This window comes from Ylistrum balloti, unplaced genomic scaffold (genome assembly GCF_031769215.1).
Source record: "Ylistrum balloti isolate Yb309-2 unplaced genomic scaffold, AGI_CSIRO_Ybal_v1 Utg370024, whole genome shotgun sequence".
In the NCBI taxonomy this organism is placed as follows: Eukaryota; Metazoa; Mollusca; class Bivalvia; order Pectinida; family Pectinidae; genus Ylistrum; species Ylistrum balloti.
The window spans coordinates 717,469-789,557 of NW_026782090.1; the positions used below are offsets into that span (position 1 = coordinate 717,469).

Below are 72,089 nucleotides of genomic sequence, written 5' to 3' on the forward strand. Positions count from 1 at the left end.
AGATATGATATTGTGTGGTAGATACACTAGATATGATATTGTCTAGTAGATACATTAGATATGATATTGTCTGGTTGATACACTAGATATGATATTGTCTGGTAGATACACTAGATATGATATTGTCTGGTAGATACACTAGATATGATATTGTCTGGTAGATACACTGGATATGATATTGTGTGGTAGATACACTGGGCATGATATTGTCTGGTAGATACACTATATATGATATTGTGTGGTAGATACACTAGATATGATATTGTGTGGTAAATACACTATATATGATATTGTGTGGTAGATACACTAGATATGATATTGTCTGGTAGATACATTAGATATGATATGGTCTGGTTGATACACTAGATACTACATTATCTGGTAAATACACTAGATATGATATTGTCTGGTAGATACACTGGATATGCTATTGTCTGGTAGATACACTAGATATGATATTGTCTGGTAGATGCACTGGATATGATATTGTGTGGTAGATACACTAGATATGATATTGTCTGGTAGATGCACTGGATATGATATTGTCTGGTAGATACACTAGATATGATATTGTCTGGTAGATACACTAGATATGATATTGTGTGGTAGATACATTAGATATGATATTGTGTGGTAGATACACTGGGCATGATAATGTCTGGTAGATACACTAGATATGATATTGTGTGGTAGATACACTAGATATGATATTGTCTGGTAGATACACTAGATATGATATTGTCTGGTAGATACACTAGATATGATATTGTGTGGTAGATACGCTGGGCATGATATTGTCTGGTAGATACACTAGATATGATATTGTCTGGTAGATACACTGGATATGATATTGTCTGGTAGATACACTAGATATGATATTGTCTGGTAGATACACTGGATATGATATTGTCTGGTAGATACACTAGATATGATATTGTCTGGTAGATACACTAGATATGATATTGTCTAGTAAATACACTAGATATGATATTGTGTGGTAGATACACTAGATATGATATTGTCTGGTAGATACACTAGATATGATATTGTCTGGTAGATACACTAGATATGATATTGTCTGGTAGATACACTAGATATGATATTGTCTGGTAGATACACTACATATGATATTGTCTGGTAGATACACTAGAAATGATATTGTCTGGTAGATACATTAGATATGATATTGTCTGGTAGATACACTAGATATGATATTGTGTGGTAGATACACTAGATATGATATTGTCTAGTAGATACATTAGATATGATGTTGTCTGGTTGATACACTAGATATGATATTGTGTGGTAGATGCACTAGATATGATATTGTCTGGTAGATACACTAGATATGATATTGTGTGGTAGATACACTAGATATGATATTGTGTGGTAGATACACTAGATATGATATTGTCTGGTAGATACACTGGATATGATATTGTCTGGTAGATACACTGGATATGATATTGTCTGGTAGATACACTGGATATGATATTGTCTGGTAGATACACTAGATATGATATTGTCTGGTAGATATACTAGATATGATATTGTCTGGTAGATACACTGGATATGATATTGTCTGGTAGATACACTGGATATGATATTGTGTGGTAGATACACTAGATATGATATTGTGTGGTAGATACACTAGATATGATATTGTGTGGTAGATACACTAGATATATTGTCTGGTAGATACACTAGATATGATATTGTGTGGTAGATACACTAGATATATTGTCTGGTAGATACACTAGATATGATATTGTGTGGTAGATACACTAGATATGATATTGTCTGGTAGATACACTAGATATATTGTCTGGTAGATACACTGGGTATGATATTTTGTACATGTTTCACTTAAATTTTTTTCTGAATCGAAAGATATTTGTATTTTATATAACATAGAGAAGACAATTTGTCGATGTTATGAAGCAGGTTGAATGATGGATTCTAGAGCCAGGTGTCTCTTGAGGAAATAATCGCTCTGAAACGGATTTGATCAATTTTATAATTGGCTATTTTAAACATACCGAGCATAACAAAGGAAATTGCTCAATGAAACATTGATTACAATTAAACGATGAAAAAAAAGTTTTGACAACTTGTGAATTGCACGTGTCCTGTTGACGTTGGTCGTTAATAGATTTAATGCTGTATTTGCGTCAAATAACGTCATTGACAACGTAATGTTACATATAATGTATTTTTCCACAAGATTTCTCTTGCTACTTTCAACCTTGCTCAATTCTGTGTAACTGAAGTTGTTTCCTCGGGTGACGTCACTAGACCTCCTTAACGACTGGGGTGTTACTCCGACCAGCTGCTGATACATGCACCTGTTGTTTTATGGGTGTTGTGCTATCAGACCGGATTTCTTAAATATTCCTCCGCATTTCCGATATAGTCCCCCTATCCTGCCGATCACACACAATCTTACCTGAATGCGAATTAATCTACACAATATCTACGTCATAATAGCGATTTTGTGGTTACCGATATAAATCTACATCAACCATTTATAACAGGAACCAGAAGGAGTCATTATTATCTAGCGGCCATCTTGTTTCCGGTTCGTCAATAACTTGGAAACAAAATGGAGTTCATTTGAGAACGTCCTGCTGAGCGAGAGTACGTAAACGTTAACATGAAATCATTTATCGGTAGTTTTTGTTATCTTTTTATGAAAACGATATTGTGTTGGTTTGATGGACAAGGAAGATAGTTGTAATACACTCCCATACCAACATCTCAGCGAAATGGTCTCGTCTATCATTCCACAGTGGAAGGGGCCACATAAGGGACCATTAAAAATTAATAATAAAATAAGACTATTAAAATTATATTACCCTTGCTATGTCACCATGACTACGTTGACTCCTTTTTATTTTTTATTCTATTTTTTATTTTAGTTTTTTTGGTTTGTTTTTATTTTGGCATTTGCTATCAGTCATCGTAATAATGACGTACAGATTGAAGCCAGACTGGCAAATGATCGAACATAACGTTTGACAAGAAAGTCGTGAAAGGAAAGATAAATGGTTGAGGGGATGTGTTTTTATCAATAACGATTGCCAATGGAAATGTAACATACAAGCATTAGATTGGTAGTGTCTGTCGAGGAATAATTGCCCACTGTTCGATTCTCGCTAAAGACACAATATATATATAAATTTATTTATTTTACAACAACTGGGAAACAAGTTTTTTCCGACTTATATTATAATCACTCCTGTTGGCCCGGATGGAAGCGCTAGGAGTCTTCCTGTGGGAGGAAGTCGGAGTACCTGGGGAAAACCCACGTGGTCGGTATTTTAGGATCTGCTGGCGTATTCTTTAGTCCCGAGGTTTTCCTGAACTCCGTGTGCAATTTCTAAATTGTTAGGGTTAAACACTAACGTACATACATACATCATATTTTCAAAATTTTCAATATATTTGTGTTATTGAGTTAACACAGCTCCTCTTCCATTTCATTTCCGTGGATTTTGAATTTTCTCACTTCCGGATTCCAGTACTTCCGGCACCTAAAACAACACAACAGAAGTAGACTTGTGAAAAGCCTGTGTGATGCAAATTTCAGTATTTAAGTTTTTCTGACATGTGCAACTGACTACCGTATCTTTGGTACCATCCCTCACTTATAACTAATTGATGCATGAAAACACTTCTAATGTTTTGATGTGTCCAAATAACCACAGTCGGATAATGTTACTGTTTGAAGTTTTTATTAAGAACTGGTTTTATTTTTTCATCAGTGTTTTACCATACACATCTCGTGTTTTATATCTTTACAAGAACAGGTGTAGATTTCGTTCATGTTAACGTTGATTTGCGTAAAACATACAATGGACTTTGTTCTAATTCTTTCGCTATCAATATTTCGCCTTTAATATATTAGGTTAAAAAATTGTAATTTGCGTCATAAAAATGTAAATTTTTATGTGAGACAACAAGAGAAATCACTGTAGTATATACTGTTTGTTTCACCCTTTTGTTCAAAACCGTTTTTCCTGCCACAGGCGGCAATGACGGGTTTAGCGTTTTTTCAACCACTTTGGTATGTGTGCCACCTGCATCTCATGTGGAAGTATTCACTTTATGACGAATTTTATCAATTTTGTAATTTCCTACTAGATGGATCCTGAATATGTAGGAGGAAATTAATTACTAAATATCTATGGCAATTAGACGAAGACGTTTAAGTTTTGACAACTTGTGAATTGCACGTGTCCTGTTGACGTTGGTCGTTAATAGATTTAATGCTGTATTTGCGTCAAATAACGTTAATATTATCCTTATGTGAAACAAAAAAAATGTTCTGGGAACTTTGGAGGAAGGACGAACGCACCGTATAATTCGTATGAGGAAGCCAGATTTTGGAGAAGTTTTGTTGTCGCCATCATCTCCAGTCCTGTTTTCTGTTATCAAGAATTTCCTTTTTGTTTTGTTTATACCTTTTTCATAACAAGATGTTTCTAATGAAACTCTGTGGAAAAATGTCACAAATTTACTGAAATAATTTCGACGGTACATAAAGTTTTCCAACATGTCAATACAGTATTCCCTGTCTCGAAAAATATACATTCTGAAATGGTTCACGGAATACCAGGTCTTTAAAAAAAAAAAGAAAAAAAAGGTTTATAGAAATCTAAAGTCGAATCAAAACATGTATTAACGTGTAGCATTACTAAATAACTTATACTATTACCGAAATATCTATAAGAGCAAAACTTTATTTAAAAAATAGTGAAATAAATATTCCTCCTAGGCCTTCTGTTGATACAAAGTTTAATGCGGAATGAAATTTCCTACAACTTGTGTTGAGTGAAATCCTGTGGAGTCTCTAGCCTATGTAGGCTTCTAACCATTAGTTTGTATCTGCTAATCTACATGCCTATCTGCTCAGCTAACTTTGAAGTGTTGTGCGGAAGTTCGCCGTCCCATGACGTCATGCTGGGCAAACGAGCATTTGATGTCAATGTTGATTCGATACACATCAGTGATGATGAAGTTACGTGTGCCCAGCTATAAACGCAACCGATTATACCTTAGAGGGTCTAATAAGACACGGATTTTATTATTTCCGTTTTCAGTACTTTCTAGTAAAAGGAGTAATTTTATAATAAACAGTATAAAATTCTGGTGCGACGAAGTGCAGTTAGTTCGTTCACATACAAGAGTTCAAGGATCGTTTAAATGTTTGGTTAGCATCCTGAGTATATTGGTATTCTGAAGAGTTCTGTTACAGAAGTAAGAAACGTACCTTCCCTTTTTTAGAACAGACAAAGCACACCCTACTACAGATTTTTTTGTATATGGTATAATGATTAAAAACAACATATTGTTGGCAAAATGTAAAATTGTTTATAATCTATGTTATTGTTATTGTAAGAGTTAGACATGTTTTGTCTCGAATCAAAGTTTTTATTTTGATAGAAAACGGCTGTCGAGTGATATGCAGAGAGAGAGAGAGAGAGCAGGGGGGAGGGGGAGTGCGAGAGAGAGGGAGAGAGAGAGAGGAAGGGGGGGCGGGGGGGGGAGGAAGGGAAAGAGAGAGGGAGAGAGAGAGAGGGAGAGAGAGAGAGTAGCAAAAACAGATAGAAGATATAAGAGTTACAATTTCAAATGATTGTGGGCTACATGTGAGTTATGTTTTCACTGCTAGTTGTCGTTTAGGACTGTTTAGCTCGTTGTAAGTAGTACTATATAACCAGGTGTATTGTCATGTTATCGTGTCCAACTTTTTATATTTCCGGGGATTTTACTTGATAGGTGCCCTCGAGTATCATATTTATCCTTCATCACCGACTTCAGAGGACGGTGCTGTTGAGAGGACGTAAAATCTCAAACAGTATGTTGTTCCTTTTGAGAACGTGACATGTTTTAGTTTTACGTGAAGGAGTTGCTTACGTCATCATTGTACTTCAGCAAGGTTGTTTATTTTCTTTTGTTCATAATCTTCTCTTGTTTAATTGATTTTGACTTTGAGATACTATTAATATTTTGTCTGCTTTTTATCCATATCACAATTACTTTGACCGGGAAAAGATCCCATGTTGATATAGCACATTATGGTATCATTGGTGTACACCCTCCCAAATATGTGTCTCTACAAAATTTGATTACTCTAACACGCTTAAATGTATGTTATAACACAAACCATTAAAACAGTGATTGTGTTTATTGAAACAACTCTCTGTTTCGTCAGGGCATTTATGTTTGAATCTATCGCGTGACTGTATTTCGATATAACATTGATGTTTGAGACTACCTTGTGACTATATTTCGATGTAACATTGATGTTTAAAACTACCACGTGACTGTATTTCGATATAACATGGATGTTTGAGACTACCGTGTGACTGTATTTCGATATAACATTGGTGTTTAAGACTACCACATGACTGTATTTCGATATAACATGGATGTTTGAGACTACCGTGTGACTGTATTTCGATATAACATTGATGTTTGAGACTACCGTGTGACTGTATTTCGATATAACATTGATGTTTGAGACTACCACGTGACTGTATTTCGATATAACATTGATGTTTGAGACTACCGTGTGACTATATTTCGATATAACAATGATGTTTGATACTACCGCGTGGCTGTATTTCGAAATAAAATTGATTTTGAGACTACCGTGTGACTGTATTTCGACATAACATTGATGTTTGAGACTACCACGTGACTGTATTTCGATGTAACATTGATGTTTAAAACTACCGCGTGGCTGTATTTCGAAATAACATTGATTTTGAGACTATCGTGTGACTGTATTTCGACATAACATTGATGTTTGAGACTACCACGTGACTGTATTTCGATATAACATGGATATTTGAGACTACCGTGTGACTGTATTTCGACATAACATTGATGAGACTACCACGTGACTGTATTCCGATATAACATTGATGTTTGATACTACCACGTGGCTGTATCTCGATATAACATTGATGTTTGAGACTACCGTGTGACTATATTTCGATGCAACATTGATGTTTAAAACTACCACGTGACTGTATTTCGATATAACATTGATGTTTGAGACTACCACGTATTTCGATATAACATTGATGTTTGAGACTACCACCTGACTGTATTTCGATATAACATTGAAGTTTGAGACTACCGTGTGTCTGTATTTCGATATAACATTGATGTTTGAGACTACCACCTGACTGTATTTCGATATAACATTGATGTTTGAGACTACCACCTGACTGTATTTCGATATAACATTGATGTTTGAGACTACCGTGTGACTGTATTTCGATATAACATTGATGTTTGAGACTACCACCTGACTGTATTTCGATATAACATTGATGTTTGAGACTATCACCTGACTGTATTTCGATATAACATTGATGTTTGAGACTATCACCTGACTGTATTTCGATATAACATTGATGTTTGAGACTACCACCTGACTGTATTTCGATATAACATTGATGTTTGAGACTACCGTGTGACTGTATTTCGATATAACATGGATGTTTGAGACTACCACCTGACGGTATTTCGATATAACATTGATGTTTGAGACTACCACCTGACTTTATTTCGATATAACATTGATGTTTGAGACTACCGTGTTCGCTTCTATTATTGTATAGTCCATCTCCTTATATCTTGAAAACTTTGCGTTAATTTTCTTTTTCGTATTTTCTAACAGTGCGGTTACGTACATTAAAATCAAGGTAGCGCATCTCTTTTACAAATCAGGAATTTATTTAAAAGAATCCACGTGAAGAAATATAACATGTACAAAGAGTTTCGTAACATTATAAAAATATTATGTTAATGGCATCATTGGGTCATTGGAAGATTGGCGCGATTTTCTCGATTTGCTGAGCGATATACATTCTTACATTGGTGTTACTACATTAACCTTAGTAAGTTAAATCTCTTAATGATCTGCTTTAATATTTTATCAAGAGAACTTCCTGAGTGAGATATCAACACAGCTTATATAACCATTTCTCTTCATTTTCCTTCCAATATAGATGGAGGAACTTTATTGTGATTAAATGTTTAGAATAAAAAACGATTTCCGTTACGAAAATTGAGTTAAGCTTGATAAGTGATCAGAGCTATATAAGTATAATTTGATAAAGAATGATCTCTTTCATGTACACAACATATAGGATAAGCTTTTGTTCTTCTCAATATTGAATTCCATATACAAGACAAAACATAAATAAATAAATTTACAGATAATTTTGATGACATCAAACCTGGCATCAATAAAGCATTTGGTAATAGTACAGATGAGTTAATGTGATGCAACATGGTTGGATGTAAAGCAAATTTATTCTTAAACTTACGATACTGAATGCCTCATCTATTGCAAATTGTATTTACTAGGTGGATTGTCAAACAACTGATTAGCAGTAAAGATCAATATATTATAAAGGTCCGCCAATACAAGGACTAGACAGCTGTATAGTATTAGTCATAGTTTCATCAATATGGTATAAAATCTATTTCTTGTAGAAAGGAAGGGAATTCCCCAACTGGTCCTGTCATACTTTCATTCTTTTCCAACAAAAGAAGTCTGATCTGAAGTACATAAGTATGTTTACATTATTGAACTCTTACTTTTAGAAGGAAAATAACAGTATGTATCATGTGATATACATAACGAATTCAGATCACCTATTCTATCGCGACAAAAAACGAGATCTTGTTAGTGAGGATAGATGTTAAGGTATCGGCAGTAGCGATACGTTTGTTTAAAAAAAATGAAAAAAAATCTATTAAACTTCAAATTCTGTTAATTGCTAATAGTGACATCTTAATACTGTCGTTATGCTTTATTTCTTTTCTGTGAATTTCTTGAATCAGTAAGTGACTTAAAAATAGCAAGAAAATATCAACATGTCAACATCATCATAATCCAAACTCAAAATTAATAATAATATAGCATACTGTGAACAGAAAATATATTTGCAAGGAGACTCCTGAAAAGATACAATGATAATAAGACCATGTGTTCCGGAAGAGTAAGCGTCTTCTGCTTCATCGACGACACTTGTCAGGTAAACCTTAGTCAATCCAAGTAAGTAATGTCATGTTCACAAATAAGAACATCGTATACAACAACGGAACCAACAGACGAACTAATAAGAATCAAACATGTCCGGTTTTATATCACACAAAGAAGCTGTATATTTGTCAGTGAGACCACTACAAAATGTTCCCCTCATACATTGACCTATCACTTTGGCTATTGACGGGATGTTACAAATATGACAGAACCAAGTCGTGTTTGGGTTTTTGTTCCGTTGTGATTTTATAACTTTATCATGAAACAGGAATATATATATATAAGTAATGGAATCACCTACCTTTTCAATCTATGTCGTTAAGGCCTAAAATCATATTATAATGAATCTTATCCTACTGTCAGTACAGCTCACATCTTCCCCAGATAACAATATATGTCTTTCTTAAATTTAACACGTTTCAGTTGAGTTACCGTTTTGAATAATATTTAACAGTACCGTGGATTTCCTGATGTCTTCGCGAATCCATTCGCATTGATTTACACCTGGCTACGTCCATTCTAAATAAAACTGTCATTCATCGATGCCACATTTGATATCAATTCTCGGGCTAGTTTGAATATGTACTCTTTTATCGCCTGATTGTTGTAAGGATTGTGGAATCGTCTTGTTATTTTCTTGAACAAGATATGAAATACTCAGGATTGGTTTTTTTTATATCATCTAGAAAAAGAACGAAGTTCCCCTCGTAGATAACAACCTTTACAGTGTGTCCGACTGATACTTACCAGGTATATGAGGTACTCTGATATCACTGGGAAACTTAGCCGGACACTATCCGAATTTTAGGTTATGATATTTATCTTTCCGTTCTTGTCTTTCTCTAGTTTTCATTTTCTCAAGTGCATTGGACTCCGTTTCCAATACTAAATGTCCTGGGTTAACCAGACATTGACACAGTATCTGACAGGAATGGTGATTCGATAGCTTCAATCAATGGCGGAAAGGAAGAAGACTAAGAAGTTAACCCATACACTCTGGTAGAGACGGCGATTTATGATAAATGGTCATCCTGTCTGGTCAGTCTGAGGTTTCTTACCCAGCAGCTGATAACAGTTCCCATTAATCTCTTCATCAGCAATACCATTGAATATTTTATAGCCTGAACTTTTGGTTCCGCGACTGAATGAAAAACGTAATTTTTCAAAACGGCTATCTGACGTTATGACAGGTAATCGGAAGACATTGCATTATACATTGTAGGAAGAGATTGTGTTAGGTAGATACGTATTTACGGTCTAGAGACGGATTCCGGATATTTGAATGGTAATAAAAGTTGAGCTTATCATAGGAACACCAGGGAGATATAATACATAGAAGTACCAAGAGCCTAGGTGATAAGACAGCGCATTGTGGATCGTGGAAAAGCATCTCAATTAAAATAGGTATATTCGCTTATTGATATGGAAATGATGTATAAGTTTATACTACGCTAGATAACACCACAAAATAAAAAAACTTCACATTCTTTCAATGTACTTTGGTTTCTATTTATCGCTCTAGTGTTAAGGAGATAAATGCGCGTATTTTGTCTTGGCAGAGAGCTACAAAAAGGGAGGTAACCCAGCAGTTGGTCGTGTCACAATTTGACTCTCTTCCAAAAATGTACCTACACCATCGATAATGTTAATTTCAGAATAAAAATGTGAAAGGTAGGGCAAGAGATGCCACAGTATTGTAGAAAAGGTGGACACCTATAAAACGAGCTTAAAAGGCATTAGATGCTAACACGGAAGTTATACTATTGCAGTCAATGTCCCGAAGGCAGAAACACATTAGGATTCATAGACTGAACATATACACTTTATTTTAAAACAATTGCGAAACAAGTACTAAGCATATATTAAGCACTTTGGTTGGTCCGCGTGATAGCGCACGAGGAGTCTTATTGTGGGAGGAAAACCGGAGTACCCTGGAAAACTCGGGTAGGTGACTCATACCTTTTTACATCCTAACCGCAAATCGAATCCCGAACACGCGAGTGCGTTACCACTGCGCCATCCGACCACCCAGCAACAGTTGTGTATATGTAGAAGCTATCAGGCAAGTTTGCAAATTTTGCGTTTTATTTACTTCAAGACGCCAATAAAAGAAATGCGTCGTGAAAAATTCAGGTAAAGAAAACAAGGACTCATGCAGAACACGGAGATACATCTATATTACTTACCAGTCAGATATTTAAAATGTGTTAAATGGATTTAATTGTACGATTTTATAACAACACATTCACCGTGAAAACCGATAAGATAAGATCATCGCCAAAATATGCACGTTATTAAGACGCTAGATTTGTCCTTTTGCCCTATACCTATTTCTCTATTGCATGATGTGATTCACTTGTGTTTCTTTTGTACAGTTTTTCTAGGGAAGGTTTTTAATAGCATCGTCCTGTATAAAAGGAATCTGATTGCCTTTTATTATTCTCAAAATGTTGCTTTCACCGACTCGATAACAAGACATTACCTTTCCGTAAGAAAAGCTTATAATATGAGAAACCAATTAAATTTATTTAAGATGATAATAAAATACAATGTATAATGACACGTTAACTGTTTGGTATTGTGCCCACGTGATTCCAGTCTGCGGGAGGTAGACCAATGAAACGGTAATTTTACGACAAAAGGATAAGGTAGTGTTATGTTCAGTCAAGTGTAACGTGTTAACACAACGTGATGGACCATCAAAGCATACTAATTGTAGAGTAGGTGCTAGACCTGACCCGGAATCGCGATCCAACTAAACTCATTGTCAGTGAAATATCACTGTATGCTAACACGTGTTACCTGATACCCTGTCCCTCACTCCTTACTCTATAACATCTATTAGTTTGGTAAACATTAAACTTATTGTAATAAAGGAATATGTTTGTGCTGTCCACGATCGGCGACTATTGACGACTTTATCTCATTTTAAAGGTAGTGTACTTTATTGCTACAAAGCACACGTCGTATGACATTGAAGAAAGCAAACCATGCACAATTAGATATCATTAGAGGCTTGTACCATACAGTCAGCCGACAATAAAAAAAAAAAAAAAAGTCGACTTCCATAGAAGGACAACACGGAAACCACTGATTTACCAGTACAAACAGTGTGCTGTCCGGTAACTGAACATATCCCAATCAAAAAGGAAGACAACATGAGCTCTGGTAGGACAAGAAAATAGCCAGCAAGGTAATACATCTAAAGAGCGACTCATGTCACATTGCACAGCATAACGAGCAAAATTAAATAACAAAAATGTTTATTATAATACTATCCAAAAGATACCTTTACATATTGTATAGGATTACCGAATGTTAATATGCAACCCCCACCCCCAACCCCGCCCACCCACTTAAAAGAAACTTGTTGAAGAAAAGGAATATGTTAATCGGCTCAGTATCCTGTGCACGATACTCTTACCTGCATCATACTGCCCTTCAATGACACTTCGATATTGTACTAGTAGCATTGCAGTCTTTTTCAATAATTTCATATCTTCTTAATGAAACACCATCAGACAACACCAGCGGATACCGACTGTTGGACGAAAGTCGTATAAGGAGTAATCCCAAAAACAGACATACGTTGCATCTCATTTTGAAATAGCTCTTTACCTTCAAAATACATCTGCTCCATTTTTGTTACAACTGATCAGAGAGAGAATTGCTTTATCATAATCGTCTTTCTTCATGACGATTAAGTATAAAACGCTGCTATTTCATTGTTTCTTTCCAAATTAACATATTCCTCTCAGACGAGAGCTAAGATAGGTTAACAATACAGATTTTGCTGAAAGTTTTGTAAATTTTATCTTAAATTTTGCGGATTTTGTTGATAATACGCGTATCCCTTCCAGATAAAGTCTATCGTGTAAGATGTATCAATCTGGGGATGAGTTGTATCAGTATTTTAAACGTCACTAATTGTCCACCGTAGACTGCCGCAGTTACCCTTTGGAATCAGCCATCTCGCATTTGAAATCATACGTACTATTAATAATTTTGGGAATATAACCCCCTACATCCCCCTCCTACCCCCAGAAAAAATATAATAATTCTTGTGCTTCTCATTACTTTCTTCTTGTGAACAAAAATAAATCTCATTTGGTTTGCTACTTTCGCTGCATCACTTGGAAACTACATGTATGGTCTATCAACTCTTCGCCTGTGTTACTGGTGGTATCCATTGCTAACAAGTAGATTTATATCGCTGGGTGAGGTATTTCCACAATGTACAAAGGTGTAATATTAGGGTTGTATCACATTAAAACAGCCGAGTAGACCTCGGCGCTAGTAAAACACTTTAGGTGTAGGAAATTCCCAAGTCATGCAGACAAAAATGAACAATTTTAACCTTTCATCAAAGCATGTGCAGACAACATTTGGTAAACAGAATGACATAGTGTCGTGTGCTATCCTTAGGAAGGGGTTTGAATTAGTAAATGAAGACAGGCGTCACCTACCATCTATTAACGTATGATATATGCATACCACAAGCAAAGAGACGGTAGAGCAAGGAAATTATTTCATCTTTTCATTCAAAATCTGTATCCGGTGTGGAATTGTATCCTTCCATTATACGGCGATCAATCTTGTTTAAGCTGTAGTTAGCTACGAGATGGTGCAAATTATGGGTTTTATGTTTAAACCTCAAAACTGAAGCGGGAAGGAGAAATTCTACTGTGTTAAACCAAGTCATTCGTGCAGTTACCACAAACATGTAATAAAGATTTAAAAGATTCCATGTACAAACAGTGACGTAGGAACAATAACTAGGGTTGAAAATGGGCGAGATAATAAGGTGTTTAAAAATGCGAAACGAAACATTTTAGCGAGATTTTGTAAGGTATCTGCAGAATTAAGGGAGCTTATAGAAATTTGATGATTTCTTTTTCACGCCCTTTGAATAAAATTACAAGAATAGGAGGCGGAACATTACTGATATTATTCTCGTGTATTCGGAAACACCAACATGGTAATATTTTTGTCATATTAAAATGTATGGATTTTTCCTTGGTACAAATGACCTCATAAAGTGGATGCGTAATTCTGCTTAACGGTACTCCTGTTTCGTTGTGATATGATAGGTAGGCAGTTTTTAACGGCCAGTTCAGTACATTAAGAATAAAACGAGATATGATACATATCGACATGACATGATCGATTGTAGGAGTTAATTTTAAGTGATTCTATATGATTTATAATTTTTGAAAATAGAATGAAAATCGCGAGAGGTACGCAAAAGCAAAGTTGATGGAAAAAAAACAAGCCCATTTTACATGATATGTTTTAGATAAAGATAATCTATTTGTAAACCATAAAAATTATGAAAATAAAACCTTAATTAGACGCTTACCTTCCGAAACACGTGGTCTTATTATCCTTGTACTTTTCCTGGAGTCTCCGTGTACATCGTCTTCTTGTTCCTATTTTTTGATGACTACAATAGTTAGTATAATGGTTTAATATCAACTTATATTGATCGAACTTTAAGGTTAAGATATGTATGTGAGGGTATTGTGTGATAAACCCGAACGGTTCACGCTCTCGGTGCCGTGACATCCTTGCTATGATCGGTTTCAGAAACCAATCACAGTTCGCCTTATTTTTGTGCGCTCTTACAAAATCTCCGACGAAACGGATCTTATAAAAAAATACATGTGTGTTACTGAGATAAACGCACATCTAACAAGAGATTCCTAGATCATACATGGTGTTTTTCAATAACACTACAGAAACGATCTTAAAATGTATTTTCCTCGTGGATGCCTCATTCATCAGGTTGAGAAAATGACAAAATCTAGGGCACTTCTGCTGCTGGACAATTTATAATTATTACATACCCGGAGCCCACAAGGAACCGTACTAGGACCATCACACTTAGGACTAACTTTTGCTTTTTTTCTTTCTTGTACAGTTTTGTTTCATCCTCGAAAGAGCTCCTTATGAACACATCTACCGAAAATATTGTCGTTCGTTGGTACAGTTCCATTACACAGGACTATGATACTGAGGACCGAATGACCAGTGTGTATCGCTGATTCTTTAAAGTAGCTGAATTATTTTACCCTACTCGCCAGTACGGCAGTTCAACACAGGTACCAAAAGTAAGATGACAAAAGCCTTGGATAAAAAGAGAAAAAAAATCAATATTTAGTCACGTTGGTAACAGTAAGTATGGTTCTTTTGTCCGACATGTACAGAGACACTTCTCTATTAGACAAAGGACAGGAACACTATATATACTTATAATACATATAAATGAAGCTGAACCCCGAATGAGAACACATTCAAGAGTATAAAGTTTCAAAAACTATTTTGGGATATGAATGCATACGAGCTCGTCAAAGAAATTTCAGCAAAATAAATTAATACAGTAACTCTGTTTATACTGGGCCGATATGACAAAAGTATATGTCAGTTTGATGATAACTGACAACTCTCCAGAGAAAGGCTTAGCTTGGTAGTAATTACAAAGAATCAAGATGGCGGATTTGTCGTCCATATTGAATGTGTTAGGGGTCAGAGGATTTAGTGATAATCAACCCTTGACCAATCGTAATGCATGATATGTCGTAAAAGTTCTGTAGCATATCGGTACAACTTTCTAGAGTGAAACATCTTTAATGTCGTAATATGTATCGAATTGCTTTTCGGGACCATCTAGTGATTAGGCCGTACCCACTTGTAGGGACTTGTCTCTTCATCGTCCGATCAGAGGGAAGTAACTAAATCATTAGAGCTTTTTATAGATGGACAGGCGACGTCGCACATCGTTGGAAGGAGACAGACAGACAGACAGACAGACAGATAGAGACAGAGAGCGAGAGAAAGACAGAAAGAGAGAGAGACAGAGAGACAGGCAGACAGAGACAGACAGACTGAGAGAGAGATAATACAACGACAGCATGTTTCTGATAAAATGATTATTTATTTCATGAAATTGCCAGTAAAAACACACAATAATATATAATATGATATAAATACTTATCATACAAGGCATGTAATGCTTAGTGTTTTTAATGATAACATTATGATTTTAAATAAATGGATTTCACTGGGACACCAGTTCTGTCTGTTAGATCAACTAGCAATGTCAGAGGTCAAAATAACACAAACTCAGTTTGATTTTAATAACTTCATGGATATCCCTGTCTCACAGGTTTGTATACTGTAAACTTTGTTACTTTTAAGTGGTTCAATTTTTGCTATTTCAGAAAATGGAAAAATTGATACCTTGAAAATACAGTATTATTGACGAAGAAAACTTACGTCTGCTTCACGACTTCCAGAGTCTGTTTCATGACTCTAATAGAAAAAAACATTCCTTTTGTAGATTAGAAAGCTTCACCATAATCTAACCAACACGGTCCTTCGGAGTTTAGACAATACTACCCGTACACTGACCATGATCTACTAAGTCTGATGTCAAGGCATCAAACATTGCCACTGGAATCTGTGCTGTAATTCACTACAAGTACCAAGCAGACGAATCTAGAGAAGTTCCAGCTTTCTTATACTGACTCTCTATCAGAAAATATAACCACATACTTTAGGTTCACCATATCTGTTGGCTGAATTGTACTACCACATCATCTTTTAGACTAAAGACCTAGTAAATTGAAAGGATATTTTGATATCACATAAATTTTGAGAACCTAATTTTAGAACATGAACATGGATAAACCACTTGAAAAATAATAAGTTGTAAAATAAAGTTAAATGGCATTTATCTTAAGTAATTGGTATTGAAAGAATGACATGTATGAAAGGTACTAAGAACTTTAGTAAAGGGAGATAACTGTAGACACTCGAACACATGTACATGCTATAAATGTAGCAAATGTGAACGGCAGCATATATCTTTAAGTCAGATTACAAACACTGATGCTTAATTAACACTGATTATTAAAATGATTTTTATAAATGAATCAAATTTCCCACCCCCAAAAACTGATTTTCACATGCGTACAAATATAACAATCTAGAACATGTATATATAATCTATACTGATTTTTTAATATGTACACAAGTAAGTGTACACAACTCAAAAATTAGCTTATCTATCAACATATTGTAGAGATTTTTCACATTTAATTTGTAAGATATCTATTATCATGGTGATCTTTATTTGAAATACCATAAATCACATATCTAAAATTGACTTTTAATTCCTGACTAATAAGCTAGTACAGACCTGGATTCTACAACACTCTAATATCGGTAACATGAATGCCTTCCACAATTAATTCACTACAAATAATCATGAGGTATTTGAATTTGTGATCGACCCTTCCCATATTTTAAGGCAAAAATAAACCCAATGAGAAACCTAACTGATTTACAGTTATTTATTAAGCATGACACCAAAAAAATGTTCAGATCTCAGAGAAAAATAAATTTATCATTAGTAACTTAGGCAATTAGCAAACTAAAGTGAAAACCCATCAAGAGACAATAATCTTTCAGAGATACACAGATTTACCCGGTATCATTCTATGTGAAATCTTTTCTCTTTTGTCAGAATAAACTTAAACTCAAAATTACGTTTTTGTCACGGAATAAGATATAAGACAGCATGAGTTATCTCCCTTCTATCTTTTTCTTGTGCTGAGCTATAAAATTAGAGGTGTAGAGGTGATATCCGGGATTTTGATGTGTTTGATTTCATACTGATGAAAATCTGTCCAGCAAAACTAATTATTTCACAAACTATTACATAATTATTTTCATAGTCATTTATGTATATTATATGAAAACATTGTAGAAAATAATGACATTTGTAACAATTTCTCAGTTGTAGTCTAACAGATGAATTTGTCAATTTGCCTCATGATTTATTAAAGCAAAGGAAAAATAGTGAAAAGTTCAAATCAATGAATGAAAAAAAATACATGGATACAATAGTGTCAAAGACAAAACTCTAAACCTGGTTCCCCCATACAGGGCCAACCATATATGGCATTTAACACTTTATCATAACAATATATAAGTTACCAACTACTTATCTATAACTATCAAACTCTGTTTAATATAATAACAGTCAGAAGTCATCATACAAACATCTTTGATCAAACCAGAATTTCTTAATAAACAGGTCACTGCCAGAATTTTTTTATTTCGTATTTAATAATCTCATACATATGGTCAATTTTAAATATTCCTGTCTATATGTTAACAGGATCAATAATTGCAATAACCCTGTGGAAATAGATACTGAATAATTTACACAATTTCTAATTAATTCATGTTCAGTAGTTTATGAATAATGTACAAATCACTGACTAATTGCTACACCCTCTATATCCCTTTATCAAGGCCAAAATAGGAATAATGACATCATCAACTTTAAAAAAAAATTGCTTCATTTGAACATTGTAAATATAAAATGATTAATATTATAAATGTGAAGGTATTAAGATATATAGAGTTCAAACATCAAACTTTTTGTATGATACTGTAATGTCAGAATGTGCTTAATAATGTGTCACAAGCAAAAAGTTCAGTTTAACACCTGTAACATCATTTGTCTTCAGCTTTTATGTTGAATGGAAGGAGAGATGCTACATCTGTCACATGATCTTATCATGTGATTTATTCATCAACAGTATCTTATATAGGGATAATTTTGTTAAACCTGGTTCATTATATTAACAATAAACAAATTTACAACATATACAACAACTACAATATCACAGTCTAGTAACTTGTTCAGGGAAATTGTCTCTCTGTTGCTAAGCAACATGAATCACCAGGACTACTGTGAGAATGATGGAAGCCATGATCAGGAACGGAAGCCAAGTTTTCACAAAACCGCCAACACTGCAACACCACAAAATAATTAATATGAGTAATTCTTTCATATGAATATCTGGAAATGAGTCTATTCTTAGCAATAAGCGTACCAATATATATATTACCATTCAGTAAAATTATTTATCACATAACCGACCTGTTTTCCCATGTCATACGCCCATGTCATAATAATGGTAATACAAATGTGTAATAAAGGTTTGGGGTCTGCTGATTGGTCAAAACCGTGGGAACGTATTCATACGCCCGCGCGTACTACTTTTATTTACTATGACAACAAACTAGTAAAATATGGCTGACCAGATCAACATTGGCGACACAGATTTTATTGATAAGAAGGGGACTGGTGTGGTGAAGGAGATAATCCCACGGGGCTTTGCTGTATTTTATAATGTTGAATTGTGTGGGATTGACTTTCTCTAAGCATTGGTGAACTTCTGAACAAGTACAACACCAAGTATGACAATATAAAGACCTTTGCTAGCACCAGCTATTTTCATTGAGACCAGTGTTAGTCCAGCTCTATCTGTATTTCACTAAGAGATTCATATTATCAACAGTTAATTTGTGCTGGTAAATTAAAGACCAGCGTAACTGATTTGAGCTACGATCTTAATCTTACCTTGTATATTTGCCACGTATCAACATCATGAAGCACAAATATACCATGTTGTAGTTAGAAGTGCCATTGTAACGCATCAAATTCAATGCCATGGCCACATGTGAATGACAGTTGTCGCAGCAAAGATTGTGCTAAAATAGACAAAAAATTTTTTTTCAATGTCATTTAGTATCAAACTGTGAAGGAAGGGAATTAACTCATGGTTTAGAAATTTTGTCCAACCTTACATGTACTGGTTATACCATCAAATGAACTTCCTGTTTTTTTCAGTCAGACCTTACCATTCTTCCTTTATATTCTTCTGATGCTTCATAAACAGCTTTGTCCCAGTTGTCTTTTCCGTTCCTAACTTTGCTTAGATCTAACTGCCAATATCTGAAACAGTGTTAGGAACGTGTTTAATTTTGTAAACAAATATATTCTATATTGTATTTCTATATTCATATACTGCTGCGAAATCTTGTTGTAATGACATATATATAAATTATAACTGATGTTTTCTCTTCACATTTATACAATTTAAAGCACAAAGATCAAGCCATCATAAATATGTTTTGTATTATATCTTTTTTTAATAAACCATTAAAATGTAAAACATAACAATTTAGATATGAAAGTATTTACAGATAAAACTTTATATGTTTGACTGACCGAACTTACTTTGTTGGGTTTCCAAATCCCATGCAGTCTTCCTGTATCACACAAAAACAATCATATCATTATATTTACTACAAAGTAGTATATATACTTTCATCATATTTTCAAATATTGCCAGATAAGTATAAACAGGAATAAATTCACGGAAACAATGTTTTGCTATAAATTATTTAGAATTTTTTGGGTTTCTGTGATGTAGAATGTTTTGATTGCCAATTACTCATCAGGTTTTTATAAAATTACATAACTTTAATTAATGTGTTTTTCTTAACTAAAAAGAGATAACAAAGACAACTCATAATCATTTGAACAAAAATAGTCAGCTTGAACTAGAAAAGAACGCATATTCTTACTGATACATAGTAGGGGCCGGCAAAGTCACGGATCACTCCAGATGTCATACAGATACCCATGTGACCAATGAAAGGAAACAGCCATCTGCAGAAAAAAAATGAGATGCATAAGATCTTTAACAGGAATTTAAACGAAAAGCCATAACATAATTCAACCTGTAACTATGGATACATCTGTACACATAGCTCATTGACCGTTATATTTCCAATTACAGATGAAGTGTGGGACATCATCAACTTGGTCCCTGTCGCTATTCTGGTGGTCATATTGCTACCATACATCCACATTCAGAATTACAGATGTATGCCATTTTAAAGCCTCTAATGAGTGTACCTAATGAATGTCCTGGGAGGAATGAGTGTCTCGGGAATGTCTTGGGACATTTTTAGTGCCAACCAACTCATTATTCAAGATATCTTTATGATTTTTTTGTATTATTCACATTACAATGTCTAGCAACATACAAAAAATCAATCTGATAGACCGACTGAAAAGTATTGAAATACACTGCTGAAGTTAATATGTACACATGACAATGCAGCACAATAAACTGCCATGGAGGAGTAGGGCTTACAAGCACTAGACATTATTAACGATTAAATATGTACAATATTTGTTAGAGTAGAACTCTAAGCCAGTCTTAAGTTATAAGAATGAAGATATTTCTACGCTCTGTTACGAGGACACACTTCTATATTAAAGTACATATTATATAAGGTCTATGTTTAGGATAAAAATTGAGAATAGTTTGGCTGTTATGTACTCAGGTATAAGTAGGATTTCTAATTATATTTTATCTAATTTATTGAAAAAACACAATACCTATATTTTCTAGGATCTCTGTTAATGATAAAAATGAAAACATAGTTTTGCTGACATGTTTCAAGTACAAGTAGGATTTGTAATATTTTATTAAAATTACTAAAAAAAACAATATTTCTTTTATATATATAGATGACTTTTGTCAAAAATCATTTTTATTTATATACATATATATATATATATATATATATATATTTGCAAAATTATCTCCACGTCTTTCAGATTTGTTCAGTTTTTCTGATTATTTTCACTTTTATTTTATTCTGATATATCTTATCTACTCTGATCTTTGGTATTATTTACATTTGTATAAAACTTATTCTAAAAGCAATTTATGAAAAATTATTTCAAGTTCAAGTTCATTTTACTCAGTATTTAAGGCCTACAGGCCAAGAGTACATAATACAGAGTAATATTCACATATTTTTTTTCTGTTTAATAGTGAAACATACCATCGATCTATGGATCATGTCATTAAAACATGCGTATATATGTGCAATTATTAATATATTTTATATTGTTTTGCATTTCAAAGCAAATTATTCATACACAATAACTATACCATGTATTTACTACCTGAAATACATGTGCAATATTATATTGTATATAATGACAAGTCTTTGATCAATAGGTCATGACTTTAAACATGTATATGTATGTACAATTTTGATAGATTGTATATTGTTTTCTACCACAAAACAATTTTTCATTCATATTCATAGTAATTGAAACATGTGTCTAATACTTGTAATACATGCAATGTTATATCATACACTGGTATATCAGTTGACTTATTTATTTTCTCTGATAAAATGTCTCTTGATCTGCTACAATGGTAGTAATATGCACCAAGCCTATTTAAAAAGTCACTGTTTTGAGAGGACATACATTCTCTATCAGATAAGTGTACATATCAGGAATATAAATATTCATTAAGCTATCGTACATACTGCATATTGTCAACACATGTTCTTTCTTCAATGTAACAACTAACCACATGTAAACAAGCATAACATACATGTTGATCTATGTTAACATTGTTATAACCTCCTTTTTCAACATGTAACTCATGGTTTGATATACGAAATATACACAGTTGTCTTCTGTGTTCAATATTTGTAACAACTGATAGGTTCATACACCAGCTCTGATTTAAAAGTACAGTAAGTAGAGAGCTTGTCTGATGCATTCATAGTGTGACTCCAGTGTTGTTTACAGGTATCAACAAGTCTTTGTTTGAAGATATAGAAAAAAATGTTTCTCATCACAATATCCCTGACTTTCTCATACATCGCCAAAACCATAAGAATACAACAAATGTTTGATTTAGCTTGCCCAAGTTTTCCTACCATGTCTATCCAGGTCTAAGAGCATATCATAACAATACTGATAGTTGTCCATGTTTAACAATCTAAACAAGTACTTCACACATTTGATATGATAATCAATATAGATAGGGAATCTACCACAGTCCCCCAGTACTGCTCCAGATGAAGCACAATTTGATACCATGAGGAGGGTTTTACAAAACCTCAACTGTATTGATTCAATGACATCACTTTCTTCATAACCCCATACTTCTACACCATATGTAACCACAGGCTTTATCATTGTATCAAATATCTTAAATATTTAGGTGTGTGGAAGACCACCAACTTGTTTACGAAACCTGTATATAATACATAGGGCTTTATGAGCTTGGATTGCAAGAGTATACTTTGCTTTTGACCAGGAAAGCTTTGGTGTAAATACAATACCCGAGTATTTCTACTGAGAAACTACTTGTAGTTGGTTGCCATCAAGATACACTTCTCATGATTTTTGAATCTACTACCCCTTCTGAACACAATGACTTTTGTTTTATCAATATTAATTATCATTTTCCACCATTTACAAAACAGAGATCAGGCCTCAAATTTAACAATTTTTGTCACTTGCTGAAAACAGCAAGTGCCTTAAATTTGTACTTGCTAAAATGACTTTTTACTTGCTATTATCACAAAACTCCATGTTCAAATAATGTGTTTTGTTTTGTGATTTATAATGTATTACCTTGCTTAATCCAATACATATCAACATTATAGAAGAACTGCTTTGTCCCAATATTTACATTTTGAAAATCAAAACTCAAAACAGTTTCATTCTGTGAAATGTTAGGAATACACAGGCACTCATAGTTTGCATCTGATGAATCAACTTGCTGAAAAAAGCAAGTCGTCATTTTTCTACTTGCAATTAGCCAGTAAAAAACCTTAAATTCGAGGCCTGCAGATAGACTATCTGCTAATCTTTGCAGATTTCGTGCTGTATCTATACAGTTTGCTAAGTCTTCTGCTAAAAAGGGAGGAAACATTACTAAAGTGTTCATCTATAAAAATACCTTGACACTTATTTTCTTCATATAGATATACCAGATTGGTTACATAAGTACAGAACAATGGTTATGGTGGACGACGAGAAGTCGTGTTTAGGAGACGGCAGTCAGAATCAGAAGATTTTGATATGATTGACCGATGCTAAAAGGCTGTGAAGTAGCATAGAACTGTTAGTAGTGAAAAATGATTTCTTACTACTGAAGAAATTGTCTGGTATCTTCACATTTGAACGAGGAGCCGCAAAGCATGAGATTATCCCCAGCACCCAGCTGCTGGTATAAAAACCAAATATGATATATATTTATATATGTACCGGAATAACAATTTGTCATGTCATTCAGTTATGTACTGCAACTATCACCTGAAGACCTGATACAGTGAAAGTGCTTGTGCAAAAATAAATGTCTTCTCTTGTCAATTATCAATTAAATTTCCTTGCATCTCCTCAACTTCAACATTATACATAGATATCTTATATATAACCCCATAGTAAGAGTTAATATCTTGATGTTGATCCTGTGTGTTTGATTGATGATATTTAACTACAGCTTAGTATTATCTATGAACAAATTTACGCAACACTCTATAAGCGCTGGGGTAGTACAAGAAGTCACAAGAAGCCGAAAAATTTGATTGGTAACAGAAAAAATATCAAAAATGAAATGTTGTCAATAGCAAAAGGCACAACTATGGCACTAACTTAACATATACAGCACGTTTTGTGAAGTTGAGTTAAGCTGTTTTGTAGTTGTAGCCTGGAAAGGAAAGTAAACACCAATTTTGTTTTTTTTTGGATATGTTTCCATGGTAATACAACAAAGATAAAAAAAAAAAAATGTCAATAGCAAAAGTCTCAACTAGGACACTAACGTGATATATACAGCAAGTTTTGAGAATTGAGTTGAACAGTTTGAAGTTATAGCCTAGAAAGCCCTAATCAATATCCCCTACAAACAAGTTTTGCAGGGGATAATTAGAAATTTCCTAATCTGTTTTTAGGGTACTAATTGAAACTAACATTTAAATATCAATCGGATCACGATTAAAAATGTCCAAAAATTCGAGAAAAATGAAATAAAATTAACAACCCCTATCTTACAGTTGGCATGTCAGAAACACACAGGGTAAGAATGCTACAAAAAGAGACACCTAAATGTGACAACCCTGTCTTGTGGTTGGTAAGCAGAACTGATAATCACCTACAGACCCAGTACAAAAGACAGCTGAAACTGGCATTGTTTTGTAAACAGTCACGTTAGTTGAATTAACATTAAAAATAGCCCTTTTCATGGTCACCATCTGTCAAAAAACGTAAGTGTTTTAGCAATGTGAGGAGGCGACCCCATTGCAGCAGAGATCATTTGATTATACTAGTTTTAGAAGACAGCTCCAGGTGTCTAATATTGCCTTATCCTAGCTCTAGCAGTTGAAACATGTTCAGAAGCTGAAAGGAAGAGTTGGGGCCTATCTACATTTGATTTTTAGAAATAATTGTATAGTCTGACAATATCCCTTGCCCGGCATTATTACACCTACTCTTTTATGAAAAGTCATAGGAAGCTCATTAGCATGCGAGAATGGACAATCCTCACATAGGCCACTTTTTACAGGCCACCTCTTAAAGTCCCATCTGTCGCACTATAGTTAGTGCTTAGTTTGATGTAGGTGAAATTATAATTAATATTTTTTTTGTTACGTTTTGAGAACCTTTCAAATCATATCCAAATTGAAAAAGAAGTCCGAGGTACTTACACACTTATACATAAGACGTTACATGTTGAAAAGTAACCGATTACAGACTTCAACATGGTACTTTCTCTACACCAGGGAATGGAAGAGGGATCCTCAACACAAGCTTCTTTCACAGGGTACAGTTCCTGTGAACAGCTTTACTAAAAAGCCCTTTTAAGGTCCGAAAATCACGAAAAGGCTTAATTGATGCTCAATTAGTTACGTATTCCCTTCTCATACAAATAATACAAAACATCCACATTACAGTAATAAAAAGTGCCCATCCTGCGCAATTAGGTACGTATCCCCATCGGTATACCGTTCATTCAAAGTAGAAATATACATGTAAACAAAGTATTTGTATGTCACCTACTTACGTGAGACACGGAATTGGCGTCCAAACAATAGAATATGGATATCTGCATTTATAGTGGTCAACCTTTTGTCCTGTGTACATGGGCAATTGTCCTGCCATTGAGTTAATGGACGTTTTTTCTGATTCGTTCTCGGGTACAATTTTTACCTCGGCCATTTGTCGGGAGAGATTAGTTATTGGCATACCATTACATGTTTAAAATATCTAATTAGAAAGTGAAAAAAATACAAACTATAATATCCAAATATACTACTATTTCATAACAACAGAAGTTGGCTATTGTGATAAACGAATCGTCGGCAATAGGTAGACTGCATTGGCAGATTGATTATAATAAATACTCCCTGGCAAACCGGATGTAACATGGAGTAAGATAACTACCGACTCTACGGACGGATTCAACATCCGGAGCTTAAATTAATGTGATAATAAATTAACAATATTACATAATATGAAAATACAAAGCGATAATAGAATAAAACACTTTCAAAAACAAAGTGCATGAAGTAATATTAAAAAATTAGTTAAGAAAAAATAATCTTCTCTATTAATTTCAGTTTATTTGGAAGACAGAGTTGTATTGTGTGACAACATTTTAAATCACATCGACTTTCAAAACGTTTGCTATGTTCTGAAGTAAGACTTTGAACCGAATGGTAAACATTATCACGTGTAGTCGGGATCACTTGATTGGATTCGAGGTACAGCTATACACTAATTATATGTGCGTATCATCAACTCTTTAACGTGAAATGATTGTATCTTATTGCCGAAATATAAGGTGTGAAATATGTTTCAATTCTACACTTTTCATACTTTAGCTAATGGTTCAATATCGTGTATGGACGTCGCCCGTCTGTACGTCCGTCACGTGTATAACCTTGATCAAACCAAGGCTCGTCTCGTGTCGTCCGCTGAAAGTCCGAAAGGCCGTAATAGCGGACGTAAAACCCGTGAAATAAAAAAAGAAGACTTTTCTCAGTTGCGTCTTGAGTCTTGAGTCATGTCATTAACCAAACCACATCCGCATACTGCTTACAAATGTTATAATATGAATGCTTAATTTTGACCCAAAGAAGCGTGGCTGCTTTAGAAGCACAAGATACATCCGTGTTATGTCTATATAATTATACAAAAACTTTGCCTTTGCCCTTTTGAAAAGAATATGTTTTATAAAATACTTTAGTCCGGATCACCAAAAAAGATGTCAGATTCCGACAAAATAGCCACAAAACATGTCTTGGTAATTAATGTTGGAGACACCGTGTAACTTCAGTTAGGGAATTGTGTGTTTGTTTATATGTATATAGTGGCGACAGGGATAATGAATTTTAGTTTCGAGTGTTAAAACGACAAAATTCATGATTTTATCTCCAGTAAATTCATACAAACAAGCGACCTGGCCATAGTCTCGTGTTAAAACGAGAATCCATGATCTAGTACCCGGTATATACATACACACAAACTTACTGTCCCCTCGATAACATCGGGAAAACTGTTTACTAATACTAAGACAGAACGTTAGAATATATATAATATACTTAGTGCGTGGTTAGAGGTAAACATTTCCTGGAGGAACAGGTAAAAAATGATCATGTAAGCGCCTTGTCCAATACACATCCCAAATCACTAATTAGTATCACAGCATCACTATTATCACCATTTTGCCTTCTGCGGCGGATGATAACTTGATGAAACTTTGCAATGTCGCTACAGTGTTTGGTGATGGCACATTTTATGCTTGTCCATGATTGCTCAGCTAATTATACCCCTGACTTGGACACGTTCCCACTGGTGTTTGCCTTGCTACCGAACACGATGGAATCAACTTACACCAAATTCTTCACGCTTTTGAGAGACACGTTAGTTCAGAGGAATTTAGTGTTTTACCAAGAGACAGTGATGCTGGACTTTGAAATATCTGCAAGGAATGTCATAGGGGCTTCGGAATGATCCAACTTGTGGCTGAAGGGAAACAACGAATAACGGAAAGAAAAGACATGCTTAATTGGATTCTCGTCGAAGATAACTTAAGGACAGATATATGTAACGTTGGATATTGCCATATTTGGATTGATCCTTGCGTTTTTTTTTATATACAAAGTTTTTTGTGTGTTGTGTGTGCATTACGTAATTCACTGACCCTCAATAGTACTTTATTATTACAAACTATTGTGTTATAATCAGGATGAATCAACCTTTAAAATATGTTAAAAATCATCGTCCATATTGATTAAATCATGTACAAGAATTCGTTATGATTCAAATATTTTATATGGAGAAAATATCATGTTTATTTGAAAAAAAAGCATTTATGAGTTGTTTACACTGAAATTCAAACCTTTCTTAAATGAACTATAGCCTTACATGTAATTAATGTCTATTGTTTAACACAAAGAGCCAGTCTAACATAATTTTATGAATTTCTGAAATTCAAACACTGAAAGCAGTAGTTGATATCAATTGTTTGTTTTTAAGAAAGAGAAACTGACAAATTTCGTTAGACAACTAAGGTGCTGTTAATCAGTTGCAACACACATGTATTGTATAAGGTTTTCGTAAAGTCTGAAACAAAGGAGATCCATGATAACAAAATATTCAATTCCATGCTTAGGATTTGAAAGGTGTGTGTAAGGTAAGTTTTATGAATAACTTTCAATGTTACTCATATATATATATGAATGTGGAATAATATTAACTTAGCATTGATAATAACTTTAATGTTAATTATCGTAGCCACTAAACGACAACTGATCTGAGTACATCTTTACCAAATTGGATGATCTGACCACGTGTGGACATTGCACAAGGTCTGTTTGCCGAAATTTGGACTGTTCCAATTAATCGAGTGCTGTCTTGAGTTACCTCCCTTAACCAAACGTTAAGTAAATGTTACATTTATAATACTTGATATGTTTATAATATTGAGTTTGATCAAAAGCAGTATTACTATAATATATTTAAAATATGTATTTAAATTCTTTCTTTACTGTGTTGCAAAACACTTATTAGCAAATATACTGGTATCCTCATTCAGTTGACCGAATCCTCGGTTCTGAAAAAGGCGCCAGTTTTAAGGTACTGATTTACATAAACCTTTAAATCGGCCTGGTATGAGAGATATCGTGATGAGTTAAAACTCAGCTAACAGGAAACATTTTTTTCACGATTTTTTAAATAAGAATTGTGAGCTTGACATTTCAGATACAGTGAATACATTTGATGATAACACTAGTGTTTCCGATAAGCTTGTGTTATTATTCATAATAAGACATGTGATAAAGTAAACACAATTGTTTTGAATACGTGAGATATGGCAATCGTTGACATAAAACATGAATTGTTTAAGATGGACACCCGTACTAAATAAACAAACAGAAACGTATACGCCGCTATTTATACCCGAAAAGTTCCGTATCCGTTATCTTGTCAAAAATTAGACCTGTCACTTTTTTTTAACTGCACTGCTAATGAAAAATGAAAGCACTTGTGTATTGTGTTGTGCACGCAATGAAGCACGTAATCTCTTCAAATATGTATGCATTCCCATATCTCGGTTAGTCGATGTTAAAACAAGCAAAACACTGTATCTTTTAGAATACTGTCATTTTAACAGTGTTTTTCGCGGGAGAAGATTTGCGATCGAAGGTCAAGGTTGGTTGATCTCGAATGTCCATGGGTATGGACGCTGAGCAGCAAGAAGAAGAGTGCTGGTATCAACTCCGGCGTGTGGGCCATACAGCTACATTACCTAAGGTTCGAGATGTTATGAAGTAAGTGTCTTATTACCGAAACGGCGGGGGTAATTGATCAATGTTTACTTTAATATTGTTCACAACATGACCTGTCAAAAGACGATAAACATGGTTCCTTCTCACCGACATTGTTTACAAACACGACTTCGACATGTAATAGAAATATTATGTAATTTTATTGTAAACCTCGATGTGTAAATACATTTTGATAACAAGTTATTCAGTCTTCATGATTATTTATTAATTCTTATTGGTGTTAACATTACAAACAGTTCTGTTGACTGAGCTGCAGAAGTAGGTCAATCATGTTGTTAATGATGGATGATGGCACTGAGACATGGTATTATGCATAAAAAGATGTGTTTCGTTCAACGTTCTCATTTTTATAGGTCTGATATTTAGTAAAAGAACTAGATAAGAAATGTCTTGATTATACAAGTTAGATTTCCATGTGATTTCACCATTTTCTTTATTAAAGATGCATTCCAGGAAGTTGTCAAATAGTTCTACCTCATTAATAGTAATAATGGTTGCTGTGCTATGTCTCACTTCAGTATGTAAACAAAGTGTTTCACTGTTAGATATATGTTTTCAGTATTCCTTTTTATAATGAATACTTATATCTAAGTTATCCACCCCCAAACAATGGGTAATTTAAACAAACAATGCACATAAGCAGGAACAGAATTAATTCAGAATAACAACAAAAACTGAATATATGCCAATGTAGTACACTAGCTCGAGAACATATATATATAAATCTCTAGAAATTAATGTATTCGATACGATTTAAACGGACATTTGGACAAAGGGAGATAATTACAATGGAACTCCACTCTACATTAGATATTTTGTGATACTTGACAACAGAATTTTGATGGTGTTTCTAAACATTTTTTTCCTTTATGCTTGAGCAGGGTATATCATGATCATTCAGTTTGTGTTTCAAGCTGTTGCTATAGCCTTTTTAGCTTGGTTACAAGTTTGAAGGAGAGCTAATGCTGTCACTAGTGTTAGCTTTTGTTTTTAAATTTACATTTATGTGTTTAAATTAAGCATAAATAAAGCAATTTCACAAATGAATTAAATTTATCAGAATGCTTAATCCAGCAAATGTTTTAATTGAAATATTATACCATTTTTTATATAACCAAATATATTGCTCTGTGATGTTTGTAACACATCGTTATATTTTCACATTATTTATTTAAGACATATTCATACTATTCTGTAAGGCTCATATATATACAGAGCTCTCAAGATCACAATATTATTTCCACAGAAGTCTTAGTGTACTGTGTTACAATTAAAGCATTAATTTCCTTTTAATTCAATTATTTGCTAATTACGGAAATAAGGACAGATGCCCATTTCTTCAAAACAGAAGTTTAATTGTGATTAGCTTTGAGAAACTTTGTCATTGATTTTTACGTAACCAAAGTGCTACCATACCACTTTGTTTTAATCTGGAACAATCTTAAAAATGCCTCTAGCCATGTTGTTTATAAAATTTTGGATCATTTCAAGGATGGAACTAAAGTATGGAGACAGAGGTGAAGAAGTGAACACCTCCCTTACTATAGTTTGGAGATTTAACTAGATCATATATGAAATAATAACAACATAACATCTACTTAAGATATAAACTTTCAATGAAACAACTTGTGCTTTCAATTCTATTTCCATTCTAAGTAGGTGATTTGTGTCATTCTTGTATTCTGCACTATCCCTGATAATCTGATGTTATAAATATACATTATAACATTTGATAATAGCTTGGTGAAAAATCCTGCATTGAAGTAGGCTGTTTTTAAAAAATATCATTGTTAAACATTGATAATTCAATTAATTACCATGATAGTAACGGTAATATTAATTAGTCATCTTGAAAATATACAATCGTGCTACTGCTATCTAGAACAAAGCTATCACATTACATTATTAAGTCAACCTATCATTACACCACGAACCAACATCATTGTCAACATGGTCAGTCATCATCATCATCATCATCATCATCATCATCATCATCATCATCATCATCATCATCATCATCATCATCATCATCATCATCATCATCATCATCATCATCATCATCATCATCATCATCATCATCATAAACATGCACTATCATCATCATCATCATCATCATCATCATCATCATCATCATCATCATCATCATCATCATCATCATCATCATCATCATCATCCATTGATCATCATCATCATCATCATCATCATCATCATCATCATCATCATCATCATCAAAAAATTTGGAAAGGACTAGTAGATAAGTGTGGGATAGGAATAAATTATTTTCTAAATATGTAAGAGTACAACTAAGTTATTTCCTTATTAAGCCATAAATCTCTAGGTTGGACACATGTAGATCTATCAGATTCAGACTGAATAATTATATACTCCTAATTTAAAATGTGTTGTTTCCAAGGTGCCACACATGATCAGTTCTAGTGTACAGACACTCATTATGTATACATTATATATGTACACATGCCATGGATGTCTCCTCATGTCTCAGTAATGAATCATCTAAAATCTCATATTGTAAGAAAGGAAATTTTATTTTCATTACATCTGTATTACTGTCATTTTTCAATAATTTTGTAAACGAAAAATACTCAGGTAAATCTTAAATGCTATATTTATGGAATACCTATATCTAATGCAGGGTCCAGTGTTATTGTAAAAACGTTAAAATAATTTAAAATAACTTTGTAATCACTGATCATTTTTAATACACCTGTGATTGCTATTTAGTCATAAACAAACAAGTTTTCCCTTTAATTTCCCTTCTCTAAAACTAGCCAACCATTTTTACCAACTCCACCAAATGTGCAATCCTATTGCACAGTTGTGCAGTAGATATTGTATAGTGCATGTATGTGGACAATGTGTTAACAATTTATGCATGTGACATAAAATTTTTAGTGCATTGTGCGTTAACGCACTTTTACCTGATAAAATATAAAGATTTTGGGTACTGATGTTTGGAATCAGGGTTCCTGTAAGGTGTAATTGACTGTCCCAGCTCTGAGTTTTAATAAAAGTCTTTTATCAGTTAATAAATGCCAAACTATATCTGTTTCATATATTGGCAAACATTTCTTAGGCAAGATGTTCTGTTCTGCAGCAGCATTCTTAACAGTCAAGCATAGAAGTTGAAAGGGCTTCAGTTACAAATGTTGAAAAGGGATCTTATTTATGAAATACCCTCATGCATAAACCCTGTTATTATTTATAAAGGAATCAGAGTATGTTTTTATGAAGAATGAAATTTTCTGTGATCATTGATGATTAATTTCAAGGACAATCTGTGTACATGCTGATCACTTATTTATGTGACAGGTCTTTGTCAGAGTGCATCTGTAGTAGATTGTGACAGGGACCATGCATGGGACCATTACACATGCACACTGCCAAAGACCTGTATCAGAAATTTGTCCTACTTCAAAACTATAATAAAGACCACGATAATGAATTTCTAGAAAGCTGAGCAATGTCTATGACATCAAACATTATATATATATTGTACATATAATTTGGTTCTGGAACAGTTTCTTGTATGGAAATGGCCATCACTGGACCACAAAATGAGAACATTTGTGCTTAAGTAGTAAATTCTGCCGATGGCTTGCACTGTCTTGTAGACACTTCAGCACAAATGTTCATACTCTAGCTGATGAACAAACATTCAGTTATTTACTGAAGTAGTTACTAGTAAGTGCAAGATCATTTGTTCATACACCCTTGAAGATGAACAAGTGTTCATTCATATACACTTGCAGATGTCAGAGCATTCGTTCATATATCTCAGCAGATGTCTGGGCATTGTTCATATATCTCAGCAGATGTCACGGAATTTGTTCATATATCTCAGCAGATGTCTGGGCATTGTTCATATATCTCAGCAGATGTCTGGGCATTGTTCATATATCTCAGCAGATGTCTGGGCATTGTTCATATATCTCAGCAGATGTCTGGGCATTGTTCATATATCTCAGCAGATGTCTGGGCATTGTTCATATATCTCAGCAGATGTCTGGGCATTGTTCATATATCTCAGCAGATGTCTGGGCATTGTTCATATATCTCAGCAGATGTCACGGAATTTGTTCATATATCTCAGCAGATGTCTGGGCATTGTTCATATATCTCAGCAGATGTCTGGGCATTGTTCATATATCTCAGCAGATGTCTGGGCATTGTTCATATATCTCAGCAGATGTCTGGGCATTGTTCATATATCTCAGCAGATGTCACGGAATTTGTTCATATATATATGGGCATTGTTCATATATCTCAGCAGATGTCTGGGCATTGTTCATATATCTCAGCAGATGTCTGGGCATTGTTCATATATCTCAGCAGATGTCTGGGCATTGTTCATATATCTCAGCAGATGTCTGGGCATTGTTCATATATCTCAGCAGATGTCTGGGCATTGTTCATATATCTCAGCAGATGTCACGGAATTTGTTCATATATATGAGTAGATGTCTGGGAAATTCGTTCATATACCAGAGCAGATGTCTGGGCATTGGTTCATATGCCTGAGCAGATGTCTGGGCATTCGTTCATATGCCTGAGCAGCTGTTTGGGCATTCGTTCATATATCTCAGCTGTTGTCTGGGCAGTTGTTGATATATATGAGTAGATGTCTGGGCAATCGTTCATATATCTGAGCAGATGTCTGGGCATTCGTTTATATATCTCAGCAGATGTCTGGGCATTCGTTCATATACCAGAGCAGATGTCTGGGCAATTGTTCATATACCTGAGCAGATGTCTGTCTGGCCAATTGTTCATATATCTGAGCAGATGTCTGTCTGGCCAATTGTTCATATATCTGAGCAGATGTCTGTCTGGCCAATTGTTCATATATCTGAGCAGATGTCTGTCTGGCCAATTGTTCATATATCTGAGCAGATGTCTGGGCAATTGTTCGTATATATGAGCAGATGTCTGGGAATTCATTTATATATCTCAGCAGATGTCTGGGCATTCGTTCATATGCCTGAGCAGATGTCTGGGCATTCGTTCATATATCTGAGCAGATGTCTGGGCATTTGTTTATATGTCGGAGCAGACGTTTGGGCATTCGTTCATATATCTCAGCTGATGTCTGGGCAGTTGTTGATATATATGAGTAGATGTCTGGGCAATCGTTCATATATCTGAGCAGATGTCTGGGCATTCGTTTATATATCTCAGCAGATGTCTGGGCATTCGTTCATATACCAGAGCAGATGTCTGGGCAATTGTTAATATATCTCAGCACATGTCTGTCTGGCCAATTGTTCATATATCTGAGCAGATGTCTGTCTGGCCAATTGTTCATATATCTGAGCAGATGTCTGGGCAATTGTTCGTATATATGAGCAGATGTCTGGGAATTCGTTCATATGTCAGAGCAGATGTTTGAGCATTCGTTCATATATATGAGCAGATGTCTGGGAATTCATTTATATATCTCAGCAGACGTCTGGTCATTCGTTCATATATCTCAGCTGATGTCTGGGCAGTTGTTGATATATCTGAGCAGATGTCTGGGCATTCGTTCATATATCTGAGCAGATGTCTGGGAATTTGTTCATATATCTCAGCAGATGTCTGAGAATTCGTTCAAATATCTCAGTAGATGTCTGGGAATTGTTCATATGCCTGAGCAGATATCTGGGCAATCATTCATATATCTCAGCAGATGTCTGGGAATTCGTTCATATGCCTGAGCAGATATCTGGGCAATCGTTCATATGTCAGAGCAGATGTATGGGCATTCGTTCATATATCTCAGCAGATGTCTGGGAATTCGTTCATATGCGTGAGCAGATATCTGGGCAATCGTTCATATGTCAGAGCAGATGTCTGGGCATTCGTTCATATATCTCAGCTGATGTCTGGGCAGTTGTTGATATATATGAGTAGATGTCTGGGCAATCGTTCATATATCTCAGCAGATGTCTGGGAATTCGTTCATATGCCTGAGCAGATATCTGGGCAATCGTTCATATGTCAGAGCAGATGTCTGGGCATTCGTTCATATATCTCAGCTGATGTCTGGGCAGTTGTTGATATATCTGAGCAGATGTCTGGGCATTCATTCATATATCTGAGCAGATGTCTGGGCATTCGTTCATATATCTCAGCTGATGTCTGGGCAGTTGTTGATATATCTGAGCAGATGTCTGGGCATTCGTTCATATATCTGAGTAGGTATCTGGGAATTCGTTCATATATCTGAGCAGGTGTCTGGGAATTTGTTCATATATCTCAGCAGATTCTGAGAATTCGTTCAAATATCTCAGTAGATGTCTGGGAATTGTTCATATGCCTGAGCAGATATCTGGGCAATCGTTCATATATCTCAGCAGATGTCTGGGAATTCGTTCATATGCCTGAGCAGATATCTGGGCAATCGTTCATATGTCAGAGCAGATGTCTGGGCATTCGTTCATATATCTCAGCTGATGTCTGGGCAGTTGTTGATATATCTGAGCAGATGTCTGGGCATTCATTCATATATCTGAGCAGATGTCTGGGCATTCGTTCATATATCTCAGCTGATGTTTGGGCAGTTGTTGATATATCTGAGCAGATGTCTGGGCATTCATTCATATATCTGAGCAGATGTCTGGGCAGTCGTTCATAAACCAGAACAGATCTCTATTAGTATTACTGTTTTACAAACTATTGAAGTCTTACTAACATTTGTCTATTTCTATTGGACAAACTGAGATTTCATATTCAGGCTCCCTGAAGTTCCTAATTGTTCATGATCAATTTTTAACTTATTGGAAACTAAAGTCCGACAAGAGAGCAAAGAATAAGACAGAAAACAGAAAGATGAGATGGTGGGCACCAAGGTCCTCTTATGATTACTTTTCTAGATCTGTTATCTAATTATAGGATGTGACCTTTCCTGAAACTGCCCGTCTAATGTCTAGACTCTGGGTTTATACTGTAGTAGGCATTGTGTGATGGCTTTAATTGCATGTCTGCATGAACTCCAGCTGATTTTACTTCTAACAGTAATGAAATACAGTGTACTAGACTTGTTTTATAGTCCTATTGTTAGGGTATCTAAAGTTTCCTTGGCTGGTATCTCCAGCATAATCAACCTGAATTATTGGTGATAAATCAGCGTGCCAGATGACCTATATAGAAATGGTTTTACTGGAAACTGTTGATGCATAGTACCAAGTCCAGATGTACCAAGGTAACACCAACATGTTAGTACACAGTGAGACAGTGATGTAACAATATCTGCCACCTTCAACACTGTGGAGATTAATATGTGTTCACTGGAGACATGTAATTCATCAGCACAGAGCTCTTTGGCCAATATAGCATAGAGCCAAACCTGTACAGGATCTTCCATAGGTACTATTGATTTTTTACAGGTTATGGTACAGCGACATAGCTGGTATTTTCTGTTCTGGGTAAACGAGAATTAACTACGTATTTACATTGTGGGGCCAGCCGATCAATAATATTGCTGATGTGCAGATCTAAATCTGTATTCCTGTATTGTAGAGGTGAATTATTTTAACTGGTTTCTTTGGCAGGATTGTATTTAAAACTGATAACAACAAGCAGTATAAATACATGTTATCATCGTTATGTAACTTCCTTAATGCTTAGAATAGGAAGTATTTTTAGGCAGTTAAAAATTATCATGATAAAGCTGTTTCATTAAAATAAACCAGTCACTTATGATTGATTTTACACTTTAAAAAAAGACATTTCTTTTTTGAACGAGTGAGTTTTAACTTCAACCTCAGTATGAAGTCTGACAAAGCTTGGCTACCTTTGATAAAACTTCTGACGTTACTGTTCATGCAAAATTATTTCAATGTGATCTTTAGATCTGGGTCAATCTCAGTTAGGTTAAATAATTTGAATTTCTGTCAAGATATCAGTTTCAGAAGTCAATATCATCACTTAAAGTTTACATGAAACACAATTTCATCTTAAACTAAATTGTGTAAGTGAAAATCCAGTTGAAGGTTTAAGTCATAAAAATACCAATTAATAATGCATGTAAAAATAAGTTATATATACACATGATGTATTCTTGCCATAATTTCAATGTCAAAGGTCAGATGGGAGATACACATACATGCATGTACTGTACTATGCTAATCACTCCTTTAAAATGATGTACTTTCATGGATTCAGTGTTTGATCTTGTCAGGAATTCTATAAACAATGTTGGCTCTGATTGTCTTTATTGAGCAATAATATCAGAGCTATTCTTCATAAATTTGTAAACCTGAAGATCCAGTTTCAAGTTCCATGTAGGTATAATAAAGAAGGATTGTCTCCCTTAGATCACTTGTTCCATTACTAATTTGTTTTGTTCAGTATGTCTTCATTTGAGAGATACATGAACAATAATTACAAAGGTACGATTCATTTGTTATACGTATCAGGATCAACTTAAAAGATAATTTGAATGTGATCTTCGATATAGTCCCACAGCGTATAGCTATTTATTCAACAAAAACACTAACATGGAATGTATATATATGAGAAACCCAAATTTTACTAACACATTTTAGTATTGCTCTATCATTTTCTCTGCAGACTTCATGTTGGTGTGACAAAGTTTGGCCGTGCAGCAAGTAATCACTATTATCTCGACTCGGCCACACTGCCGAACTTCATATCACGCCATCACTCGGAGATCCATGGAATCCGTGATGAGGATGGACTCATCAAGTTTGTCCTACATGACAAGGGTCTTAATGGAACCTTCATTAACGACATCAAGGTAAGGTGCTTTACATATACATCTCAAAGTGCAAAAATTGGAATTGTGCTTTATACACAAAATAGTAATGAATTCCAATTACAGTATTTATCTGACAGTAAGGCCATGTCTGTGATAAACTCACCCATATCTTTCTGTTCAGTAGAATTGCAGACTGGTTTTATCTTATTGTCCTTTGATAAGGTAACCCACTGACTTTGATTCAGTACTGGTATGTTGTGAGCTTTTTACAGGATGAATACAGTTTGTGTCAAAATTGTCTTAAATCATCATATCTTCACATGCACAAATCATGTATGTCTGGGCATTGAGTCTTGCCAATTCCAACTTCATCTGGTTAACTGGTGTAACAATACCCATCCATCAAGCCATTGCTTCAGTGGCTTCAATATAGAATAAATCAACACATATTGACCACAAATTCATATTTATTTAAAATTGGTTTAACTTATAGTCCACACTGCTTTTTCTGTAAAACAGAATCAGAAACAATAGTACATCTGCTATGGGAGTGCAAAGAAGTACAATCATTTTTTCAGAACTTTGAATTTTTGCTTGATTCATTCCTTTTACTTTCAATAAAGAAACTTTCATATTTGGCTTTAGAAATAATAAAAATATATATTACAAAACTGATAATCTTGTATTGCTTGTTATGAAACAATATATCTACAGAACAAGGTGTTTACAACAAACTTTATCAGTACAAGCTTTAAAATCTATCATTATAGATAACTACAACATTCAAAAATATACCTACATGGACAAAGGAATTGAAAATATGGTAAAATTTCACAATAGTTGGAAAAAATGGGATAAACTATTACAGACAACACCCAACTCCTAACAGAAATGTGAACTTGGGTTTTTGTATATTTCTTAAATAGAAATACACTGCAACATCCTGATTTTTGGTTGACATGGCACAACAAATCTCTCAACCCTCCCCCCCCCCCCACCCCTCCTCTCTCTCTCTCCTACTCTCTCTCTCTTCTTGCTCTCTATCTCTGTATGCAAGGATGTGTATGTGTGTGTGTGAGAATGAGGATCTATTATTGTATATAGATGTCAATAGTTATCTCAATATGAAGAGGATACTGCATGATTATGTTTGCTAGTGATGAGATGATGACAATGACGGTATTAACTGTAAATAAGGATGAATGTGAAGCTGGGTGAGTTTATGAATGACAAGGATAGTGTTTTTGTTTCTTGAGGATGAGAGTGATATGGTGTTAATACCAAATAACCGTGGAGATGAAGAAGTAAAGAGCACTATCAATGATGGAGGTGATGAAAATTCCTAAAGATGTTTGTGACATCGAGGATGATGGCCCCTGAAAATGATGATGATTATGATGAGGATGATGGCTCATGATGAAAATGATGTTGAATGATTTGTTGTTGATGATGATGATGATGATGAGGATGAGGATGAGGATGATGATAGTGCATGTTTATGATGATGATGATGGTGATGATGATGATGATGATGATGATGATGATGATGATGATGATGATGATAGTGCATGTTTATGATGATGATGATGGTGATGATGATGATGATGATGATGATGATGATGATGATGATGATGATGATGATGATGATAGTGCATGTTTATGATTAGGATGATGGTGATGATGATGATGATGATGATGATGATGATGATGATGATGATGATGATGATGATGAGGATGATGATGATGAGGAGGAGGAGGAGGAGGAGGAGGATAGTGCATGTTTATGATGAGGATGATGATGATGATGATGATGATGATGATGATGGTAATGATGATGAGGATGATGATGATGATGATAGTGCATGTTTATGATGATGATGATGATGATGATGATGATGAGATGATGAGGATGATGATGATGATTATGATGATGAAAATGATGATGATGATGTGATGATGATGATGATGATGATGATGATGATGATGATGATGATGATGATGATGATGATGATGATGATGATGATGATAGTGCATGTTTATGATGAGGATGATGATGATGATGATGATAATAGTGCATGTTTATGATGATGATGATGATGATGATGATGATGATGATGATGATGATAGTGCATGTTTATGATGAGGATGATGATGATGATGAAGACGAAGACGGTTGAGTGGATGTGTTGTGAGGATCTGTATGTGTGATGATGATGATGATGATGATGATGATGATGATGATGATGAGGATGATGATGATGATGAAGACGAAGACGGTTGCGAGTGAGGATGATGATATGTGTGCGTCCCAGGACATTGTAATATAATTTGTAAAAAATGCTTGAAAAAATAAAAAGATATAAAAAAAAGTCATTGCTTGTTCTTAGAACAACAGTCATTGTTTAATAACTAAAACCCTCCTTGTGGCCTTGTTTTGATAAACTGAAACATTATTTGCTTACACAAGAGCTGTACATTGTTTCCTTAAAAATACATGATCAAATAATTTTAATAAAGAGTTCCAACTTATTGCTTTTCCTGCAGTTTCTTGCTCACATTTGATTGGTTGAAAAATGGTACCTTTACTCTAACCTTCTCTGCTGACCATATTTGTTTCTGATTGGTTATCATCACTTTTCAGACTAGAATTTCCTATGTAAATACAAACAGCATATTAATAGGTCATTAATTTATAACCAAAATATCATCTTAATTGATTTATGTTGTTCATTTCTGTCATTATGAGAATGAAACATGCTTTACCAGTGACCAAAACTGAGTTTATTCCAGGGCTCTCACACCCCATTTAGGGACTGGGGCCCGGGGCCCGGGGCCCTTAGAATTGGGGAAAATAGCGGCGTTTTCCTTAGAATTGGGAAAACTTGGGGGTCTAAATTGGGAAAAAGATACTATTTTGCATTGGAATTTGGCCCCAAATCTGGCAGATCGAGAGCCCTGAATTCTCAGAGACAATTGAATATGGCGGAAGTTTCAGTGAGTCAGTAAGCAGAAATTTTCTGGGTCATTAGCTGAACTATACAAAACTATACAGGTTACTTATATAATGTATATTATCATGAATTTCTTCTGACTTCAGATGCAGAGCTCATGTGAACTTGAGGAAGGGGACAAGATAACATTTGGTCACACAAATGGCTACAAATTGGCACCTGGCCAACATTCAAGGCAGCCTCACTCTGAATTCCAGTTTATAGTAAGGCTACCAGTCTTTTATTTTTTCAAATGAACTAATTTTTGAGTGGATTACTTCAAATTCTAAGCTTCTGATCAACAGTAATCAACTTTTGCTAAAGCTTGCTGTCAAACTCTTCCTGTGAAATTATTTTGATTTCTTTCTTTTTTTACCACAGTTGAAATTTTTCTCACTTTTCATAAAGCTGGTGTATCTGGATTGATCATTTCGACCATTTGCTTATTGGTAATTTTTTACACATCAAAATATATTATTATTTGCCATTAAGTCCATTTTTTCGGGCTTGAAAATTATCTTGATTATATTGTAAAGTTTTTTTTTGTTCGATGGTTCATATTTTGGTTGGTTTACCTAAATATTGAAGAAACAAAAAGGATATTTTTTCACAGATAATAGTATTACCTCTTAATTTCATTTTCAAACTACACATTTTTGTGATTATGTATTCAATTCATGAAAATAGCAAAATATATAGTCCTCTAAAACTTATTTATTATACAACCTTTTAGTAATTGTTTCTTACAACTTTGATTTAAAATGTGAACATTACATAGTGTGCTTTATTTGTGACAGCAATGCAACATATTCTTTTCAAAAAAGTTTTAGAAAAGCTCAAGATTTTCATTGGTTCCAGTTTGAATTTAAAATGAAGACACTTCATCTAAATCAAGGTTAATGTAAGGAGACAGAGTAAATTCTCAAAAATGCTGAATTATCCTGTAAGTGTCATATTTAACATATCCATTGAGTGTTTAAATTAGATCCCTAGATGCTTCAAGTCAAGAGGTAAGGGGAAAAAGGTAGGGGAAAGAGGCAAATCTTTCATTAAAAAGTGAGTGGGGATGTAAATGCTGAAAATAAAAAATAACAAAAAACTTTTATTTTACAGTTTGAAAAAGTTTACAGAAGTAATGAAAACATAGTTAACAATGGAGTCAAGCAAGAAAAGGAAAACAGCACATTAAGCGACACGGAAAAACGGAAACGAATTTGTGCGCGGGACAATGCTGTAGATATCGAAACATTCAAAGAAAGATGGTCTAGAAATAATTCAAATTCAAAAACTGAAAGTGATTCAGACAAAACTTCAGCAACTCGCATTAAAACTATCGAAAATGTATCTCAGGACAATGATTCATGTTCCTCATCGTCATCTTCATCATCTTCATCATCAGCTTCATCTGGTTCATCATCATCATCATCAAGTTCATCTTCATCAGTCAGATCTTCATCAAAATCTCCAAATTCACATACAGCGGACCATGCAGCAGACACTGATACGCCAAGTTTTAATATATCTCAAAACCGTCACGAAAATTCTACAATTATTATGTCTGAGCCGAATAGTGATAAGGATGAGAGCGATGAAAATGACAATGAAAATGATAATGTTTCAGAACAATCTAGCCAATCTTTGCATAAAGTAGACAATGATAGTGATGATAGTGAACAGTCTGATTCGAACTCTGGTGATAATTCGGACGACGATGCATCAAATAATGAAGATGAGGATGATAAGTTCAAAAGTGATAGTGAGAATGACAATGAAAGTGATACTGAAATGAAAGAGGACAATGAAAACCAAAAAGACAGCAGTGAAGAAGAAGACGAGGAAGAAGAACCTAAGGAAATAGAACAACTGCCAAGTCCTGTTCCTGTAAAAAGAAAGAGTAGAGCTCCTAAAAAAGGAGCAAAAACAAAAAGAATGAAACTTGCCATGCCATCACGACGAGGAAGACAGAGTCGGAAGATGTTAAAAAGAAACAGTAAAAGGTATGTAGATGTGAAAGTAATTTACTTATCAGTATATATGTTTGTGTTATTTTTTCTGATTTCCAGACAAATAAATAAATAATATCCTGTTCAAATGTAATTGCCAATGGTTAATTGTCATGTGTGACTTGGTTGAAATGATGATTGCATCTTTATATAAAAATTGATTTATATTTCAAGTACATATAACAATATAATTATCAGAAATACAGAGTGATGTTTATATCATTTGTCTGCCTGTCACAATGATCAATCTTTTGTAATACTTCATGTGCCTGCTGTTAAATTTAGTCCATCCTTTATAGCTATCTAGGTGTTATATATACCTGCTAAATATACATGTAATGCGTATTATAGTTCGGACTTCAATGATAATGACGACCTGCCATCACTAAATGGAGGAAGCAGTCATGACTCCATGATGAACGAAGACAAAGCTGAGAGCCACAGAGACCCATACCTATTCGCCAGCGAGGAAAGCAGTGATGGTAAGACTGTTACTTATCCCAATAGAAATACCTGGCTAGATTACACTCTTTTCCTGTTCTGTAATGAAGTTTCTAACACTACCTTTTAAGGTTCTCAAACAAATAATTACCACTTACTTGCACTTACTATTTATCTTTCATTGTGTTTCTGAATTTTAAACCTGTAGATTTGCTGGATGGATACATTTTATTTTTTTCTGTTACGAAGTAATTAAAAATTTTAGCATTTGAATTTAGAAAATGAATTGAAATATTTGGGCAATATTCTTTTCCAATCTTGTTTTTTTGCCTCAAATAAAACAATGGAGTATACATATAATTGCGGTGAAAAAATCCATTTAATTAACTTGGATTGTCAACCAGAAGGTAAGGCTCATACATTGTTTTAGTAAGGGTTTATATACTGTAAGGAAACAAAGTTTGTCCATTGATTCCTACTAAACATGAAGATCTACTACTGATAAAGATTAGGTACATTATACTGCACTGATGAGTATTGTTATCACAATTTAAACCCACAAGCCGTCTTATGCCATTAGACAGCTTTTTGTTTTTGTAAATCTGTTAAACAAATTGTCAAACAAAACACAAATTGCCTAAAAATGAAGTTTAAAAACCTAAATCTAAAACACACATGGGATCATAGTGATCAGATGTGTTCAAAATATGAAGGCAGAGGAGGATAAATTAGATTGACCCGAAAGTAATGATAAAAAATTAAAAATTAAAAAAAAAAAAAAAAACATTGAAATAAAGATTATAGTTATCATGTTTGTGATGTGTTTGATTTGAAATTCAAAGTACCAGATTGATAATTGGTATTTGATAAATACAGGACACTGTAGGCCCATTTTAATCTGACCTTCTCTTTTTATATCAAATTCATTTGCATACACACTATTGTTTTTGTTGATTTTTCTATTTCTTTTTAATTAAGTAGACTTCTTTGTTTTATAGTTGCTTGACTCTCTTTATATCTGATCTCGAAGATCATTTCAGATGTATGTGTCCTTCTTCATTTCTGAGAAATGCCATTTAAAATATGGATATAATATTTTTAAACAACTACTTACATGTATATTTATATTACATTTCTTTATCATATCAATAACTTCAATATCTGCTATGTATTAACAAATAAATAAAAAATTTGTGTTTTATATTGTTTTCCTAATTTTTGTTCTTATTCTGACATCAGTTGTAGAGATCACCTAAACCTAAATAGGAAAGTTCCTACTCCTTATCACTGTCATTTCATTTTCATATCAACAGATGTTCATGACTTAAACATTGAATTTTAGTGAAATATTGATAAAAAGCCATCACAGTTCTTCATATTTTGGTGTAATTCTAGGGTTTATATTTTAATTGATTTGCCTACTCATGAACCCCCTCCCCTCCCCCTCTTAGAAGAAAAAACTCTGCACAAGACTTTAGAAATATGTCTCTAATCCAGAGCTTGGTCTCTGCCCTGGAAAAGATTTTTCACCAGTTTTAATTTCATTATGATGAGCTGCTGAATTCAGGGTAAGCATGTTAGATATGTATAATCTGGATATTCATAAAATTTTAATAAGAATACATGTAGTTTTCTTCCCGTAACAGTTAATACTTACCGTACAATTATTACCAGGAACACACGTACAAGATGTATTACACATATAAGCAGCAACTAGGATTTGGAAACTTTATTCACTAACTCTAACATTTACAAGTGTTGCCAAAAGATGTCTTGTATGTTGGCCAATCTCTGATGAAAGATACCATATTTCTTAATGTATTATTTGTAACAGGACTGCTGTCACAGTCATCATTCACATTGTTTGAAATTGTAGTTCAACTGTGATTGAGCCAAATTTTTATATCTATGAGCTTTTGTCTACTTTCTCAAAGTCTTTATCACTGTATCTGCACCATCAATCCTTTTGACTTCATCATTCATGACTCATTTTGATAGAGATTCAAATCAACATCCACCATTGAACTTTACTTCATGTAGCAATTTTTGGTGATATTGTTTTTTTTTTCTTTTTCTTTATTGAAGGGTCTTAAACTTGCTTTATTTTATCACTGTTAGAAATCATGAACTGCTTATCTGTTTCATAAGAAATTTGAAATGTGATTAGTTCTCTTTGTCAGGAGTGTACAATGAATTGCAGTGGCCTTATCACCACAGACTTACAGAATCTATAGAAAGTAGTGAATATTTTATGTAAATAACACAAAAAAAGGATCAGACGTGTAGAATTTTACAGAATGATCCTGCACATTATGTATTCTAAATTTTGAAGTTGTACACTCCTGTTCTGTTAGACACTATATCTCTGTTTTGCCTCCGCTCAGATGAAACCAATACACGCCTTAAAGCCATCATCCACAAGATAGGAAAGATAGGCACGAGACCAACCACAGGTAGGTCCAGACTATCAACTGTGAGCTCATTGGGAGCTTAGTCAGGGCTTAGTAAAGGGCAAAAAGATATTGTGATGTATTGGCTCATATTTTTGTAATGGATTAAGTTTCAAGTTACATACAAACTAAAACTGGATGTATGTCAGCAATTAAAAACAAGCTCATTATTGATTATGACTGGAAGACAAGCACAGCAGTGAGTATGACTCATTGAAGACAAGCTTTGTTTTGTGTCAGAACTCAACTGAATGACATAATAAGGGTTTCTTTGCTCTATAGTAATTGAGTTTTTAGGTCAGATAAGAAGTTCTTTAATAAAGCTTATAGAATATTAAAATGAAAACAGAAATTATCTCAGAAGCACAGATTGACTGTAGGATATGCTTCAGTTGTCATAATTGAAAACTCACCATGTTGTGCAGGTAGAGTAGAACTCCTGTTTACTCTTAATCAAGAGTAACAACACAGGAAACGTTCTTCCCCCAAAAAATTTGGAGTGGCTACTTTAATTTGTCAGAGGAAGAAATTCATATGTAATGAACTTGTTTAGAAATGTTGTTCAAAGTTTTATAGATTGTCAATCTTCTGAAATTCTTTCAGTAAAGGAAAAAGATTAAGTCAGACTTCAAAATGTACTTCATATACAATTCTGTTCAGTTATGAGGGAAATTGTTTAGTGTTTAATTATTAGTTTGGAATAGATCATTTGTCGAGGAAGCCACTGATAGCGGTGTGTAAATGTTCAAATAAGACTTCCAATTCATTCTTTATTGTGACTGATAATTGAATAGTTAACCTTGCTTGTCAGAATTTTGGTGTAACTGATATTGATAATTCATTACTATTTCATTGTGAGTGACTAAGTAATGTAATATTGAGATGTTATATGTAGCTAGTACATATTGTACCTGTCTGCATCCAGTCCTGTACAGATTTATAACATTTTGCTTTTTCATTGGCTGCTGCAAAGTCTTCTGTTGTCTTTGATGCTTAATTGATTTCTTCACAGCAAAAATGAAGGATAATAAATATCATTTCATTTCACCTCATTTCATTTCATTTCATTTATTTTCCTTTTCTAACATTACATAGTTTTCCATTATTTAACAAGTGCTTTTTTGTTTTGCTGTTCTAACTCTTGTACTCTGTTCCTTGGGAACATTTTAAATTGCATGTTTCTACATAAATTTCATTGTCTTTTCAATTGGTGTTGTAAATGTATTTCATTATGTCAGCCTTCTATTTCAATCATTAGAACAAGGTACTAGTTGTATTGTAATTCTATCAGAATTGCCATTTTATTGAACAATATTTTTAAAATTTGGTAATAAACCTATTTAAATATTAAGAAGTTTAGCCTACTTCCCCACATTCAGTCAGACAGATTGTTTTGGCCTTATTTAGCCCACTTTGTAACATTCAGCCAGATGCACTGTTTTGGCCTTATTTAGCCCACCTCCAAACATAAAGTCGATGCATCGTTTTGGCCTTATGTAGCCCACTTGTAACATTAAGTCAGATGCATTGTTTTGGCCTTATTTAGCCTACTTTGTAACATTCAGTCAGATGCCTTGTTTTGGCCTTATTTAGCCCACTTTGTAATATTAAGTCAGATGCCTTGTTTTGGCCTTATTTAGCCCACTTTGTTACATTCAGTCAGATGCCTTGTTTTGGCCTTATTTAGCCCACTTCCTAACATTCACTCAGATGCATAGTTTTGGCCCCCTCGGCTTATTGCAGCTAGCTAATGAAGCTAGTCTTTAATGCAGTTACATCATATTTTGTGCAGCAGAGCTATATTATCAGTTACGTTAGCCGTAATGACCTTTCTCTATGTTTAATGAAGGAAATAAATTTATGGAGGAAAAATGTCTATGAAGAAAATTCATTGAAACATCACTGGACCTTTCCCTCCAAAAAGAATGTTAATGATATTCAAGATGATAGACTTAAAATAATGGCAAATCAATCCTAGTGAATGTATTTAAATTCTCTTGATCTGATATTTTGTACCATTGAAAATTAAAATGTTTTTAGAATTGGACTTTGAATTATAATTATATGATATTACCTGGTGCCTGTTTTCATTTTAAAGTTATGAAGAGTAGTTAAGTGCACTTATATAAATGTCACTGACTGTTATACATGCTTACAGCAACATTAGACTTCAGTTTTACATTTACAGAGAGACCAGCAATATTTTTGGATTCTGTTGATGAGGATGATGAAAGCATGTTGTTTGTAGATCATTTTGACACGTGCTTATCACATAAATATCACATAGATATTTGCAACAAAAAAGAAAATGACACGTTTTTGTATTTGTTTTTTTTTTTTAGATCACCTGTACAAAGGCACACTGGCCATTGTGATATTGCTTTAAATTGTTTAGGGAATTTGTTTAGTGTCAAGTAAAAAATGAATTTCAGATAAGTGTATGATGTATGTGTAAACTTTCCTGTCTGCACCAATTACCTAAGCCAGTTAGGATGTTTTTTGACATTGATCGTTGGTCCATCTCTTGAAAGGTTTCAAGTGGAATGGGCAAGATTGAATTTTCTTCAAAAAATGAAAAAAAAATTATGTAAAAAATTATCATCTATGATAATCATGAAACAAATCTTGTGTAAATTGGAAAAAAAGCATCAATAACATTTACAGGGGAAGTAATAACAGTAGGAAAATCTTCTCCAAACTTCTGCTCATACTATTTATTTTTATGTAGTGAAATAAATGTTAATGAATTGAGATGGTTTACAACCCCAAAATGATTTTTTTTCTAAGAAGATATGTATACATATACACATTACTTACATCAGTCATAGTGTTTAATTGGTTTAAAGTGACAAGGGAAGGAGGGAGGGGCTGATCTTTATACACACAAACAACTATGATTGATTACTGATTGTGGAGAAATTATTGATTATATTAACAAGCTGCATGATTAACCAGCATCATTTCTGTGTTAATGACAGGATGAATATATGTTTGTTTATTGTTACAAGGCAAATGTCCCTGCATGTCTATTAATGTATATACATGTACTTTTTAATATAGTTCTATTGCTTTTTAATTGCTGGTAAATTTATTTCTCATTTCCTATTCTCTTGCCTGCTTTTATTCACTATGTTTCCCTAATTTTACTGTTATATTGTTTTCAGGGAAAAAACGACAAAAGAAAACAATGAAAAAGAAAACTCAGCAGAGGAAGCCCTTAATTCCACCGCCACCACCCCCTAAATCTGCAGCTCGGAAAAGGAAAGGTAAACATTTTACTGCAATCATTGATAATACTGTTCATATTAACTGTTAACTCATAAAAATGATACTAATCTCAATTTAGACACTTGACACATAAAAAAGTACAATAGAAACAGAAATTCCACAATTAAGGAATATTAAAATCATTGGTTAAACATAGTCAAAAACAAATATAGTAACTTTAATAACCTTTAGCACCTCCAGCCCCTGTGGCAGCCACATCTGGGCGTGGCCGAGGTAAGAAGGCTAAGCCAACACCTGGGCGTGGCCGGAGAAGACGGGGCCACAGCAGTGAGAGCAGTGACCCAGAGGAGGAAGAGCTGGAGGATAATTTGGAGGAGGGAGTGGAGTGGTATGAAGTGGAAACATGTGATGCAGATGACTGTAAAAGACCGAGCGATAAAACAGTGGCCTGGGTAAATTATTTCTTTGAAGTTGTCTCCCTTTACATTAAAAGATTTCTGTCTATAAAATGATATCTAATGATAAAATCAGAGTTTTTCTTGATCTGTTTAAAATTTATGGTAAAATTTAAACAAAGTGTCTTGAAATATCAATTTAGTCTTTGATTCAAACCTTACTTTTTGGCCTCAAGTATCTTTGATGGAATGTTATTGAGGACCAGTATAAAGAGTCAGTAGGTATCCTTTATCAGAGAAATAAAAATTTACTGATTTTTCTTATTTATTATGCTCGATTGTTGCTGATTCTTCTGTCCATCTGTAGGTTTGTTTGCCCATTGGTCAGTTTGTCCATCCATAGCATAACACAAAACATAAGAGGTACCAACATGAAACTGCTTATGTAGACAGATCATGATAAGGAGAAGTGCAGAATACAAGAACCATAACTCTCTTTTGCATAATTTAGAAGATATCAAACCTTGGTTTATACATTGGTTGTACTAAGAGAATGTGCAGTATTCCAAATTCAGGGCCTACAACTTCTTAATTACAGAGTTATTACCCTTTGAATAAATTTTGTGTCCAATAAAGTGTTGTTTTTTAGGGAGCATTCATCAGTTTCAATGCTACTGTTATTGACATCTTTATTTATGCCAACATTTATAAACTTTTCTCTGCATGTTTTTATATTTTCATTGTTGTTTGTTAACAGGTACAATGTGACTACTGTGATAAGTGGTTCCATACGCAATGTGTGAATTGTAAGTATGAGCATGTGAATGATCCAGACATCAAATTCAACTGTGGATGCTCATAAAATGGCATTGAAAAATGAATTATTGGGAAGAACACTGAAGAAAATAAAATGAGGGAAAAATCCTTTGGATCGGTGAAAACCTGGATTTCAGCTGGAAGAATTTTACCACTCCCGTCAATCAGTGACGTTTAGATTTCATCCCTTGGTGTAGGACATCTCAGATTCTTGATGGTTGTTAAAAAAAGATGATTGGTTGTAATAATGAAGGTTTCAGTCAAAAAGTTTTGCTCTGCATGCTGAACTAGGTGAGTTTTACTGTAGAAGTTATCAATATAATACAAAAAAATGGAAGAAAACATTGTTGTCCTCAAGTTTAGACCATTTTAAGATAAGGTTTTTCAGTGTTACATGATTGTATTTATTCATCAAAAACAACAATGCACATAATTTATAGCCTCTTTTTATGTTTTTTTACTAGAGGAACAGGGTTTGAGGAAATACGTAGAAAGAAACAATAACAATTTTAACCAAAATATAGAAACAATTCTCTATCACTAAAAACTAAAACTTGTAAGAATTTTGAAGTTGTCTTTCTTTTCCAATGAATCAGATTCCGAATAAAGACATTTATGAGTGATCGGGCAAAAGGAAAGATCATTATCACTTTTTCAAATAGCATTGCTGAAGATTCTGGAATATAGACATCCTCATTATGGGTAAAGATATTGAAATCCACAACTAAAGGGAATTCTGTAAAATAAAATCAGAATTGTTTTAACGTAACTACAGCAAGAAGATATGTTCTAAATCTCTTGAGTCCTATTATCTCCCTAGTATGTATAAACAAATATCCAATGTTCGTGCTTTATGTAAATTTACAGTGATCTGTGTATGGGGTAGTATTCTGATATCAAGTGATATGATGGAAACCAATTTTTTTTTTAGATTTCCACTCAAAAATTGCAAATGCAAAAGTTGTATCTCTTCTGGAACTTAACATATACAGAGGTGTGAATTTCCAACTCTGTATACATAGGTATGAAATTTCCAACTCTGCATACAGAGGTGTGAATTTCTAACTCTCTATATAGACTCTATAGGTGTGAACTTTATATCCAACATTTCCAACTCTATATACATAGGTGTGAAATGTTCAACTCTATATACAGAGGTGTGAATTTCTAACTCTCTATATAGAGGTGTGAATTGTCCAACTCTATATATAGCGGTATGAATTTCCAACTTTATATACAGGGGTGAGACATTTCCAACTCTATATACATAGGTGTGAAATGTTCAACTTTATATACATAGGTGTGAAATGTCCAACTCTATATACAGAGGTGTGAAATTTCCAACTCTTGTGAAATGTCCAACTCTATATACAGAGGTGTGAAATTTCCAACTCTATATACAGAGGTGTGAAATGTCCAACTCTATATACAGAGGTGTGAAATTTCCAACTTTATTTACAGAGGTCAGACATTTCCAACTCTATATACAGAGGTGTGAAATTTCCAACTCTATATACATAGGTGTGAAATGTCCAACTCTATATACAGAGGTGTGAAATTTCCAACTTTATTTACATAGGTGTGAAATGTCCAACTCTATATACAGAGGTGTGAAATGTCCAACTTTATATACATAGGTGTGAAATGTCCAACTCTATATACAGGTGTGAAATTTCCAACTCTATATACATAGGTGTGAAATGTCCAACTTTATATACATAGGTGTGAAATGTCCAACTCTATATACAGAGGTGTGAAATTTCCAACTCTATATACATAGGTGTGAAATGTCCAACTCTATATACATAGGTGTGAAATGTCCAACTCTATATACAGAGGTGTGAAATGTCCAACTCTATATACAGAGGTGTGAAATTTCCAACTCTATATACAGAGGTGTGAAATGTCCAACTCTTGACGCTTGCCAACTCCACCCATGTATTAAATCATTAAAAAATCTAAATAGATAGAGAATTATATGAATCACCGGATTGATGATTTTATGATAAACTCTAAACAACACTTTAAAATAATGTGTACATGAAAAAGCAATCTGACACATTAAGGATGTTTTGGTTAAACTTCACATGTTCACCTTGTTTAGTTAGGGATTACAGGTGCTAGATACACATACATATATATGAAATGATCATTTTATAAAATAAGTATTAAGATGTTTTTACAATTATGATATTTTTTTTTTCGAAAGTGGGGAAAACACATTGACTGTTTTATTGTCACAAAGAAGAAAGTGAAACACCTGCACATTGTAACAAGCCAAGTACTAAAAAACTGTCTTCTTGTGCAATCCAGACTTAGAGGGAGTGAATGTGTCGGTCGTGTGAGCGTTAGGTGGGATAAGTATGGTACATTATGTATACACACCTCAAGAGAAAAGTAACTGCATTATATGAGGAATTACGCAAAGATAGGGGATCCGTCAGCAAGAGTGTCTAAACACCCATTTAATACACTGGTTTAAGTGAAAAGGTATGAAGTACTTTCACTTATATTCAGATTTGGAAATGATTCATTTACAAATGTTCTGTTTTAAATTACAGTTTCACAGAAATCTAAAATATAATCATGTGCACAACAAAAAAACCAAAAATCCTGATTCATGGTATAAATGTCATATTTTATAAGGTGTTAAGTGTATTACAATAAATGAATTCTCTGTGTTTTACAGTCAAAAATATATCAAGAGAGATAATGTGTGTCACAAACATGTGTCTTGTTGTTGCTGTTGTACATAGGGATACAGTAACAGATCTTAAACAAACAGAGATGCCATTAGTCAGTATATTACAAAGGCGTACTTCGATTGCCTCTCTCATGAAATAGTAGGCTATTTTTCCTGAAGAAGGTAAATTTTCATATGAATTATGTAACAAATTACATACAGATTTATCAATTCTTTATCATGTACTTTAATGGTCGGTATTTTTGATGTACTTTAATGGTCGGTATTTTTGAGGAATTCTAATTTTGTCTTTCCTTTTTTTAAGTCTGAAAACAAATCACGAAATATTCATAGCTGGCATTGAAAAACAATTACAATGAAGAAACATTTTTCATCATTTCTCTGATATAATGATTGAAAATATTTGGAAAAAAATGAATTTTTAACAATCGTAGGGAAAAACAATTTCATAGTTTGTTTAGTTCTGTTCAAATCTATATTGAGTCTTAAGCATTAACTTGCAAGTATTAGAAGGATTTCTTTATTCATGTGTTTGTGCGATGGTCACTTAGTCATGCTTTCAAAGACTTATTCCTCCTGTCAATATGCAATAATATTGTGACAATATCATTGTACATAAAAATGCATTTTTGTCAGATGACCTTATTTGTCAGATAAATAAAAAGCAGAAATGATACCCTTGTGCAACATTGACAAGTAACATGTACAAAAGCCTTAGAACAGAAATCTGAAGAGATCATAGAGCTTGCCATTCATAACTGCAAAGAAAAGGTTAAAGGGCTGATTGATAATTTATGAGCCTCATATTTAAGGTTTTGACTTTTTGTGGACATGCCACTTTTAAAGAAGTCCTTTTCTTGACTGTTCACAAAGTGCTCTGCTGTATGTGTGATGTTATCATCTGACCGGGGATGGGAAATGGACTTTTTCAAGCTTTGAATTAAATGAAAGTCTGATGGGGGTGATCAGGTGGAAATAAACAAGAGTCTGATGGAGCGAGATCAGGTGGAAATAAACAAGATTCTGATGGAGCGAGATCAGGTGAATAAGGTAGATGCTCAATTAATTCAAAGTCAGAATCCTTAATGCCAGCCATGGCAATGACAGACTTGTGAACAGGGTCATTGTCCTGGTGGAACAACACACCAAAGTTTGTTCCATCCTAGAAAACTGGGACCATAACGTTTCCAGCTGATGGAAAGGTCTTTTTGTTTTTTTGGTAGGGGTGACCCAGGGTGCTTCCATTGTTTGGCCTTATGGATTAAATGATGGACCCACATTTCATCCATAGTTACAAACCTCTGCAGAAAGTTAGCAGGACCTAAAAGGTTCAGAATAACACACAAAGTCTGCCTGGTGTGCTTCTGATCAATTGTCAGAAGTCTTGTTACCCAACGTACTGAAATCTTATGTAAGAATGGAATGTGCTCTTTCCTGTGAAATCCCAACTGTACTGGCTGTACATCTCTAACTTGCCTGTCAGCCTTACTAATATCACGGATTTTATTAATCATTTCTAGGGTTGCTACACTGACATGCCTTCCAAGATAGGCCTCATTCCCATGGCTCTGCCAGCCACATTTAAATTCTGCCACCCACCTTTTCAGTATAGAATATAAAGGGGCATCGTTTCCGAGTGTTGTTACCACATCAGTGTGGATATCCTTTGGCATTTCTTATGCAAATGTTGAATCAGTCTGCTCTTTATTTTGTAAAAGTCACTTGTCTAGTTTACTTTAGAGTGCTACCTCTTTGACATAAACTGACCAAATGACTCCTGTCTTCAAATATGTAGCCTGAAATAGTCAGGAAATAGTAGAGCTGAAAAAGAACATCCCTGCTCAACTTCTTCAATATCAAGACTCACAACTTATCAATCAGCCCACGTATGTTTGTCAGACAGTGGGACGTGAAGCAGATTATTTCTGTAATGATTTTGAAGATAGTTATGGAGCTCATTTAATTACACAGGATTTTGCCTAAGTTGAAGCATTAAGATAGAAATGACATCTTAGGTTTATCATGATAAAAAATGCACATTGTGAGTTGTTGTGAAATGTTATGGTTTCAAATTTGTTGTCTAGCACTTTTGTGTTCCATGATTGGTAACGTGTTTGTTTGTCATAACATTTGTGCCAAAAAATGTAACGCAGCATATATTTGTGAATCCAATTATTTATGACACAAGACATGAGTGTCAAAATAATTGTGATAAACACTTGTTTCACAGTGTTTTTAACATCATACTTACTTGAGTCACAAAACTGATGACGTTATACATTTGTGTATCACAATATTTGTGACGTCACAAATTTGTTCGTCACATCATTGGAATTTGTTTTGTCACAATGTTAGTAGCTTAATGCAAATAAGAGCATTTGTTTGTACATATACAATGCAGATGGATGTATCATATTTTGTACTTTGCAGTTATTTAGGAGGGAAGAATTTGTTGTGTCTTGTATGATTGATTTCAATTGTAACGTGATTCTTGTCTGCCCACCTGATTTTTCCTGCATATACAAGCTGATTCTTTTATTTGGTGGGGTGGGGGGGGGGGGGGGTGTGTGTCTTATTTTCATGAGCTTAAATCTAAAATATATTGTTCCTAATAACTTACATTTTTTTAGAACATAGTCAATCTAAAAAAAACTTCACTGGTGGCATTTTTTCCCTCTCTATAGTCTGATCACTGTTATAATTACGATAAGATGATACTTATAAATTAAATAAATTTAAATTGGGAACTTAAGATTTGCTATTGAAAAGATATCAATATTGATGTAGAAATGAAGATTTTTTTCTTGTAGCTGCATTGTGTTGCTCATTTTTTGAAGTTAATACAATAATTGAATATTTTACCTGATATGTAAAATAGATGTCCAGTTTTTTTACCTTTCAGAAATAAAAGCAAAGTCAGGTAGATAACACTGTTATATTGCTGTATAGGTGTAACAAACTTTATATGATAAAACAACGTCATGAATCAAGAAACAATTACATTTACCAATAATATAGATCTTACTGGCATTCTTGCTCAGGAGTTCCATAGTACTAAGTTACAGAGAATACTATCAGGTAGCTATCACGAACAAGCACAAGAATATCAAATTGATTAGGAACAGTAAATTCATTACCTTAGGTTAAGAAAACAAGAGATTTTTGCTTTCAGGAAATCCGAATTTCTTAATGTTTTTTTTAATATCTTGACTAGAAATAAAGGGTGAAGACTTTGTCTTCATGGGACAGTGAAGCAAAGTTATATCAGTTTTTTAAAGGACAATTTTACTTCTGATGTTACTGATTTGTATGAAGTTTAAACAATGGCTTATCAGTATTTTAAGGATTCTGACCACTTTTAACATGTATACATGTATGTGAAATACAGTTTTAGTGGTTGTACTTATTTCAGACGTTACTTTTTATATTGTTACTTTAACAGAAAAAATCAGTACATTTTTTATTACAGACGAAATCTCTTTTATTGGAAATAGGAAGACATATTTTACATTAAAAAAAACCTGATAACTGATTGGTTTTAATTGCAGTGTTTTATGTTTGGTATAAAGATAGGTGATCTATTTTTATTTTTCGGATGTCTCTCTGCGATATTTTCCTCTCATTTTAAGCCTTGATTCGTACTTGGTACATAATTCTACATACAGATATTGTATATCAGAATTGAGAAATCATCATTTAGATGAGTCTGTCCTGTTTTACCGCTTTCCATATAACTTGTTGAAAGGATGCTTGTTTCACAGATGGTCAAGTTTGCGAGGTATTGAATTATTAGTTGATAAAATGAGTGCAAGCACCATTGCATTACGTTTATGTGTTTTTTACCTATTTAGAATACAAAAATTCTGATTGATAAACAGTGGCCTATGCGATATGACTAGACTATTGTACTGAGTTGTCGTACTTGTATTGGACATTTGCAGTTCATAAAGAAAGAACAAAATACTGGCTTGTTATTTTATTTCTTATGGCATATATCCTTTAAATGGCATAGAGATAGTTAGTATCATATATAGAGACTAGAATAGTGTTTTATTTCATTATTAGATACGTTTGCATGTACTGATCTCACAAGTATATCTTCCCTGCCCAATATTTACCAAATAAGGAATACCATCCTGTTACAAACATTATTGTGTTTGATTATCATACGTATTTCATCTTATTTAAATATATATATATATATATATAAATGAATGTCTTGAAATGAGTTGAAATTTTCATCAAATGAGGAATTTTAACAACGCAAATAATCAAAGTGAACATGAAATGTTAAAAAGTTAAAAAAAAATCTCATTGTATAGTATTAGTGTAGTGTTTCCCTGTATCAGAAATCTACGTACTTGAGCAGTTTTTTAACCTGTTAAATTCAATATTTTTAAATACAATAGGTATTTACGAAGCTCTGTAAATAATTATATATTCTGTAATCCCATAGACTAAACTTATCATTACTGACAAATGTGTGACTAGATTGGACTGTGTTTTTCATATTGTTATCATATTTCATATACATTACGTTTCTGTTATGTTTAATGTTTCGTTTTTGGTGTAAATCAGATTTTATATCGTGTGAAGATTGTGTAGTATATTGTTTGTTATATAAGGACCTAACTGCGTATTTTAGAAGTGTATAGTTGATGAATAGCTTAGACAAGATTCACCTGTTCCTAAAAGTAATGCATTTTTTAGTCAGCTACATACTGTTTTTACAGGTGCCAAAGACGATAATTTGGCCAAACTCTTTGAAGGAAGCCCATCTAAACTTTATGAATTTTCTGCCGTACGTGGTTTGCATTTTAGATGTACTTGTTTTGTACGACGCCATGTCGCAGATGCATTTGTCAGCTATAATTTCGTTAATGAAGAAACAATCATTATCAAACTATATGCTTTCGCTTTTAGGAATTCTGATTTCATATCTACATCATCAACAATCTGTTTCACTTTCACTAAAATCTGTAAAGATTTTTTGTTTTCTATTAAAAAATCTCAAAAATTATTTTGCAATCTCAGTGGCCAAAAACAATATAACAATGAAAAGAACTTATCTCGCTTAATTATTGAATTATGTTTCATTTCCTTCGGATCAAAGTACAAGCAGTACTTCGTTTACCTCACCCTAGTTTACAATCTGGTCAATTTACTAGAAACAGATTAAGTATCTGTGTTTGAAACAAATTTATTAGTCAATATCGAAACTTGCACAGGTGCTGCTGTCGTCACAAAACACTACTGGATGAAACATTGTAACATTACGTCTGCCTATTCTGTTGTTCTGTTGGGACGCGCTCGAGTTGTATCTTGGAAAAAAACAGATTCTTTTCAACAAAATCTCTTCAGAATAAATCCTTGATCACATGTTCACTAGTTAAGTATTGACATCTTATTTTAATTTCCTTATTTGAAATTATGATCTCAGATGTGGTTATGGACTGATGTTCCATAAAGAAGGTAGAAATATATAGCTCATTAAATTTGTCTTAGTATTTTAGCTCTTGATTGGCAGAATGACGCATTTTGATATCTCTTTTCGTATAACAACGATATATTTGCAAAAACAATGTCCTTATCATTATTGTTTAAGCATTATTTGATATCATATTTGTTAGAAATATGCTTTGTTTATGAAATAAAGAAGCTTATAGAAACCTAAAAACCGAACGAAAAGAAATGTTAATTATAGCTGTTTTTTTTTTAATTCGGTGAACATGAAATGTTCTTGTAATTACTTTTGTCATTTCATTGTACTTTCATCAGAGATAGGACATACAATACAAACTTTAGGAGAGTATATAAAATACTTTCCAATGACTACGTTATGAATAAGTTATTTTGAGAAGAGGTCTGTTTTAAAGTCAATATCGTAACTAAGTTGAAGATAACGCTTATGGCTGAAAATCGTTTTAATGAATAGTAAGACTCCAGAATTAGTAATGCTTGTACAGTTTAAATATTGAAGCTTAGTGTCGTTAGAAGTGTTGTATAGTCTGTGTGCCTATTGTAATACTCGTAAAGTATCATACACTTTTACTGAATTTTGTATAAATTTTCATTCAAACAAGTTGAGAATTAAATATGATATTTTATCCAGTTTTGTATTTGTCTTTTGTAAATATTGATTCAATCAAAGATGTGCTTATCTTAACTCACGTTTGAACATAATCTTGACCCTGTGTTTAGTCCAAAAAAGGGAAGGACATGAAACACCAACCATTTTACAGATGTTCTGTGAACTGTCAAGGCTGCACTGATAAAGGAACCAGATATTTTCCAAATATCGCGAACAAATAAAATTACCAAACAAACAAAAAAGAAAGAAAAAAAATCAATTCATATGTATGTTGAAGATAAAAATGTCAAAATTTAATCTAATTGTTGATGGTAACACTAGTAGGGAATGTAGATTTTTGAATATAAAACTGTCTCCTCGTGGCATTTATATTCGCAATAAATGACAGCACTGTATGCACATATACTGAGCACAAGCGCTTGTTTGCTTGCAAAACTGCCGTTTGTAACGATATTAAATGCCATGACCTTTCGATAAATTCATCATGCACGTTTCGAAGTGTGAAACGATGCTATCATACATTCTAGACATTGTAAATAAAAATGAAATTGTTATTTCTACAGTTTTTGAACGGACATGTTATGGTATTGTGTTGTCCGTTTCATCAGCTGTTTTTTCAGGCGATCTATGTCCAACCTTTATATAAACACAGTATAATCCGATGACATTTGGATATCCCTGCCACTTGTCTGGTAGTGTTCTCTTGTCAGCTTTCAATATGCGATTATCTTTTTCAGATTTTAACCGATGTCTCTGGAATTTCTTCAGTGTGTAGTCATAACACGTAACTGTTATTTCCGTAAACGGCATTGTGATTTTTACACAACTTAAAGTGTTATCATCCTGTTAATTTTGTCCAGACATCTCATCGTATATGTAGAAAAGAATACTCTTTAATTTTTTATAGAATTTACAATCAAATCCTGAAAAGCATTTTTATTCAATATTTTAAAAAAATTTAAATCCTTTTTTTTAACACTTTGAGTCTGGTGCAATTTTCGTGATTTATTGATTCAAGACACAATTAATCACAAACGTAAAATAACACAAATCGGATTCTAATGAAATAATTTTATTCCATACAAGACGATCTATTTTGTCAGTTAATATGCTAACTCTAAAAGTCATTATCTTTTATCCATCCCTGGACTTGGTAGAAAAGTAAAAAAAAAAAAAAACAAAAGAGATTTATGAATATGATTTGATAGTCTAACAAACTCTGAAAATACTTCATAAGGTGTTAATTATTTAGTGCGATGAAGTAAAACGCACCCTTATTTAACGCGGGGAGTAAAATTACTACAAGTATCAAATAGTACCGTCAAATTTCGAACTGGATTTAATTAATGTTAAGACAAGAAGCTTATTGTGATAAGTGTTAAATATGAAAAAAATGTTTTCAAATATAGGAGCATGCATGCATAATTCGATACATCCAAACAATGAAGCGGTGAACATTTCAGCAATATTCCTGGTAAATTACAATGAGTTAGGTGAACCAGTCAACTTCACGTATCTTAACGAACAATAACATAAAATTAACTGTAGAGAAGAAAACAGATTGAAAGCACACACACACACCCTAAGACACCAACAACCTCAAACCAACTCTCCATCCAACCACCTACTTACCCTCAAACACCCTACTCACACACACCCCCCTCTCTCTCTCTCTCACACACACACACCCTAAGACACCAACAACCTCACACCAACTCTCCATCCAACCACCTACTTACCCTCAAACACCCTACTCACACACACACACACTCTCAAACACCCCCTAAAGCATCCCCTCCCCCTCCCACACACATTAACAGCCACCTTCAGTAAAAACCAGTCTGCATGCTCCAAGCTGAAAATATGTTTAAGGACAAAATCATATAGATATATTTATTTAGCTGTCAATGGGTTTAGTCGTAACGTCCTAAATGTCCCGCAAGCATTATAAAGGGATATCAATATTCTAAATCTATTTTGAAATTAGTTATTATATGATAAGAAAAATAGAAATTGTAGCCTGTCGAACAACATTTTCATTTCCCTCCTTTGTACCCTCACACGCACCTGGAAAGATTGAAATACAGTATTCTACAACACACGTGAACATTGAATGGTGTACAACGGACACCGATATTATTCCCAATTTCTAAAACCAACACGATCCTTCTTATCTTCATACTTCTGACATTAAGTCAACATTCCGATATAAACATCGACCCACTTCTGATCAATGGGTATATGTAGATACAATATCTCATGTTTTAGTGTTGTGAAAAAATACAACAAAAAAAATCGTATTTTACAGATCTCCGACGAAACTTTATGAAACATAAGTCACATTGCACGAAAAAAAACCCAGCGTTATGTGAGTATAATACAGTGTAACGTGACTTCCATATTTAGCTAGCATAGTTACAAGAATTGTACATGTATATGCATATTTTAATGAATTAATATCGAGTTAACAAAATCAAGTCATCGTAACAAAATTGTCATATTAAAATATAAAGAACTAAAAGGGAAAGAAAAACGCAGACGGAATAATACTTTTTTCCTGATCAATGTGTTTGAAAACGGCAAAAAAATCCAACATATCAAGATAATCATAGTTCAAGCTCAAATTCAATAAAACTAGGGCAAAATATAAAAAAAGAAGAAGATTTACACAGAGATTCGTGAAATAGTACAAGGAGAACAACTCCAGGTGTTCGGGAAGAGTAAGTGTTTTCAGCTTCAACGACGACATCCGCCATTAAAGTAAAGCGAACAAAGAAATTTTCATTCCAGCAAATTTATGACAAAACACTTGTTTGTAGTGACTTATATTAATACTGCCAAATGGCAATCAGTGACGACGTTCCTGGTGTAAAACCGGACATCTGTCATCACAAAATACCATCAGGGATACGTGATTATTAAGCATTGCATAATTGATTTCACAACACAATATGTAGTAATATTTACAAAGATCTCATGTAAATAACATTGATTTCTTTATATAGGACAAAACAATAATATAATTACAATATAAAGTGTTAATGCAAAACATGTTCATAGTTTCTGATATTGGTTCATCAAGTACCAAGAGAAGAAATGCCAAATCTCAAACTATACAAAGACGCATGAAGGAAAAAAGCCACCAATACTAGTATATAAACAAGCCATGAAATTCTGACTGAATTAAAAACGTTTATTTTACAATGATACCTTGAACAAGCATTCATAATCACACAAAATTCTTTAAAACATGCCGAATAAACCTTAGGGAAAATTTGCCAGCCCACGTGTATATCAAAACTTCATTGTATGCACTGTATTCCATTTTAATTTCTTAGAGTCATTTTTTTTTTAAATTTGCGAATTCATTTGAAATTAACCTGTAGTTATTAATAGTTAAAAGCATGCGTTTATATTACATTGAACAACTACAATAATATGAATACATTACAACAAAGATATATCCATCCCTGAAATATGACTGGATTCGTAATTATTTTCAGAAGTCGATATTTACAGATAACATAAAACAAAGGCAAGATAAATTCATAACAAAATATTCTACTAGTACAAGATCAATCTAAAATTACTGAAATCAATTAACAGATCGGCACACATATGTAACAGAGGTCATTATATATAGTCTAAAACGATTACATATGACAAGTTGTCAAACATCACCTTATATTACATAGATGGCAATGGTATTTTGTCGTCAAAATGAACCTGGGTATTTATGGCCGATCAAGGCAGCAAACAAACAAAACAAAAGAGTTCAAAGAAAACATTAATGTTTCAGTGTTCTATCTTTCACATACACCTAATGTACCTGACACTTTAGTAACTTTTCAGAGTACTTTCTATAGAACAGCAAATTTCTACTTTTCAAAAATTATTTGTCAGGAATTATTTTCTGACAAAATGATGAGAAAGTCTAATGTTAATGGATTGATTTGCCTTTTTTTCTATCTTATACAAGTAGTATTATACAAATATAACTCACATGTTCAATGTATTATTTAAAGATAAATATATAACTACAAGTTACCAATGAATCTGAAACTGGAGATGTAATCCTGATTATGGCGTTTAACTGTTAGATCAGCGCCATTAAATGTAGAAAGTGGACGTATATAACTATTTTGAATTATATACACAGATGAACTCTTCAAGAAGATATGACAAATAATGAGCCCCTAACATCTAATCAATTCTAAATTTATATTTTTTATCATTTATCACGGAGATAACTTTTTTACATACTTATCTACTGTCATGATCACCAACAGGATTATCCATAATTCAAATCTTTGATATACTGTTGTATGCTTTCCCTACAAAAATGGTGTTGAAACATTTATCGTGAAACATGAGACTGCATACTCAAAAACGATTTTCAAACATGTCATACTATAACGTCGAAAGAAGCAAATGTAAAGAATTTGAAGGAGAAAAAGAATGGCTTTGAATTTTGGACAAAAAGAAGTGCGGTACATGTGCAATTAGAATAAATTGTTTTTCTATTTTCATGTCAACATTTCCTTTTTTCGAATTAATGCAGATGTAACTATCGTAATTTTGAACAAGGCAAATGAGATTCTTGAAGACACACAGGTGATATATCTAAAATCTTTTGCATGCAACGAAATTACAAATAATATAATACATTTATCATATGTTGTTAATGGGTAAGCAACAATTTACATCTTATCTTTGACAATAACCCATAAACCTACTATAATATACATGTCACAATAAACATAAGTATGTATATCTTTTTAGTCCTGGTTTATGTATTCATTCAAAGGACGTAAAGTTGATAAAAAAAAAACAAAAAAAAAAAACAAAAAACAAAAAAAAAGAAAGAAAAGAAAAAACACACATACAAAAACCCCAAAAAACTGAGCAGTTTGTAAACCAAAGATATAGCATCTTCGACGGAAGTTCTTTAAGAACAGACACAAGTAAAAACGACATTATACATCAGAACTACGCTTCCCTTTGACATTGTCGACAAATTATCATCAATCTTTGACTGAATGTATTACAATCGGAACAAACACGAAAAATTGGTCAATAGGTTAAACACATGTAAAAATGACGAAATTGGTCCTTAAATACATGTACTAGTAAAGAGGGCTAAATTGATCCTTAAACACATGTCCAAGTAAAAATGACGAAATTGGTCCTTAAATACATGTACTAGTAAAGAGGGCTAAATTGATCCTTAAACACATGTACTAGTAAAAAGGACGAAATTGAACGACATTTAATCATAACAGGAACATAGTCACATATCAATGAATTTCCTTCAAATGAGAATTTTATTCAATGTCTATGTAAAACAGGACGGCAACTACAAAAATGTACCGTACATTTATAAAACGTGCCTACACAACCGCATTTGTACAGAGATACAACACAAGCCTCACGGAACTTCACTCTCAGACAATATCGCAGACACAAGTATACTTCCATCAAACACAACCTTGCAAATAAAATACCAAAAAATGTGATCGCACGACATAAAATAAAAAGACAACTATAATTGAAAAAGAACTAAAACCTTCTGGTGACAACGAAAGTTACAACGGATACAACTAAAAGACAGAAAAAGGTGGTTACTCCAAGTTTGTTGGCGCTCGATATCAGCTGGGAAGCGGCGTCTTGGGTCAGACACAGTCGTCCACGGAAATCGGTCACATACACGTTGTCGCGGAAGGATCCCTGCAGAACCTCCTGGAAGAAAACCTTGTCAGCATCCTCCCCAGAATGGCTGTAACAGCCATACGCCAAATATTCATCTACTTCAGCACATCCAAAGGCGAAACTCGTCAACACCAGTTCTGGCGATAAAACAAAAATAATTATAAAATACTTTATAAGGAATTGAAATGTATTAAGTGTAGATAAATGTGTACACGCCAATGCTGTTGAAGATTTTTAAATTAACGATCCTATTTTCCATTGTCTCTGGTCTTTCATGCTTTACCATTTCTTTCGTGTTTCTTACTTCTAAAATATATTTGATAGCATTGGATCAATTCGTACTTTAAATAACTTTTATATCTGCTATAGAAATTAAAACTTTATTGAAACGAGAGTATTGATGTCAATAAGAGGTATATCTACATGTAGTTGATAAATCCGTAAATACTGATAATGTTCCTGTATATACACATACTATATAGGCAACGCCATATTGTATATAACATGTTGTGTTAGATACTAAGTACACACGTACTAAACAGACTTACTTGTGATCCGTTCTATATTATGTTAAATATATCATTAAATTATGAAAACGAAAAAAATTAAATACAATAACGTTAAAATGTGTAGCAGGTGTCCGTCAATTTGAGAGGGTAACCTTGTTATATTACACATCCAAAACATACAGACATATTCTATTATTTTGTCAAGTCTCAATGGGAATCGTTCGGTTCTTCTAGTCATGCTTTTTTCAATTGAATCTTAATTTAGAAATAGACTATAATTTCTTCGTTTTAAATTTTGATTTTTCTTATTTTAAAATTTACAAAAAACATTTAACTAACACCAACAATATACGTACTTTTGGAACTAAACACTGTAGCATAAACATCTCCCTCCCACACTCCACATCTCACGACCTTCTGTGACCCTGGTCTTGCCACATTACAAGTGTTCGGGTAGAGAATTCCAGTCTGGCTCCCTGTATTCCAGTTATTGTTGTTGTTCATATTGTTCTGTTGGTTCTGTGTTTGAACATAGTTACTGTCCGTGCGTCTGCATTTTGTGTTGATTAACCCGGGAGCCAGTTGACGTATGACCTCGTCATCCGGGTACGTCAGATTTGACGTAATGATCATGTGACTGCACTTGTAACATTCCAAACCTGAAACAAACAATAACAATGATAATATATCGTACATGAGTTTTTATTCCGTGTTGGTTATATGAAACGTCATTTTTTTCTATTTCGCTGTGTGTTTGGTTTGAAGTAACACATTTTTGTTATATCATGTCAAACGTGTTTCCAATTCGCTGTGCGTCTGTTTTGAAGTAACAAATTACTGCTATGTTGTGTAGTCGTGTGATTATTATAAGATTGGGCAGTGACTAATTCAAAAGGTTCTCGGTCTAATATAAATGTGGAGTTTTTCATATACATATTTTGACAAAAACAATCATTCCAGGATATAGATCGCATTGAATTCAATTTGTCTATATATTTCAACCAAGACGTAATAGACAATACTCATGACAAAACATTTCTTGGAATTGAACACTTCACTAGTTTTGTGAAAAAGATCATTTTTTGAGAAGGAATTTTATAAACGGTCAAATTCTCGATGAAACAACATATCGCTCACGCGGTACAGGATACAGAGGGTAAACAGGAAGTAATTAGACACTAATAAACATGTACATTGACAATACTGACTGATCAGATGATGTGAACATTCAGTGAGTCTGCAGTTACATGACCCACAAACCTTGTACATAATCTGCCGAAACGTGTATTTATATAAGAAAAGAAAACAATTTAGAGTGACATGCGATCAGATAATGTGTCACTTCACTGTATACGAATCAAATCTTGATTGTTTCACCTTCAGAGATTTTTAACTTTTCAATTCTGATCAATACGAATTGAAACATCATCTACTTTGTTGATGAAAGTATCCTAACTTGTAAGAATTCATTTTCGGCCTTTGGCCAACCAGAAGTCATTTTCGGCCTTTGACCAACCAGATGTCATTTTCGGCCTTTGGCCAACCAGAAGTCATTTTCGGCCTTTGACCAATCAGAATTCATTTTCGGCCTTTGGCCAACCAGATGTCATTTTCGGCCTTTGGCCAACCAGAAGTCATTTTCGGCCTTTGGCCAATCAGAATTCATTTTCGGCCTTTGGCCAACCAGAAGTCATTTTCGGCCTTTGGCCAACCAGAAGTCATTTTCGGCCTTTGGCCAATCAGAATTCATTTTCGGCCTTTGGCAAATCATTTTGTGGTCTTTTAATAATAGTATTTCGTTTGTTATACCTGTTTCCTAACTAATAAATAAGATATAATGAAGATATTAAAAACGACAAGTTTTGAACTTTCTGGATATCTTTTAAAGTTCTGTAAATATATCAGGCAATGGCGTTTTAAAGTAAGATACTGATGACGATCTAACTGGAGTTTACAGGTAAGTATTGATTATCTGATCTGTCATACTTATTTATAGCTCAATTGTTTGATGATCGTGTTGACATTGCCCCAGTGATGTCATGAACACTAATATTTTATCATAATGTCAACATCTAGAAAGAAAAATCTTTGGAACACGCGAAATCTACAGATTGTTCCCACAGTCGATAGACAAACAGCCGAGCTCGAAGAGCCGGTGAAAGTTTCCGTGTGTTGTAAAGATACCAGTGATTACGAAATATTTCCAGATAATCGTGTTATATACAAATAAAACAACCCCCATTATTTAACCTTATTTGTCTAGAGATCTACTTTTTAGGCCTAAATATAGCGAGGTCATGTTTGGTACAATATGTTGGTTAACACCTCCCCATGTTTTCGGGATGAGTGCATGTGTTTTCGCGGAGTGGCAAGGAGTGCATGTGCATGTGTTCTCGCGGAGTGGGAAGGAGTGCATGTGCATGTGTTTTCGAGGAGTGGGAAGGAAGAGTGGGAAGGAAGAGTGGAGGAATGACTGAGACTCAAGAAGGGTTATCTCTCTGAATTTATACGTCTCGGCCTGGTGACAGAGCCTAAAGCCTTCCGCACAGGGGTTGATACGGACAAACCCAACAGGACCGGATACTAACCCAACGGGTGTAAAGGCGTTTTAAATAGGAAATAAACAATGATGAATATTATTACATAGATAATTAGATATGTGACCTGTAACCTGTTGACTGAAATTTATAAAGAAATTATAATTATCATTAACCATTTTATCATAATCCAATGTCAATTACCTTCACTACAGACACTGTTCTAAAACACAAAAACCTCAAAACTGTAGATACATGTATCACAAAGTACCGGCCTTGTGTAATACCAATTAGTGTCAGGACCTGAGAGACCATATCTTTGAGATATCCAAAACATTTGTTTTCATATTGGTAACTCCTGTCGTACTGTCATGTTATAGTGAGGTTTTGTTTGATGACCAAAAGTAAGCAATTTATAAAACATTAACGTATTGGTTAATGGTTTTTATTTATCTTATTGTTATGTTTACATGTGATTCTATGTATTTGTACAGAACAACATAATTTATAGCCTAGCTGAAGTGCTTTCTTATCTGGTATCACACTGTTAAATTATTTTAATTGGTGAGTCAGTCTTGTCAAACATCCAGATTGATCTTCTCCTATATGACGTACACAGAGAGAAGTATTTTGGAGAGTTCATTCTTTAATTTGATTTCGAGTGATAGTATTTAATCTTTAAACATTTAATATACATTTTATAAGAAGATAGTTTGAACTCTGAAAGACCTTAAGCATACATATATATATATATATATAGATATTGTACTTATTCCTGCATCAACCTAACTCCAACACATCGACAGATATATTACACGTGACACCTTCCTATCAAATGGTAAAATTGAAGACTTCTTGTGACATTTTCAGCATGGTTAATTGAAAACGTCGAGTTTACCTGAGTCCTGGATTCACACTTTTCCTGTGCGACTCGCTCAGATTTTGAGAACACACTATATCTCTTAATCACTGGGACTCGTCCGAAAATTTTCACATTGGTGTTTTGTTCCTACAAAAATTACTGGTTGTCTCCGGTTTTTCCTAGCCACGTTCAACACAAAATCGACGAGACTCTACTGTCGTGGGATTTTTTCAGTTTTATTTATTTTACAACAATCGAGAAATTAGTTATTTCAACTTAAACTAATCGCTCTTACAGGCCCGGATGTAAGCGCGAGAGGGGTCCTAATGTGGAAGGGGACTAGAGTATCCTGGGTAACCCGCGTGGTCGTAGGTTGTTATGATGTCATCACGAGAAAGTGCTCCGTGAGAGACCATGGATTGATTGTTCGGGCAGACACAATATGGTGTGATTGCTGCAACAGTTTTACAGCATCGATTGTAAATTTAAGTCAGTCGTAGTTTAGCATATCGAAAATACATCCAAAATGTTGTACAGATTAACTAGTTTGGTATATCGAAAATACATCCAAAATGCTGTACAAATAAACTAGTTTGGTATATCGACAAAACAACCAAACTGTTGTACAAATAAACTAGTTTGGTATATTGACAAAACAACCAAACTGTTGTACAAATAAACTAGTTTGGTATATCGACAAAACAACCAAACTGTTGTACAAATCAACGGAGACACGATTAAAGTGGAGTTTGTCTACGGCTTTATATGTTAACTGTTTGGAGAGCCGATACGTTAATCATGATCTCATAGAAATTAAAGATTCATTTAGATGTAGATAGAATTCTAAACGAAAATAAAAGTACAACTCGCTAATAACTGTTCACCACTTCCGTTCATAAATTTTTGCACACTGTGAATAGTTCTAGTAACATGTTAAGATTTCTTTTATTACAAAAACGACATTTTAATTGTTCTTATCAGGAGCATTTGTCAGAAAAGCCGTTCACCTTTCCCTTGTGCAGCACAATAAAACCTCTATGCACTGCTCTACCGTTTTCACATAAAACCAATGCTCTACACACACAGTTAAATAAACTTGGTAAACTTTGATGTATCAACTCGTGTAACGTTCTTATGGCAGATATATTGATATTTACAACAGGTATAAATGAAACATGCGTCGCGTTGACCTCTGCAGTCTCTGAACGCTGTGATAACTCGTTCGACGGAGGAAAAAACACGTAAATCTCTCGACAACGACTCTTAAAGGGACTTGATGTTACGATTTACAAACATAGGGTCCTCCTAGATTTTTTCGACTTGGTGGCCTTAATCCAGTACGGTTAAATACAACTCACACGTGTGTGGAGAGCGACATGGTGACCTTACATAGGCATATCGCATTAATAGTCTAGACAGATGTATGTCGAGTACAGTCAATTAATTATGTGTCCTTCTCTCCTGACCTAGCTAGATAGACTTACAGAAGTTCAAACATATGAAAGTCAGAAAATGGTCGAGACTCCATGTCCCCTTTGCAATGAGATTATTGCAATCATGCATACGGCAGCAAAATATCCATAATTTATGTACGAATATTGAAGAATTAGCATCGTATGTTTACTGTATTTTAAATTTCTTTCGGAATCACACTCCGGAAAAATTCGGCCAATTTTTTGGATGGTGTTTTTCGGTGACCTCCTGTATTAACTGCCCGTGTAGATATCCGGGACAAACGGGTTGAGGCACAAACGGAGGTAAATCCGCGAGAGACCGGTGTCCCTTTAGAGGCGAAACATATTTATTTCACCAAAGAAACTAGACAACACCTACGATGTAAACAAATAGCTAATCTTAGATGGATTTTAGTTAGCGATGTTTAGCGAAATCGACATTTTTCAGAGAATTGATTATTCGTACATCTGTGTTTCCTCTGTAAATATTACGGATATATAATACACACACACACACACACACACACACACACACACACACCTATATTTAAGTGCGTGGTAAATTTCTACGAGCTTATACGTGTATTTTACAAATAATACTTGTGACTGTATCAATATATAGATATATCGTGACTTGTACAAAATGTGTTACTTACTGAAACACTGAACACGGATAGGACAATCCTAGATTATTTAGATAAGTTCATAGTAACCTTCATGGAATGTGGAAACCGAGCAGTGACTGAGGTATAGGTACCGAGCAAGGAAGGTGTTTATTTTTCTGTTAGATTTAAATTTGACTCAATTTTTATCATCCTCCTTATAACTTGTTTTCACAGCGAATGTTAAAAGATTTACATAATTATGTAGTAAATGTATTCATATCTGGGCATTTAAAGGCAGGTTGTCGACAAAAACAACCCTGTCTTCTGTACCTCTTATGAAGGCCCGAATAAATACGTCTTTTCCTGCTACATGTTTAAATATAGAGTAGGTAGATAATCATATGATTTTGATATTATTATAAATGCGGGTATAATAACAGTACAAAGTTTAGGTATCATAACAGTATAAAGTTTAGGTATAATAACAGTATAAAGTTTAGGTATAATAACAGTACAAAGTTTAGGTATAATAACAGTACAAAGTTTAGGTATAATAACAGTACAAAGTTTAGGTATAATAACAGTATAAAGTTTAGGTATAATAACAGTATAAAGTTTAGGTATAATAACAGTATAAAGTTTAGGGTAGGTATAATAACAGTATAAAGTTTAGGGTAGGTATAATAACAGTACAAAGTTTAGGGTAGGTATAATAACAGTACAAAGTTTAGTATAATAACAGTACAAAGTAGGTATAATAACAGTACAAAAGGGTAGGTATAATAACAGTACAAAGTTTAGGTATAATAACAGTACAAAGTTTAGGTATAATAACAGTACAAAGTTTAGGTATAATAACAGTACAAAGTTTAGGTATAATAACAGTACAAAGTTTTAGGTATAATAACAGTACAAAGTTTAGGTATAATAACAGTACAAAGTTTAGGTATAATAACAGTATA

General features: G+C 33.8%; 3 protein-coding genes across 3 annotated transcripts; 1 reads left to right on the plus strand and 2 right to left on the minus strand.

Annotated features, from left to right (window-relative positions):
* Window positions 1–15,984: 15,984 nt before the first annotated feature.
* On the minus strand, window positions 15,985–25,997 carry LOC132548667 (transmembrane protein 222-like). The gene is made up of 6 exons (XM_060212545.1): window positions 25,825–25,997; window positions 20,519–20,603; window positions 20,169–20,200; window positions 19,790–19,883; window positions 19,509–19,639; window positions 15,985–18,895 (listed from the first exon to the last, which is right to left on the minus strand). The coding sequence occupies exons 1-6, from the start codon at window positions 25,977–25,979 to the stop codon at window positions 18,808–18,810; spliced, it is 585 nt and encodes a 194-aa protein (XP_060068528.1). The 5' UTR covers window positions 25,980–25,997; the 3' UTR covers window positions 15,985–18,807.
* A 3,495-nt stretch (window positions 25,998–29,492) lies between these two features.
* On the plus strand, window positions 29,493–50,749 carry LOC132548717 (uncharacterized protein C01G6.5-like). Its single transcript, XM_060212595.1, has 9 exons — window positions 29,493–29,596; window positions 38,186–38,372; window positions 41,431–41,547; window positions 42,437–43,320; window positions 43,678–43,808; window positions 46,152–46,220; window positions 49,382–49,483; window positions 49,677–49,897; window positions 50,598–50,749. The coding sequence occupies exons 1-9, from the start codon at window positions 29,493–29,495 to the stop codon at window positions 50,700–50,702; spliced, it is 1,920 nt and encodes a 639-aa protein (XP_060068578.1). The 3' UTR covers window positions 50,703–50,749.
* A 14,261-nt stretch (window positions 50,750–65,010) lies between these two features.
* On the minus strand, window positions 65,011–67,195 carry LOC132548690 (uncharacterized). The gene is made up of 3 exons (XM_060212570.1): window positions 67,186–67,195; window positions 66,026–66,328; window positions 65,011–65,297 (listed from the first exon to the last, which is right to left on the minus strand). The coding sequence occupies exons 1-3, from the start codon at window positions 67,193–67,195 to the stop codon at window positions 65,011–65,013; spliced, it is 600 nt and encodes a 199-aa protein (XP_060068553.1).
* Window positions 67,196–72,089: the final 4,894 nt, after the last annotated feature.

Coding starts and splice junctions, on each gene's coding strand:
- LOC132548690 (XM_060212570.1), bottom strand. Junction 65,298..66,025: donor TACAGTGTTTAGTTCCAAAA/GTACGTATATTG, acceptor TTTTATCGCCAG/AACTGGTGTTGACGAGTTTC.
- LOC132548717 (XM_060212595.1), top strand. CDS start 29,493: ATGTCCATGGGTATGGACGCTGAGCAGCAAGAAGAAGAGTGCTGGTAT. Junction 38,373..41,430: donor CCTTCATTAACGACATCAAG/GTAAGGTGCTTT, acceptor TTCTGACTTCAG/ATGCAGAGCTCATGTGAACT. Junction 43,809..46,151: donor CAGCGAGGAAAGCAGTGATG/GTAAGACTGTTA, acceptor GCCTCCGCTCAG/ATGAAACCAATACACGCCTT.
- LOC132548667 (XM_060212545.1), bottom strand. CDS start 25,979: ATGGCCGAGGTAAAAATTGTACCCGAGAACGAATCAGAAAAAACGTCC. Junction 20,604..25,824: donor ACGCCAATTCCGTGTCTCAC/GTAAGTAGGTGA, acceptor TTTTTTCTGCAG/ATGGCTGTTTCCTTTCATTG. Junction 19,640..19,789: donor AAGAATATAAAGGAAGAATG/GTAAGGTCTGAC, acceptor TGTCTATTTTAG/CACAATCTTTGCTGCGACAA.